Source organism: Pleurodeles waltl, chromosome 4_1 (genome assembly GCF_031143425.1).
Source record: "Pleurodeles waltl isolate 20211129_DDA chromosome 4_1, aPleWal1.hap1.20221129, whole genome shotgun sequence".
Lineage (NCBI taxonomy): Eukaryota > Metazoa > Chordata > Amphibia > Caudata > Salamandridae > Pleurodeles > Pleurodeles waltl.
The window spans coordinates 398,470,871-398,542,959 of record NC_090442.1 but is presented as its reverse complement, the minus strand read 5'-3'; positions in this window follow the sequence as shown (position 1 = coordinate 398,542,959).

Here is a 72,089-nt window from a genome sequence, read left to right as displayed (position 1 = left end):
ATTTATTTGGGCATATTGCAAGTGTAAAAGAGCGGGCAAATTTATGTCTCTAGATCGGGAAAAGGGGGGGTGGTCCCTGCCAAATATGAAATTATATCAAACGGCAGCAGCGTTTCAATATATGTGCCCATTATGGGGGGAAGAGCAGGGGACAATGAGGCTGAGGACGGTCCCAATATTTATGAGTTGCTTGTGGGACCAGCCGCTAATGGGTGTTTGTTAACCTTCCACGAACCTGGGTAATATAACAAAGCTCGATACAAGGTATTAGAGGCGGCCGACAAATGCTGCCAGCCATGGCGTATAAAAAAACAGGCTCAGAAGATTTAACTATTATACTATAATTAAGAACAACCCGTCGCTTCCCGAAATATTTAAGGATAGTTATATGGTAAAATGGGCCTCACAAGGCAAAGGGAGGTTAGGAGACTTCTTTGATTGCCTTGGAATGAAGGTGTGCAAGAGTCTTCAAGAACAGTGCGGTCTAGAACAAAGCGATTTTTTCAAATATTTACAGATACAAGACTTCTTGGGCAACAAAACAGGGGGGTCACAGGGATTTAAAAGTAACCTGCTGTTAAAAGGTATCATGGGGGAATCTAATATGAATATCAAATTAATTTATTCATTACTGATGGCAGAACAACCCGATGATTTGGGGAAGCATAGCGAAAGGTGGAAGGGCAAATTGGTTGATGGAAATAAAAAATTTCTCAAATCACTTGAATTAGGAGACACTATGCTACTTTCTTCTTCTCTGCAAGCACAACATTATAAGGCCATGTTTGACCTGTACTAAGTGGGGGACTCACGAGGGACAAACTGTCCAAGGTGTGGGGTTCACGGAACAGATATAGTTCATATGTTTGCCACGTGCGGGGAACTGATGGCATTGAGAGATGGCATGCAACTCGTGATAAAAGAAATACTGGGTTATGATTTGGTCCTTACCCCCGAGATCATCGTCTTAGGGGTTCCTGAGCAAATAAGAGGACGACAGAGAGCGTTTATTTTTCTTGCCATTCCGGTTTATCGATTATGTATCTCCTCTGCATGGCTGAACCCGCAACCACCGTCATGGCAGCAATGACTGGGCCGGTTACTGTCTGTGTATCAGCTGGAAATTGCACTGTATGAACGGAAGCGGAGATTTGCTAGGAAAAAAAGAGAAAGTAATTTAGGGACAATTTCAGAATTGGCTTTCGGCCAATTAACGAAGGCTCAATCTAAGGTTTTATCTTGATGATAAATGGGAAATGTGCTCCTTTCCAGGCTAATGGGACTATGTAATCATATTTTTCTTTTTTTTTTCTTTTTCTTTTTGTGAACTGTATGTTTATCGACAAATGATGTGTGAATGTAATTATCTCTTTCTTTTCCCAATTTTTTTTTTTTTTTTTTTTAAACGAACTCCTACCACCGCTATAGAGGAATGAGCAATTTCAGAAGTCTGAAAGGAGAATGGGAGGACACAGCGAGAAAGTGACTGCAGTTGTGGTTCATCGCATTCTCCAAACCAGTCCTGATCACTGGACTTCGCGCTGGGCATTTATCTTGAGTATTGGCTAGGATGCAAACATAAAGTTACCTTTCGGTGTTTTTTCTATGGGTGGGCATAACTCAAATTATTCTGTGTAGTGGAATCAAGTGGAATTACCTAAAAATTCAAGGTAAGGTTGCAGAATTGTACTGGAAGAGTACTTCTGCATTTAGCACAAAATACCCCCTCAAATACTAAATTAATGTGAAGCAGAAATAGCGCTAAATGCAACAGAACACAAATAGGAGGATACTCACCTATTGTGCTATGATTTCCCCCCCTTTACTCCTGGCATAGCACTTTCATAGTGGATGTGAGGGTGCATTTTGCATTAAACAAATAGGGCTAGGTGCAAAACAACACAAACAGCATCATGAGCAGCCACTCACGCTCAATAAATTTGTTGCTAATTTCCACCTAAATTGCTCTTAATTGTGGAAGCGGCATAATCACATGATTATTGGTAATTTCACGTGAAAGAGTGACAGGGAATTACCAAATTACTCTGATTACTCTGGTGTAATTAAAATTACGCCAGCCCTAGACTTTTCTTCTGCACAAAAGCAACCTAATTCCCTGAATCTACTAGCTTTATTATTCTCTATATGAAAAACGAGTTACATATATCTTTACTTATTACATTGAACTTGAATCTTCACTTCTCCTGCGGCTTTTGATTTGTTGAACGAGAAGGAAGAAATGCAGTTCTGGGTATTACAATAGTTCCTTGTAATGCCTTGCTACTGAGGGTCTTGTGTTCTTACCTTACCTCCATGTGTTGAGCAGACCTTTTCTCAAACATGTAAGTCATTGAATTTGAACCAATCTTCACTGTATAGGGTGAACACAACTGTATACTGTTTTTAGAAATTCACCTGTCTTTGATTCATACAATATCTTTGATTCATACAATATCCCACCAACAAAAAACACTTAAGGTTTTATAACTATACTATTCAGTCTGGCGCCGCACAAGGGTATCCTTTTCTAAACTGTAAATACAAAATGATCTCAAAAACACAGGGCAAGCCTAATTGTCTTCCTTAGAAATTCAGTTCATTGAAGTGACTCCAGCTGCTTGAGGGAAGAGCTTGAGGTGAATTCCAGTCACGCACGTGCACTGTTTTACTTTGGTTACTTGCTCACTTGTGGTCTTTCTGACAGGTAAGACAACATCTTCCCAAAATGTTACTACTGGTTATTCTTTTTTTTTTATTTTTTATTAAAAGTGTCAGTATTGTAGTTAGTAATAATAGAAAGTTACCCTCAGAGACCCCTCAAACTGTCCTATGGGGTCAGGATACCTCTATCCCGACCCCTTATGTGTGGTTTTATTTATGTTTTCTCCCCAGGGGGCCATCCAAGAAACAGAATAATGGCCACACCTCTACTCTCAGGTTGGGGCCAGCCAATCAGGGCCTTAGTTTTCTGGCAGATCCCCGCGGGTGGATCCAAGCAGTATCCGCATCCCCAGATATCTATATTTCTTTTTCCTTTAATAACTTGGAAACTGCTGAACCAAATCACAAAAAACAATCTTTCTGGACCAGAAACCATTCAGCAGTTTTATATATATATGTATATTTATATATTTCAGGGCGCAGGCCTGGCCGTATCTTAAGGTGCAATGTGAGAACAACATAGTCCCAGTTATGCTAGTGTAGTCTCACTGTTCTGAATATTACTGTCATTAAAAAAAAAACCTTGAGTTGAGCCATCAGTGTTTTTAGGTGTCTTGGTAAGTAGCAGGTTTCAAGTTAGTTCATAAAATTAGCAAATTGTGCCAGCATCTCTGGGGTTTCCAAACTGAAAAGCAGCTTTTAGCTTCCCTACATGAACGAACCCTGTAAAATAGGAAGAATGGCTTTATTAAGGTGAGCCGTGCATTTAAAAGGCATGGGCATAAGGAGATCAAGTGGACCATGGATTCTTCTATAGAATGGCAGAGCCTGCAAGTGTCAATATTCCCCAGTGACTTCCAGTGACTGTTTAGGTCTTTAATTGATAACGCCATGAGTCTTGTGCAAATGATCTGCTTGAGCATTGACTTGGTAAGTGCACAATTTAAGTACGGCTCATAGTGCTTTTCTTTATACGAGTGTAATAAAACCTGTTACTGTTAGACTCTTCTATGTTTTTGAGTTCTTCCTGTTTAGATAAGAGCCTAGCTTGTTTTTTCAATATGGATTTTGCAAAGTTTTCCCAGCTTTTTATGGCCAGATTTAAGTGGGTGCAATTTGCGATCAAATAATCCGTCCAGAGATTCTTCCTGTTTTTAAAAATGATCTTCAATATCGTTTTCATTGTGTTGGGCAGGGGCCCCCAGTCTCTGCAGTAGTACTGACGATCAATGCACAGTTCTCTACTGATTATTTATTCATGCCGAACTCAGGACGTACCCACGAGCTACGAACATGTTAAGGAATTTGCAAGATACGTTTGTAGGTATGGCATTTGCGCCTACTCCATGCTGTCCACTAAGGACCCCGGGAAGACTGTTTGGCCATAGCCGATGGAGGATTTGGCACCACTTAGCAAGTCAGGACTTTCAGCAGAAGAGCCCAGGCACTGGCAGATGAAGTCTTTGATGTCCCTGAGACTTCAGAATAGAGGGCAAGCTCAGTCCAAGCCCTTGGAGAACCTTCACAAGCAGAATTTCAGAAAGCAAAGTCCAGTCCTTTCACTATCAAGGGAGAAGCAGCAGCAGCAGGCCAGCACAGAAAAGCAACAGGCAGTGTGGCAGGTCCTCCTCCAGCATCAAGCTCTTCTTCTTAGCAGAGGTTCTTCTTGATCTAAAAGTAATCGAAAAGTCTGAGGTTTTGGGCCTAGTACTTTTATCCCTTTCTGCCTTTGAAGTAGGCAAACTTCAAAGGAAATTATTTGTAGTGTACAAGACCCTGCCTCTTCCTTGCCCTACCCTAGAGACACACTAGGGGGTTGAAAACGGTATTGTGAGAGGGCAGGTACAGCCCTTTCAAGTGGAGGTGACAGCTCCTCCCTCCTTCTGTAGCCCAGGAAGACTCATCAGGATATGTTGGACACACCTCAGCTCCCTTTGTGTCACTGTGTAGAGTTAATTCACAAACAGCCCACCTGTCATTCTGACCCAGACGTGTATTGAGCAGCCAGGACGAGGCATAGAATAGTTAAGCAACAAAATGCCCACATTCTAAAAGTGGCAATTTCAAACAGGCAATCTAAAAACCAACTTCACCAAAAGATGTATTTTTAAATTGTGAGTTCAGAGACCCCAAACTCCAAATGTCTATCTGTTCCCAACGGGAAACAGCACTTAAAAGAGATTTAAAGGCAATCCCGATATTATCCTATGGTAGAGATGGACTTGCAAAACAAATTTAGCAGTATTTCACTATCAGGACACGGAAAACACATCAGTACATGTCCTACCTTTTAAATACACTGCACCCTGCCCATGGGGCTGCCTTGGGCCTACCTTGTGGTTGACTTAAATGTAGTAAAAGGGAAGGTTTGGGTCTGGCAGTGGGTACACTTGCCAGGTCGAATTGGCAGTGCAAAACTGCACACGCAGACACTGCAGTGGCAGGTCTGAGACATGTTTACAGGGCTACTCATGTGGGTGGCACACTCAGTGCCGCCTCCCAGCTGACTGCTCCCCCTGCCACCTCTCCTTTTAATGGAAGCCACAGTGTGGCCGCGCTCCTGGTGTGCCAAAGGTAAGCTTATCTGCGCCAGGAACCTTGGATCTCTGTTAAACCACCCCCTGGACTGCCTCCATTACGACTCCGAGACCCTCCAACGCCTCAGCATCGGACGTCTCAACAACTGCTACACTATCTCCCCCCAAGGACACCCACGGACCTTTCACCTGCAGGAACTGCAACTTCAGCGCCAACCCCAACAAACCGAACTTAATCTCTGCACACAAAGATACCAACAACCTCCACAACTCCTGCTCCTGAACATCCGCTCCCCCCACAAACACACCACTGAACTCTGGGACCTGTTTGACAGCACCCGACTGGACATCACCTTCCTCCTCGAGACCTGGACCAACCCCACCTCTCGTCCAGACATCGCCATCACCAATCCCAATGGTCACAGCACCCTATGGAGGGACAGGCTCTCCTGCCCAGGTGGAGGACTCGCCATTGTACACAAGTCCTCACTACGTGTCAAGGCCATCCAAGAAGATCACTGCACCGCCAAGGAACACCTTCACTTCCTGGTGCACTCCAACCACAACTTCTCCATCCGCTGCACCCTGGTGGACAGGCCACCAGGCCCCCGCCCAGCTTTCATAGACGGAGTCATAGACATCACTACCCCTCATGCCTTGGCGTCATTCGAATACCTCCTCCTCTGCGACCTGAACTTCCACCTCTAGGACTGCACCGACCCAAAAAAAAACACTGCTGTACTCGACAACCTCGCCACCCTCGGCCTCCACACCCACACACATCGCTGGACACACACTGGACCCCAGCTTCACCTCAAGCCACCAGATCACCATTGAGACTATCTCCACCCCAGACTGGACTGACCACCGCTGCATACTCTTCACAATCACTGCACCCAGTAGCTGCACCTCCAGGACACCCAACAGGAAATGGAACGAAATCAACAACGAGCAACTCACCTCATCGCTTGCCAAATCTCTTCCTCTCCCCTCTGACGATGCCAACACAGCAGCGCGCAACATAAATGCATGGCTCACCGAATGTGTCAACACTCTAGCCCCTCTCCGGCTGAAATCGGCCAAACACGTACCTAAGAAGGCCAGCTGGTTCACCACTGAACTCCAAGAATCAAAGCGTATCTGCAGACGTTTAGAGAAAAAATGTAGGAACAGACAATCTAGCGCAGACCTCGCCTCATTCAGAGCCGCTACCACCGTCCAACGATGAAAAATCAAGAACACAAGGAAGGACGCACTCCGGGAGCGCTTCAACTACTCCACACACAACTCGAAGGAACTCTTCTCAGTCATCAACGAGTTCACAGATCCCCCCCTCTGAAGCCACCAGCATTCACCCCTCACAGGAACTCTGTGACAAACTTGCCTCCTTTTTTGACCACAAGATCCAGAACATCTACGACAGCTTCCTGTCACCTGCCACCCGGAACCTGCGATCGACCCACTCAGACCAACCACGACTGGTCAACGCTCACCACAGAGGAAACAATCAACATTATGAAAAGTGAAGTTCTATGTTGTTTGTAATTTTAATTCTTAACTATAACGTCCCTGTAACCTTTATTTTTTTCAGTGAATTTCTATGGTTTATTTACCATAAAGTAAGTTTAATTACTCTACAATAATCCAACCATCGCTAAACACGCTAAGCGAGTGCGTGAATGTCTGAGTGAGTCCCTGAGTGTGTGCTTGAGAGTCTGTGTGTGTCTGTCAGTGGGTGTGTGAGTATCTGTGTGGGTGTGTTAGTAGCTGTGTGAGTGGTTCATCCACAAAGAAACCTCACCTGCCCTTTTATCCAACAAGAGTCCATAGTTTTGCACAAAATATGTGCTGAGTGGAGTTCTTTCTGCCTCCTTGGATAAATATCCAGTACATATTCTACACTACAGCTGTGTAATGGAGCACAAGGAAATGTCACCAGTGACCTTGTGTGCATTTTGACAATACAATTGTTCCTGGTGCGTCTTTATCCAGAAATATGTGATATCATGAATTATTTTATAGAGCCGCCACAAGACTACAAAGACGTAAATCTCCACCAAACCAGGGTCCTTCCTGTTTTCTAAATGACCTACAAGCTTGTTTGTTTTGTGGAGAAGTTCTCTTTCCGAACACCCCGCCAAAATTGTGAGGAAACGCACTGGAGGGCCTTTGGTAAGCTGTCCACCATCCTGGCAAAGGCAGGAAGACCTTTGCATGCTACTAAGGTGAACGGTGCGGAGCCAATGGTACGGAGCTTCCAGGTGATTTGCACATTTGCATATTTGTAGCAATTTAAAGGGAGAACCATGGACACTGCTCTCACCAGGCGATAACAAGAAAGGAACCACTCATTACAGTCACATACAGATTGCGCTTCCATAAGTCAACGATGCATTCACCTCCACAAGGGATTTCAGATAATTTTTCAATATGGAGTTGCAGAGAAAACACACTACATAATGAGGGAGAGGGGCTGCACTGATTTCGACCTCAGGGACCCCATCCCCCTGGGCATGTCTCCTGGGTGCAGGGTCAAGGCCCCCACCAACTCACCAGCTCTACGCCTCCCTGTGTGGAAGAGCAATAGCTTAATCTCTTTCCCTGCCCATATCTCTGCATCTCTGTAGGAAGGGAAAGGGATGAAACCCCCGCTTCTAATGGTAGGGAGCACTTTGACAGCTCCCACCCACTGGAACCAGAGTGTTTGCTTTTGCTTGGTGGGAGCTGTCAAAGCCCCTGCCAAGCAAAAGCAAACAGCTATGTCCTGGGGGTGGGCACCCTGGGAGATAGCAGGAGCCGACAGGAGGAGGGCTGCATGGCCCCCTCCTTCTATTTTCACGGGCTGTCTCAGGGAGGTGGTGGTCCCCGTGGCCGAGAACGGTTATAAATGTATATAACCTTCTGCCGGTCATCAGTAGATAATTATAATTAGGACCTAGATCCCATAGGAAAATAATTTTTTGTTTTGCTAATAACTTAGGTGCCGTTTGACAAATATTCATAACATTTTCAAAACTATTATACCACTCACTTCAGCTGCTGTCTTGAAAGTTTTGAGGTGATTTATCAAGCAGGGGCATAGCAAAGGGGGGGGGGGGGGGCAAATGCTTTTCCACCTTGCAATTTCCATAGGGATTTTTAGACTCGGCCCGAACCATTGAATGGAATGAAATCAAACATGACAGAAAGTTAGCTCTTAATCTTGAAAGTGTACATTTTGTTTTTGGTGCAATCCGTGTAAATACGTTCAGTAGTTTCAGAGACATAGAAATGGAAAAATAATATAGATATCTAGGGACGCCGATACTCTGCGAATCCAACAATACCCGTGCAAATATCTGACTGGCTGCTAGCACTTCAATCATGAAGTGTTGGGTACCATTCTGGGATTCATACTCAGCTGAGTCCCAAAAATAAAGAAAAGGGGGCAGAGTAGGAATAACCTGCCCCCCCCTACCCCTACAGGCTTGGTGCTGGGGTATCCCAGGAACCCTGCCAGGGCCAAAAAGCATTTATGTTTTAATTTTTCTGATGAAACTGTGCAGGATCTGTGGATCCCAGGAAAAATGTAAGAAAAAAAATGCAGTCTCCCACAATTGGTTCTATTTAAGTCCTGGGTGGGCCAGGTCCTGGGGCATATTTAAATATACATTTTGGGGAAAGGGGTGCATGCAGCCCCCCTCCCCATTGACAGTTTAGGCCTTGGGGACTGCCACCCCCCCGGGCCTTTACGATCTGAATTAAGAGGAGGGGGCAAGTGCAGCCACGTAGGTCTTTTAAGGCCCCTGGGAGTGCCACCTTTCCGGGGCTAAGCCTGGTAATAAGAAGGGGTAGCACAGACCCTCCCCCCCAAATTTAAAATTGCCCCGGTGATCACCACCTCCCCGGGACACAGTGATCGTTAAAAGGGGAGACAGGGCTGCACAACCATGCACTGCTATTTATAACACATATTACATCACTCATGGCATCTTCAATGACAACACTGATAATATCACTGTAACATTTCCAGTGAAATTATTGATGATAAAAATGTGCATGGCGAGGACATAAGTTACCTTAGAGCACGAGTTGTAGTTACTTGAAATAACTAACTATAAAGGCTGAATTTCTATGGTTTTGTATGTGTAAATTCAGAACCTAACTATAATGTCCCTGTAACCTTTGTTTTTTTCAGTGAATTTCTAAGGTTTTCTTAATTCTATTTCCTAACTATAACCTCCTGATAACCTTTTTTTTTTAAATATATATATATACATACACACATTTTTGTTCAGTGTTTCATACAATTTTAAATGCATTGTAGTTTTCACATTTTTAACACAATTTTATTTGCATAGTTTCGTTTTTTAAAGAATAACTTCAGAACAATATAAAACATAAAAAGTTAATATGCCAGACACCAACCTAATATATTATCCAGAAATTAAAGCTGGACACTTGTGGACAAATGACCAATGGTAGTCGAACTGTTTTAAGAGACATCTTATAAATGAATCATAGAATATATCCTATTCTATCCTCTCCTGGGTGGCCCAGTAGTAGTAGCACAGGGTCCATTGTAAGGGAAATGCTCATGCTATCTTTAAGAGTGATAGTAACTCTCTCTTGGCAGACCCTCTAGCATGTGCTGGACGTCCCAAACATGGCTGGGAGTCTAACTGGGGTCCCTACACCTTAAAGGCAATTTATTTGAATTTTGTGCAGATGGAGGCCTTGTCTGCCCCCTATCATATTGCCTCCCACATTTACTTCCCCAACTCCAGACTAAGTTCCTCCTACCATTTGGTCATTTAGCTATGACTGACAGAGTCAGGTACGGCATCCAAGGATTTGTACAGTGTGAGACTCCCTTTGGGTGGCGGTCTAGTCTTGTATTATTTCTACTCCTGTTATCTTATGACCCCTGTGAACATGTTTCTTCCCTGAACTTGCCCAGGGAACATCCTAATGAATTTTGTACCTGTCACCTCTCTGGGTGCCTGACCAATCTCGTATTTATTTAGGAGAGTCAGGCACCCATCCTAGAAAAGATTTCCTTGCCCTCATGGGCCTCCACCACCCTGTAGTTGAGAAAAGAAACCTTGGTCACCTGCAAAAAGTCAGAGTTGTGTGTCAATGTGGTCAGGAGGGCCAGGAAATTTGTGGTGCTTCATGTGCAAATCAGACCCTCCCAGTGTTCAAGAAGTGTCTGAATGATATATAGAAATGTAGATCTACGTGGTTTATAACATGAGGCGAGAAAATGTATATATTGTAGCGGGACAGAGGAGAGAGCCTCTTCTAAGATTACTCACGGTTTCTTCCATTCTGGTCGGATCCATTATAATGCTGGCTGAATCTGAACCTCTTATAGATAGTGGGAAATTTCAGGAATGCCTTATGATTTATATAAGGTGGCCCTAGTTACTCTGGGGGATGTTCCAGCATAGTTCTTGTAACCTTTTGAGTCTCCCTCATGTAATTGAATAAATCGGGCAAAGAGTTTGCTAAAATGCAGGAGGCATTCAGGGGGTCATTCTGACCCTGGCGGCCGGTGGCCGCCAGGGCCACTGACCACGGGAGCACCGCCAACAGGCTGGCGGTGCTCCCACGAGCATTCTGACCGCAGCGGTTCAGCCGCGGTCAGAAGCGGAAAGTCGGCGGCCTCCCGCCGACTTCCCGCTGCTCGGGGGAATCCTCCATGGCGGCGGAGCGCGCTCCGCCGCCATGGGGATTCTGACACCCCCTACCGCCATCCTGTTGACCCGCCAGGAACAGGATGGCGGTAGGGGGTGCCGTGGGGCCCCTGGGGGCCCCTGCAGTGCCCATGCAGGGCATGGGCACTGCAGGGGCCCCCGTAAGAGGGCCCCACTGTGTATTTCAGTGTCTGCAATGCAGACACTGAAATACGCGACGGGTGCAAACTGCACCCGTCGCACCCCTGCAACTACGCCGGCTCAATTCTGAGCCGGCGTCCTCGTTGCAGGGGCATTTCCTCTGGGCCGGCGGGCGCTCTTTTGGAGAGCGCCCGCCGGCCCAGAGGAAATGTCTGAATGGCCGCCGCGGTCTTCTGACCGCGGTGCGGTCATTTGGCGGCTCCCTCCAGGCGGGCGGCTCACGCCACCCGCCGGGCTCAGAATGAGCCCCTAAATGCTTTATAGAATGACACAAAAAGCCTTCGGGACCCAACCTTTTGTCCTGGGGGTCCTTTGTATTGTGAGGGTTACATATTGAGGGGTGATTGGCCCGTCCAATTTTTAGATGGTCTCTTGACCAAGCTTGGGTTATTCCTATTGCGCCTGTAGAGTTCCAGCCTAGTACATAAATCACTGTAGTACTAGATGAACTTCTGCAAAAAGTCACTACAGTTTCACTGAGGTCTCTTGGTGTTTGTATGTACTTACAAGGCTGGAGAGACTCCAGTTTGAAAGCCAATTGACTGTCAGCCTTCCCACCTTTATCATAGTACTTCTGTCCTGTGAATAGCATTTCCTTAGCTGTTTCACTAATTAGAATCCGTTCTAATTCAACCGTAGCTTTAGCATGCAATTGAAAGGTGCTAAAAAGGCAATCAATCTTGTATTGTTGTTCGCATGCACAAATTCATGCTTCAAACGCTTGTCCCTTGCTCTCTGTGGCACTGGATTTCAAGCTAGCCTGGCTATCGGGTGATATCCTGAAACCGGTTCCAGGATGCTTGTTTCCAGTACAGGGAGGACTTGGCTTGGCAGTTTGGGCTGGACTGTTCCCATGGGGAGCAGAGTCAAGACTGATTTGCATATGGATGGGTCCGTACTGGGGTGGCATGGTGAGCAAAAGGACGATGGATTTAACCCAGATCTGTGCTTGGTGGTGTGTTTGAAAAGTGTCAGCACTCTGTCCATCATCTCTTTGTGTGTTACTATACCTTCCTATACTAGCCTCTCGGTGGGATGCTCAGTCTCTCAGGCGTCACAGGAGCTTTTGTGGAGCTCAGGTCATAAATGTGATGAGGGCACTTCTGTGGTGTTATGGCAAAACTTAGTGGCAGCTAGGGTAACCTGGCTTATAAAGAGCTCTCTTTTGAGATACATAAATAGGTGAATCAATGGCCATGCTGGGGTGCTCAAAGGAGCAAGGCCTGGAGAAATAGTCCATTTTTTGCACCCTCCTCCAACCTTGTGATGGCTTGGCAATTTCTGTCTCTGCCCTGCTCTCCAAGGATGCCAGGTAGTCCCTTGCTTTCACCTTCAGTCCTAATTGCTTGCATAATCCCACAGAAGGGCTCAGCCTCTTTTGTACTGTGTAGTTTCTTAAGCATTGGCACATCTAATCATGCCATGTAGTGCCTACTTGTACAAACCGTCCTCCTAACCGGGATGGGCGTTTTAACCCCTCATTAATAAATACTGATTTTCACACAACTGTTCCTGGTTAAAGAAATTTTGGATGAAAATGAATAACTGTTAATGACAAAAAGGCTTTACATAGAGATGTCACTGTTTTGTCATTATTATTTTGCCACGTGTATGATGCACACCTAAAGTAAGTTGCTGTGAATGGGACAGTGGCATTGAACTCTTTCTTCTCAAACATTATCCTGTGGAGATGTCCATGCACATTCTGTGTGAAACAGGCCAAGTATTTGAAAGATGTTTGCAGCATACAACCCCTCCCTCCAAATAGAACTGATCACAAAAATCGGGTGCAAATTGCACAGCAACGTTTCGCAACCAGTGACATATTTTGCAAATCTACCTATATACTAATAGGTTGATTTGCAAAACAAGGGATCGGAGTTGGCCTGCCTAATGAATATTAATTAGGTGTCAAATTGCGATTCACTCTGATTGGCTGCGAAGACAGTAATGGTGCCTTCAAGGGTCAGCAGACTACCATATCTGTCTTTGTATTTCAAAATTGAAAACGTTTTGTAAAGCAGTGCAATCTTCTAAAAGGAAAGAGGCCTGCTTTAAAAACAAATGTTTACGTTTTGAAAAACTTCAGTTAGACAAGGCAGTGGTCCAAGGGACCACTGTCTACTCCCCCAGAATTTGCCACCTTGATTTCCAAAGGAGCAGGGACGGCTCATTCATAGGCGCATGGGGGCATTGACCCCCTCACTGTGAGCCATTACGCCCCAGAGAGTCACATTACTTACATATTTTCCTGTGAAATAACTTTCCCCTGTAGCACCATTAATTTAGTCCTTTAAGGTGCAGGGACACTGAGCTCTCTGTCCAGCCAAAACAGAAGGCAGGTATCTGCTATTGCTCTGACGCTATGATGTGGTTATTAATGGGAGGACCCGCTGAGGCTGTGTTATCGGAACTGCGCATGTCTGATTGACCATTGTTTTAATTCTGGCCAGCCTGACGTGCAGTTAAGACCTTCTCAATCAAGGCTATGGAGGAGCTAAGAGAGAAAACTCAGCCCCATCGGTCTCCTATGGAGCTCCGTGTTTGCTCGTCCCTGCCAAGCCGGGCACTGCGCTTATGCTGTTTGTACCAGTTTAAGAGCAGTGCTTGAATTGGGTAGTGCCCAAAATGCATATATTTTGCAGTCAGGAGGCAGCACGCGAGGTGGGAGGATTTAAGTTCCTGTGAGTTTACTGTGCAGGGCTTTGCAACTGAATAGGTGGTGCGGTAGACGTCGCAAAGGTAAGTTTATGTTTATTTACCTGAAATAGGTTTCAGAATTAGATTTGTTTTGCAGAGGTGATCGGGGCACGTTGTATTTATATTTCCCCTGCAAAGAAGACTTGGGAATCAGTAACTTTTCAATGGTTTGAGATCACAATTTCCATTGTAAACCATTTGTGCATCAGAGTACAAATTACAATTTAGAGCACACACCATCCGAATTGCAATTAATTTTGAATTTCTAAACGCCTTTACCAAATCAAAAATACTTTTCCAAATTGGTAAGTAAATTCAAAAAAACGTTTTAGCTCTCACAAACCCTCGGATTCAGTCAATAAGAGAGTTTACAAACGATGAACAGTTGCATGCTTCGGCCCTTTGTTCCCAGACCTCCAGAGCGGCATGGCCGGGGAGGGGTATTCAGCTCTTGAAGTAGTTACATTCCATTTTGTGACCTGTAGGCAGGCTTAACAATGTAACAAGCTCTTAGAACACTGTCAAAATGTGCATTTGCGGTCTATTTGATAAGGCAGCGATTTATTCAAGATATTCCACCGTATATTTGTTTTCGTTTAGTGTAGATATGACAGGTTGATTGAAAGTGAGCCAAAATTAGAGCCTTCCAAAGCCATTCTCTCTCACACACAATCTGCTTTTGGAATAATTTACTGGCACCAGATCAAATATTTTCTTTTGAGCACCGCGGCCGCACCCAAACAAAAATCTCCCTCATCAGCTTCTGCAAGTAGACATTCAGTCAGCAATTTACAGCAAATATAAAAAGCGTCGATTCCTTCACACGCCTCATAATTCTTCAGCATTTCATTAGGTCTGGGTTGTGGCAGTTTAGCCCCTATTGCTAGCAGTAAACCTAATTATTGCTAGCAGTAAACCCAATTATCTTTTGGTCTTCCCCTTTCAGCCTCGGCTTTCTTTAACTTTCTTCTTTCGTACTTCGGCTTGAGAATTTGTTTTTCACGTCTTGGATCAGCCCAGTCTAGCGTTAAAATTGCACCTAATGCTATTGGCTGTTTATGTGTATCCTTTCACCTACACGAGTCATTGCATTGAACTGCATGGGGATCTAATTTATAGCTGTAACTCTCTCTTAGTTCCTGCTGGCTTCCTCCCATGTATTTTACTTAAATGTGGTAGTGTTGCAGGCATTAGCTCATTAAATCCAGACCTACTGTCTTTCCAATACTTGTCAAGGTGAACCGCGTTAAAGTCGGTGTACAAGACCCCCAAATCATTTTTAGGTTGAGCATAGCAGTGCGCAAGCTGGTATGTATCTGGGCTTTTAACCACGCCGACCGCATGCCCATCACTATCATTTGTTCATGAAATCTTTTGTTTTTGTTAGTAACTGCTTTACGTTTGTCCCCCTTTGGGCAGTTTTTTTACTGCCTTGGCCACCGACCCTGTTACATGGACTATTGCACTATTGCCGATAACTTTGACTGTAAGCGAACTTCTTTTTCCTTTTGTCTCTTTCCTTTGCGCTCACGGCGGCGCTTTGAATCGGCTCACTTTTGTCAACTGTTTTATTTTTTTATTTTCAGTTTGTGTGGCAAAAAAGTTCCAGTTAGAAATGTACAACGGTAATAGCTCTAACTCGAGCAAACGCAAGACCTATTGCATTTCGAATGCTTGTTTTTGTCTTTCTCATCTGAGCTGGGGTAAGTGAACTGTTAAAGTGCCGCCCTCTACGCCCAATGGTAAACCGCACATGCTGCAACTAGAAAGCTCTGAACTTGAGGCAAGGAGCACATGGATCATGATATTAAATCCACCCAAGAAACTCTACATGGCTTCAATGATTTGTCAATTGGTTGTAAGTGACTTTGTATGTTTTTAAGTCCTCCCCATTCTACTGCACTATCTGCAATGATACACCTTGATGAATGAAAGAAAACATCAACATGTGTAGAATTGCATGACATAGTCCCTAAAACCTGTGGAACTACATGAGTGACAAAAACCTTGTCCAAGCACTAGTGAATGTGAATACAGGAAAGAAGTGGTGTGCCTTATCAACCAGTGTTTCAAAGAACTGAGGAGGCATTTGGTCTTATAATTAACAGACAGCAAAGCAAGTGTCTGAGTTGGGCCTAGGTGACACCTTCTCGTCTATTTTAGCGTTTACTCTTCATTTATGTTAGAAATGGGGTCTCTAGTTGGCAGGGGTATATGCCCTTGCCCAAGGAGGGACTACAATCCTAGTCAGGGTAAGTCACAACACAATCCAAATTATCCTGTGCCCACCCTCCGATAGCTTAGCTCTGAGCAGTCAGGCTTAACTTAGAAAGCAATGTGTAAGGTATTTGTGCAGAACCTATACCATAACACAGTGAAAAATCACAAAAAGACATCACACAGGTTTAGAAAAATAGAGAATATTTATCTGAATACAATACTGTTGAAACAATGAAAAGCCAATGTACACAAGCAAAGTTATGAATTTCTAAAGTTGAAATCCAACTAAAGTGCCTAGAAACACAATAGTTCCAACTGGGGCTATAACACCGTAGTTGACAGTCGTTCCCAACAATCCAACACCACAGGTGCCAATCACAAAGTTACATGGACCCCCAGGGACAATACATTTTGAAAATGAAGAACAAGGACATCGCACAGAGTCAGAAAGGGGCATCCCTGGAGTCGGTGTGGCGTCAGTCCCTTATGGCTTCTGAGGAAAGACGCATCAGTTCCGCGCTACAAAGCAGGTGGAGGTGAGGCGTCGGTTCCGTCTGGATGCAGGAGGAGATGATATGGTGTTGTCCGAGATGCGTCGATTCCTTGTGACACGGCGGGATCACTGGTTCCAGTCCATTAGGACCTGATGTACCAACTTCGCAGTGTCACGATGACCCTGAGTGATGTCAGCGGAGTCGCAGCAACATCAGACTTGCGTTGCAGGTTGCGGTCATTACATGCAGTGACGTCCATGGAGCGGGAGCAAGCTGCGGCATCGCTGAAGTCGTTCCGGAGTCGGGTACCAGCAGAAAGCTAGTGGCTGAATTCTTTGCTGTCCCTGAGACTTCAGAACAGGAGGCAAGCTCAATCCAAGTCCTTGGCGAGCAGTTTTGGGGGGAAAGTATCTTTTTTTAAATATTATTTTCAAATCCGATGTTACCAGTGAAATTAACTTGTAATAAATATCTTGAAAAGTCCAAGAATGAACTTTGTAGCTGTTTTCCAGGCATCAGTAACATTGTTAAATGTAATATTGCATCCCAATGCTTTAGCTAACCCTGCTACAGTGAAAATAACATTTGGGGCCTTTTCACTGTAATTACATATTATGACCACAGTCGGATTTCCACCACAAGAATGGCAGAAATCCGGCTGTGGCCATGCCGGGGGATGTCTGTAAGATTGAGCTACTGCCACCAGCAGCGCCACACCAGTTGACCGCTGCCAGCCAGATTACTGCCAATAATACGGCCTGGCAGTGTTCTGCTGGTGGTAGCAGCGCCCCATCCCGTTCCCTGCTGGAGGACCCCCTGGTACCAGGTAAGTCGGGTCTCCGTCAGGGGAGGGGGGTGTTGTGTGTGTGTGGGAGTGTGTGAATGTTTGTGTGTGCATGAATTCGGGTGTGTGTTGCGTGTTGAAGGCCTGTTTGCAAGTATGGAGGTGTGAGCGTGTGAATGTTGTGTTATGTGAATGCATGTATGTTTGAAAGTGAGTGCGGATGTGTGTGTGAATGGATGTATGCATGTGTGTAAGAATGTGGGAATGGGTGTGGTTATGCATGTGTGTATGGTTACTGGAAAGGAAGTTGGGGGGAGACCCCTATCAGTGACAGGGAAGGAATTCCCTGTCACTGATATGGCCTACCGCCATGGTTTTCATGGCGTTATGAATGCCACGAAAACCATGGCGGTAGGTGGGGTCATAATCCTGCAGGCGGAACAATGGCAGCCGCCGTGCTGGAGATTGATATCTTCAGCACGGCGGCTGTTACCGCTGTGGTGGTCGGAGTGGTCATAATATGGTGGTAAGTACCGCTAGCCTGTTGGCGGTACTTACCGCCACACTAACGCCGACCGCCGGGGTCATAATGACCCCCTACATTTTTACATGTGCTACTTGTAAATCAGGGACACTGCCTCAAGGGCACTAAGGCCTACTAAGGAGGGGCTTATTAACATTTAAAAGGAAGGTTTAGGCCTGTCAAAAGGGTTTATTTTAGTAGGTCAAAATTGCAGTCTTAAACTTTACACACAGGCTATGTTAGTAGGTATGCAGTCATGTTTGCGTTGTCACTGTATTGGGTGGCACAATAGGTGCTGCAGTACACAAATGACACTTAACTTACATGCCCTGGTAGGGTGAGTCTTGCCACACTGAGAAGGAAAAGGAAGTGTGGAGGTCTTAAAATACCGGATCTAGAATTATACTATTTAGCGTCACAACTTCAGCATGCTATAAGCTGGCTAGATACAGATCCTAGCTGGTAGTGCTCCCTATTGATGTCCACTGATACGGTACAGCCACTGGGGTGTTACTGATGAAGGGGAAGGCCCTCCCTGATACTTGTCCTCATCTGATTCTCCTAATGGCACAATTGTGGGAAAGAGCCGTACAAACAGCAATACAGAGGAAACTATACGCCCGAGATGGACTTATGGATCCTACCTCCATTTGCACAGATACAGAATCAAATGTCAGTAGAGAGGTGGCAACAGGGTGGCCGTCTAACACTAGCAGACTTGTAACCAAACAGGAGATTCATATCCCTCCAGGATGCCGTAGAAACCTTTGCATTGGGCAGGGGACAGTTCCAACAGTATGCGAAAATTGTGGCCACAGCACAGCGGTTATGGCCAACGTTCCCGGAGGCCCTGAACCCTACTCATATGCTACTTTGTATGCTGTGTTAACGGGTGGATGTAAGTTAGTGACACACATATATCGGGCATTAAGAACTGATAGGCCAGTTAAGAAATTAAAAAAAGAGGTGAAATGGGAGATGATAAATGAGGAACCGGTCTCTCCCGAGAACTGGTGACAAATCCATGAGGAGGTTCAGAGGGTGTCCGTATGTGCAAGATTAAAAAAAATACAATATAATGCATATGACCTACCTCTCTCCCAAACGACTTCACACAATCTACCGGACACATGACTTTAGGTGTCCTAAATATTTAGTCTTGGATGATGACTTTTTGCATATGATTTGGCATTGCCATAGGTTACGCAAATATTAGGGGGAAATGGTAGAACAGATTAGGGAAACCACGGCGTGGGACATACCTTTAACTATAAGAGGCTGCTTTCTTGGACTGCTGCCTCTTGACCAGAAAAGGAAAATTAGTATGCGATTTGCAATTATGGGTCTCACAGTGGCTAAGAGAATAATCGCAATACATTGGATGAATAACGGGTCCCAACTAAGGAGAGCTGGATGAAAGACTGGCGGGAATGGGCGAATGTGGATGAAGAGCACATAAGGCAAACAAGAAAAGATGCAAAACTACCTGGGGTACTATTGGCATGGGGTTTAATGACCCAAGAGCTGGTGGAGGCAATACTTGAGAGGCAGACTGGGTTAACCTCCGAACAGGTTCCGCACATAGACAGCGAGCAAGGGACACTCATTGGAGTATAAACCCACAGTTAGGCTTGCAAGCGAGAGTAGAAACCTATTGAATTATGCAAAATGAAACGAGAAAGTGGCAGGGGAAAATTCTTTTGAATAACTGATATGCCTAACATGGTAGGGGAGGGGACAAGGGGGGGAGGATGGGGGACTGTTGGGGATTTTGTGTTAGTTACTATTTTCGTTTACTTTTATGGTTATCCTTGTCCAAAAGACGCTGAAATGAAATGGTAGATCTTGGAAAGGAAAGGCCATAAATGCTATTCATAAGAATTGTATGGATTTTGTTGATTCCAAGACATGTATGAGAACAGAAAACATTAATAAATAAAGATACAAAGAACAAAAATCAGGAGGCAGGGGATGACCTGTATTAGGCCCTAGAAGTAGGGGTCTCCCAAAATAAACAGGCTGAAGTTCAGAAAATGAATGAATAATAAAATGCCTTTATTTAAAAAAAAAAAAATACAAAAAAACTGACATGCCCTAGGTTTACTTTATACCATTTACTAGGAACTTATAGATAAGTTAAATATTCCATTTAAGAGTATAGCCAATTGTGACCTGTTTTAAGGGTCTGAGCACTTGCATTGGGGCTTAGATAGCAGTGTCCAAGTGTGCAGAGTCTCTGAGCATGAACCCAAAAAATCGTGGTGAAGATGTAAAAATAATTATTTTCGTACAGCAATACTTGGCCAAATCGGTAAATTAAAACAAATTGCTCACATCATTTTCTAGATGTGCATTTGCCTACAAAATGACATAAACACTGTGTTGTAGAGCCTCTTTTTTAACTTTTCTTAATCTTTGCTGCATGGCATTGGGGATACTGTATAGCAGTGCTGAAAACCATTGTAAAACCAATAGATTCCATACACCAGACTTATTGGTTTGCCAATGCTTGTTGTTGAAATTGGAGAGAAACCCCCATAAGGGTATAGAAAGATCTTTGAATGCCAGGAGAGACTCCTGGATATTCTGGGACCTGTGGCACAAATTTTGGATATGACAGAAGAGGTCCACTTGAAGGGTAGTCTGATAGATTTTGATTTATTAAAAGGATAGAGTCAAAGGGCCATGGGTCTTTTTGGGCAGTCCAAATGCATGCCTCATTGCTGAGAGACGAAAAGCCATATTAATTAAAATAAATCCTAATTTAGAGAATAAGGCAGGAAAGAAGCAAAGTGAGAACACGAAGGACCTTCTTTTTGGAGAAGAGCCTGTGAAGAGTGTGTGAAAATATATTTCTACTTTCATGGCTCTCAATAAGCCTCAGAGAAACATGATGAGAGTTTTCAGAGGAGGTGTCTTTGGTAGAGCTGGCAGGAGGGGGGCTATCTACTAGCTATGGTTGGCAAAGCTCCTAATACACTTATCAGCAAAGTAGTTCAGGTTGAGACTTTCAAGCTGCAACATGGTTCTGTCCCATAAGGGGATGAACAGAAAGGAGCAGGTGTGCTTGAGGAAGAGGACACAGCAATGGCAGACTGCAAAGTGAGTGCAGGGACTTTTCCCACAAGGTGTCTTAGAGGGATTTTACAATGTGGCACAAAAATGTACAGGACCCTTGGGTGCTAGAAATGGTTCAAGGTTTCACAATAGCAGTTAAGAAGGTTCCAAAGCATGGAAAGAAAAATAAAGATCTAATTTTAGGTCTGGGGCAAAATAGAGCTAGTGTAATGCGAGGTCAGGAAGATGCTGGAAATAGGGGCTTTTACAACATGAAGACCATTTCGGAAGGTTTTTGAGAATGCTATTTTTGATAGAGGAAAAAGTACAAGGGATAGAGGATAGTAATCAATTTGAGAGAGCTAAATCAGTTTTTGGTTTACAGGCATTTCAAGGTGGAGGGAATGAGAGAATGATTGGATGGTAGAACTAGATTTAAAGAAGCTTATCTTACGATTTGTGTAGAACAAACATTGCTTTGATATCTTAGAATTTGGAAGAAGTGAGGGAACAATTGATTATGATGAGAATTCTCTTGGAGACTGTGTTTTTTTTAATCAACAAGGAATACATCAATTGTAACAACTTAAAGAAAAGGAGGAGTTTCTAGGTTTCCAAATAGACATTGTTCAAGTAAAACTTCTGTTATGGGGAAGAGGGTTGAATTGACAAGGAAGGACATAATGTGTCCTTTAGGAATTTTACTGTTGTTAATCCAGATCATAATTCCAGGTCCATTGCATTATTGTGCTTTGCAGAGAGTGAAGGCAGGAGCCTTGAGAAGTGGTTTGGCAATGAGAAAAAGCAAAGGAGGAATCCATTTGGTGGCTGAGGAATTTGGAAGTTTAGAATGACTGGACAATTTTTGGATGTGCACCAGATTTTGTTTTAGAGACTGAAGTTTGCAAGGATGGATGGCATGCATGTTTAGACCTTATAGAGATAATGGTCAGGTTTAGCGAGGTCCTCACATAGACATTGTTTGAGGATTTGCATGCATTGAAGAGTTTTAGAGACATTTTGAAGGGGGGAGAAGTGTTGATACAAATGGACAACGCATCAGCGGTGAATTACTTAAATTGATTGGAGAGGGACAAGTCCTGTCAGCTGCTGGATTTATCAAAGCAGTTGTGGTTCCTTTGTCTGAGGCACAAAATAAAACTAAAAGAAGAGTACTTTCCAGGTTAGGAGAATTCAATAACAGACTTGACTTCAAGACATCTAAAGGATTATACCTATTGAAAGCTAGATTGACTGAGTTTCGAAAGATTAGATGAGAAATGGGGTTCTGTGGAGGTTAATCTTTCTGCGAGCAAGTTAATGCACCATATAGACTGATATTACAGTTGGAGACCACACTCTTGGGCAAGAGCAGTAGATGCTCTCTAGCGGAAGTGGGTGGCTTGTCTTACTTATGCATCTCCATGTGTAGCAGTGATTCAAAGAGTACATCGGAAAGTGAGATGCCAGTTGGTGTTGGTAACCCAATTTTTTCTCATGCTCAGTTCCTGTTGGTTTTGGAGCTGGCTTGTTCTGTTTCTGATTCCAGCAAGAGAAGGCATGTTAATTAATGGTGAAGGAGAACATAACCCTTTGGCACTTCTGGGGTATTGAACCTTCTTCTCTGCAGCGTGTCAGGAGATTTGAATGTTTCAAGTATGAGAAGGAGGTATAAAGGTATGTGGACAACATGGGTTCTTTGGTATGTGGCTCCAGTGAATGCTCCTGTAGTGTAGGAAGCTAACTTCTGGTGGATAAGTTTAAGGGGGTTTACGTTGGAAAACAATAAATTGTTATTGATTGGGTATTGCAGCAGGGAATGCTCACAGGGATGGCAAAGCTGTAGATAGATTTACTTTGGTGTGTAGGCTCATATGATCCAGATTAAGCATGTTTTGACAAAAACCTTGTTGGATTTGATATTTTATCCTAATTTTGAAGAGTGTAAAAAGTTGTGTGGTAGATTTTACACAGGAATATAAGACGCACGTCTATGAATTCAGAGCCAATGGTGAGAGATAGTTGCTGATTTCTTCTGTGAAACTTTATAGGTCTGCAACAAGAAGTGGGTGTGAGTTTGGAAAGATTTCGCCACATTCTAAGCAAAGAACCTGGGTGAGTAAGAGTTTCTGGGCAGGAGGAAGGTTGGAAGACATTTTGAGAGCAGCTGAATGGTCATGTGTAGTTTGCAAAACAACATTTGAGACCATTGGTTGCTTTAAATATTCACAATGAAATCCCCCTGATTTGTAAAGAAATTACCATTCTTCAATTTACATGAAGAGATTCTGAATTTCATTGTGAGACATGAAGGTTAGCGTTATTCCTCCTGCATGTTGGAGTTTCACACAAAGATGAAAATGTTTAGGCAATGAGTTTTTGGAAAAGCACTTGTTATTTGGAGATTATGGTCTTTACAGATGTTTATTGAGTCAATAGCATGTTTTAGGGCAAGTTTTTTTTTGGGGGGAAAATATTTTTATTGGTGCTTTGTAGCTTGGCATCAGTTATGACAATATATAACATTGTTTGAATGGCGTCAGTTTATGCATACATAGGTTACCATATTCTTAAATGCCCTGATACATCCAGTCTAATTCAGCAGTTCTGGTTTACCCAAGCTCTGATCCTCGTGCTCTGTGGCAGTGTATGTAAGCTGCATTAGGTTCTTCCAGTACCATATCACGTGCCCCGGGGAGGGGCCCTTTTTTTTTTTTTTGCTATCCGGGCCAAACCCACGTCTGTTCAAACCACACCTATTAAGGATATGCACAATATTATCTTAAAATATAACTTTACCTAGTGGTCAACCGTGTCCTGGTGGCTTTTGATCTACTACTAATCTACAATAATATTTAGGTAATGGTAATCTATCAGTCGCTGCTGGTATGGGAGCCCTAGGATAAATCCGGGAGGCTCAGCAGCCTCCAACATATCTGTGTGTTATCTATAATATGGTCATACCCCTGGCCTTCTTCAGCGCCTGATTTTGCATGTGTGTTGTCAGGGAGGTCAATTGCCTCCCATTCTTCCATGATCTCTGCCCAGAGAAGTGCTATGGGTTGGCGTCGAAGCCCCTGTGATTCTTCTCTCCTTAAAGTCCTCTTTTCCACCGCAGCACAGCGTGTGACTTCGTGTACCCATGTGGTAAGTCGAGGTCCCTCGGGTGTTTTCCAAGGTAATGCTATCCTACGCAGCGCTAGTACCAGGACCAGGTCTATAAACCTTTTCCCCACTTTTTTGGGAGGGTTTCTTACCAGAAGACCTAATAGGCAGACCTCCAGTGTCACTGGCAGTGACCTACCTAGGGTGTGATTAAGGTGCGCCACCACCCCAGCTCAGTAGTTTCCCAGGTTAGGGCACCCCCACACCATATGCCTGAAGTCTGCACCTCGCGCCCGGTACCTAGGGTAGACTGGTGGCTCCCAACCATATAAGGCCTGGAGTCTCTTTGGAGTAAGCCATGTCCTGTGGAGCAGATTGAACTGGATAAGTTTGAGGCAAGTGTCACATGAGATGCAGATGCAACTAGTCACTCCCACTCAACCTCAGTTAGGTCCATGCCCGCTTCTTCCTCCCATCGAGCCTTCAGATTGTGTAAGGGCTTATTCACCAACTGAGGTAGTGCCCTATTAAGCCAGGACACCAAGTGAGAGCCTCTGCCCTTCTGGAACACAGTCTGAAGCACTACATGTGTGGATGGCTCCTCAGAACCCTCCCCCCATAAATCTCAGACCGGTCGGGATACCGCCTCATATCTCAAGAACTGGCCATTCAGGGGTTCTGTTTGATCCAGTAGCTCCGCAAATGATGGCCATGTACCCTGGGTATAACAATCGCCCATGGTGATCAAACCTGCCTCTGTCCAGTTGGACATCCGTCTCTCAGTGAAGCAACATGGGGGTTCGCCCAGTGGAAGACCCACCAATGGGATTCCAGGTGCGTAAGGCACCTTGGCTCCTGTGCGCATAAGTGCTCTACGCCAGGCCCTATAAGCCGCATTCACGAGGACCCCGTTCTGTTGGGGCAGGAGTCTCAGCTGGAATAGTCCAGCCATGAGCCTGTCTATGCGCTGTCCTGCCCCCTCCCAATACACTTGGGACAACCCATGGGCATTGAGCCACCGGACCAGCCACTGCAATTGTGCTGCCACGTAGTAAAGTTCAAATTCTGGGGCCCCCTGCCTCCGGGCACAGGCAGAGGGTGGACAGCACCCTCCATTCCATATCAGATCCCTAAGAAGAGTATCTAATACCTTAAACCAGTGTATTGGAACTGTTACCGGCAGGTTAACAAAGAAATAAAGAAGCCGGGGTAGCCTAATAATTTTAGACAACGAAATATGCTCCATGAAGGGCAACTTGAGGGAGTGCCAGACACCAACCCCTGCTCGGAGGGACCGTATTGCTTTGCCCAGATTGCCCTCCCGTAGATCAACTAGGTTGTGGTATATTTGGATCCCAAGATATTTGAATGTGTGAGAAGCCCACTTTACATCTGTCGGGCAAGTGGCAGGAGTGGCACTGCCCACAACTATCGAGAACACATATGTCTTCTCCCTGTTAAGGTGTAACCCTGAGAAAGTCCCAAAGTACTCTAATATTTCAAGTGCCCAGGGCAAATCTCTCTTCCCATCTCTGTAGTAAATCAGCAAGTCATCGGCGTACAGCTATATGATGTGTTCCGATCCCCCGGTACATCCCCCTACCACGTCCTTCTTGTCTGAACCACTCCGCAAGAGGCTTCACCGCCAATGCGAAAAGCAACGGGGAGAGCAGGCACCCCTCCCTGGTACCTCTATGTATGGCATATACATCTGACAGCAGCCTCCCGGTGTTGACCCTTGCAGTTGGGAGACCGTATAAGAGCCTGAACCACTTAAGCCATGTTTCTCCCAGCCCCAACCGTTGCATCGTATTCTCCAGGTAGTCCCATCTCACCGTATCAAAAGCTTTTTCCAGGTCTACAGACACTATTCCTGCACCCGAGTCTGTCGGGTGTGGGGGACTATATAATACTGTGTACAATCTACTGAGATTTTGCGAGGTGCTTCTGTTAGGTATAAACCTGCACTGATCATTTTGAAACAGGTACTGCATATACGGCAAGAGTCTGGTGGCTAGCACATTACTCAGAATTTTTAAATCGGTATTGAGCATGGTGAGAGACTTTTATCCCGCATGTCGGTCCTTAGTCTTAGGAGGAGGTACCACCAACGCCTCCCTCAGCATCACAGGGAGAAGGCCAAGCTCATAGGCTTTGGCATATACTGCTACCAGCCTGGGGGACAAGATGCTTGCTGTCAGTTTATAAAACTCTGGGGGAAGGCCCTCCGTCCCAGGGGTCTTACCTGATGCTAGGTCTGAAACAGCCAATTGTACCTCATCTTCCGTCACATCTGCACCTAGCAGCGCAGCATTTTCCTCACCGAGGGTCATCAGCTGCAGGTTGGCCAATAAGTCACCCAGTGTGTCCAATAGCGGAATCTCCGGGTGGGCATAAAGTGCCAAGTAATAATCACGGAACACTGCATTTATACTGAGGGGATCATGGATTAAAGAGCCATCAGACAGTGTAATCCCAGTAATCAGGGTCCCTGCCGCGTGGGGACGAACCAACCAGGCTAGCAGCTGCCCCGCCCTACCCTCCTCCTCATGTACCCTGTGCATATATCCCAGATGGTCATGGCACCTAAGCTTCTCGAGAGCTACTGCGTATTTCTCCCGGGCCTCCAGCAGCTGGCAGCGAGCTTCAGGGTGGTGGCCCTGTTCATTATCCAAGGCATGTAATCGGTCTTCAAGGTGCAAGAGGTCCCTCTCCAATGCTCGCCTAATGCCTGTCGTCTGCCCCATACAGTGGCCCCACACCCCTATCTCGAGGGCCTCCCATTCCAACCCCCTCTGTGTTGCTGTGCCCTCATTGCAGGGGCAAAACTCCACCATCGCAGACAGTACCTCCCTAAAACCAGTATCCTCCGGCGCAGACGTCTGTAGGCGCCACATCAGGATAGCGGGTCGTGGCTCTGCCACCTGCATATGTAACAGTAGTGGGTTGTGGTCAGAGAATGTGTGGCTTAAGTACTCTGAATGGCTTATCTGTCCACTGCATACAAACCTATCAATTCTAGTATGTACCTGATGTGGATGGGAATAATTAGAATAGTCTTGGTGTTCTGTGTGTTGTGTGCACCACACATCTTCCAAGGTCCAATTAGACAGCCAAGCACACAGCCCCGCAGCAACCCTAATCGACACAGCCCCTTGCACAGTGGGGAAGAGCGGTCTAAATGTGTCCAGGACCCCATTGAAGTCCCCCCGATGAGGTATGCTCCCCCTTGAAAATTAGCCATGTGTGTGGATAGGGTATGGAGATAGGTCTCCTGGTTGGAGTTAGGGGCATAGATCGATCTCAACACAAGTGGTCTGCCATACAAATGCCCTCCCACTAAGACAAAGCACCTTCCATTATTTATTACCACCCTTGTTGCTTTCAGGGGTAACCCCGCCCTGATCCAGATCAGTGTACACCGGGCGCAGGCCGAATAGGTGGTGCTGAGCAGCTGCCCCATCCAACGCTGGCAGAGGTGTTCAGCATCTGTCTGTGTGAGGTGCGTTTCTTGCAACATAGTAATATGGACTCTGCGGCATTTCAGATATGACAACATTTTGTGCCGCTTAGCCATTGAACCCAATCCCGCACATTCCAGGTAATCACATTAAGTGCATTCAACGGTACTGGCATTGTGTGGTGCTATGCCATCCTCCTCACGGACCCTGACCCCCAGCAGCCCTATTACCCCTTCAGCTTTCTGCATATCAATAAACATAGATTCACTGGAGATAACTAAGGACAAAAACATTAAACGAGGTCCCAACTCCCCTCCCAAGGACAGTCCAGAAACATCTGGCCACACAAACGGAACACAAAACCATAATGAGTGTCATGCGATACCGCCTCTACCAGAACAAATAGGCAGGAAGAAGTGGGGAGGGGGAGGCATCTACTGGGACAAATTTGCCCAGTCTGGCTTATCTTCCTATAACTTCATATACTCTACGAGATCAGCAGCAGCCCCGGGTCCATGGAGTCAATTTAAATGAGGTCATCGGATGTCTGTGGCGTCACTCTGGGAAGATCTTCTGGTGCACTTGCTCGGGAATCTGAGTCCGACAGATGAGTGTCTGAGTCATGATCTCGGTCTGTTCTGGCCCCCTTCCCATCTGAATGATCAGGGTCTGTCAAGGAGGCTGCAGCTTGAAGCACTAGTTTCTTCCCCTCTTCGGATTGGGTGGCTGAGGGTCTGGTGAGCTGGCATCGGGAAGCCCAGCTCCGGGATCTCCTCCGTTGTTTTCGGCACTGGGCAGTCTCAGCTGTATTCTTTTCTTTGTCTTTCTGTTTTGGGGACCCAGTCATGCCTGAACGATATCATTCCAGCCAGGCCCATGCTTCTTCAGGGTCCTGACAAAAGTGTGTTGTCCCGTCCACTGTAAGTTTCAGCTTGTATGGGAAGAGTAGTGCAAATGTTATCTCTTCCTCTCTAAGTGCTCTCTTTACTGCTGTGTAGGTGGCTCTTTTAGCCTGCCCAGTCGCTGTAAAGTTTGGGAAGAGACTTGTTTGTCCTCCTTCCACCATGAAAGGCCCAGCCACACGAGCCCTCTGCAACAGCAGGTCCTGGTCCCGAGAGTGAAGAAGTATGGCCACAACGGGTCGAGGCGGCCTACCGGGTTGCGGTCACTGCACTGGTACATGGTGCGCCCTATTCAGAGCAAAGAAGGGCATAAGGTCATGGTCGTCCATTAGATTTCACAGCCATGGTTCAAGGAATTCCACAATATTACTCCCCTCTATTCCCTCCGGCAGTCCAACAATGCGGATATTGTTGTGGCGGTTGCGGCCTTCCGCATCTTCTGCTCGTTGTTCCAATCGATCCACTCTGTCTGCTAAATGTGACACTTGGAGCTGCAGTGCTTGGTGGGACAGCTGGAGGGTCATCACCGCGGATTCCACTTCCCGGACTTTATCTGTCAATTTCTGGTGGTCCGCACGCAGAAACCCCAGCTCAGCTGCTACCTTGCCAATATCTCGCTGCAGGGTACGCTTAGAGTCTTCGATGGCCCCAAGTATTTTGTTTAGGGTGTCGCGCATCTCTGGTCCAGCATATGCCATCACCTCTGGTATCCGATCAGGTAAAGTCAGGGGCATTTGTCCCACAGGGCCCTGTGATTTTGGCTTTGTTTTCCCCATGGCGAGCCCTTTCAGGGCTAAGCTAGGGTGTGCGACATGCCTCTGTAGCTAGTGCTATAGTAGGGCTGCTCATGGCCCACACACAAATCCCACGGGTCACCTTTAGACAGTTCTGCGGCCGGAGTACCTACACAGTTCTGTTTCGACCCTGTTGCGATGTCTGTGCCAGTCTCTGCTTTCTTGTGGCGTGGGCCCTACCATGAATCTCCTTGTGCAGCAGGCAGAAAGGGAGCCATGCCCCTCCATTTCACCCCCCTCCACCACTCCAGCAGCCCCATAGGGTCAGGCGTTGTGTCCCCGCACCCCAGGGGGAAACGCACAACCTTCGTGGGAGTCCACTTCCAGGTGGGACTCCCAGGTTCCTCTATGTTGCCGTCATGCTATGTGCCTCCGTTGTCCCACCAGGACATCAGCACCGCATGCCGGACCACCAGTAACCCCTCACTGACTGGGCAGTGCCTCCTTCCTCTAGTCCCTTCTTTTGCCAAAGTAAATGTACGATGCTCCTGGTCGGGGGCGCCGGGTCTCGCTGTCAGCACCCTGCGCCTCTATTGCGTATATACTAATCCCCTCAGGGGACCGGGCCTTCTGCCTCACCTTCTACGGTGCCCCGCTCCGCTCCTCTGTGGACGGCGGAGAGATGGGAATTCCCCGATTCTCCGCTCGCCCTCTTTCCGACCGCCGCCACGCCAGCGTTCAGCATTCCTGGCTCAAGTTCTCTTCTTTCCGGAGGGGGGTTGGCAGCAGGTCCACGCCTCGCACCAGTCACAGGCTCATCAAGGCTACACCACTCGGAAGCGGGGAGTGGCCCTGCAGGCCCAATTCCCCCATCGGGTTCTCTGTTGCCTTGCGCTGTCCCCATTCACAGCTGCAGCACCGATTGGTTGTCCAGATTTCTCTGCACAGAGCGCTGGGTCAAGGGGCTCTCTACTCTGGCCGCCGTCGCCGCTGATTGCAGAATATTTGTAGCGGGCCGGTGTGGAGCGAAAAGATTACACGTCCGCCATGTTGGATTGCATAGCCATGCCCCCATGTTTTAGGGCAAGTTTATTGTTCAATGTATTTTTTACACAGAGAATCAGCCCTGAAGGATTAGAAATTGAAAATGAGTCGTGGCAGTGGAGGATGGATATGAAGAATATAGTTTTGCCTTGTTGCACATTTAAAAGTGTAAGAGGAATCTGAGACATGGAGTTTTATAGTGACTGGTTGCGTTCTAATTCTAGATTTGTTGGTAATGCAATGTCTAATTAATCATTTAAACCTGCAGAAGGACCGGCATTATAGGAAGTTGATGGATTATTCCAGCTTCCATGTTTTTATTGAAATCCAGATTCTGGCCCCACACTATGACTTCAGCGAACAGAAATGCCCGCCCTCTGAAGCTGTGCAGTCAGAAAACCACCAGTGCGGTGACCTGACCGCGAGTGCTATTAATAGTTTCCTGCTGGTCGGCGGGTGGAAACAGAGTTTCCACCCGACGGCCCAGCAGGAAACAGCCCACAACATTGAGTCTGGCTTATAATAGAACTGGTGCCAATGTTGCGGTGCGTCAGGTGCAGCAGCACTGGTCATGCTTTTCACTGTCTGCAAGCAAGCAGTGAAAAGCACAACGGGGCTGCCCAGTGGGGCCTCTGCACTGCCTATGCCAAGTGCAGGGGCCCCCGGCACCCGGTCTCCACCAGCTTTTACATGGAGGTGCAACCTCCATGTAAAAGCTGACGGAGAGGGGACTCGTAATCCCCAGAGCAGAGCTGCATGCAGCACTGCCCTGATGGATTAAGACCGCCAGCACCACAGGCCGTCAGCCGGTAACAAAGTGGCAGTGCCACAGTCGTAATGTGAAGGCCGGACCGCCCCATTGGCGGCGATGCGACCGCCACCACGGGTCTGGTGGTCATAGGACTGCCAGACTCGTAATGAGGGACTCTGTCTTCAGGGGCCTAGATACGGGGGTTGTTTGAGGTGTGACACCCCCCAATTAGTGTATTTTATGGTAAATAGTTGAGCAAAGGTGCTTTCAATTGGGTTGGGTGAGGTGTCTGTCGGATTTCACCAGGGCTTTTTGCATACACATAGACAAAAACTGATCCACACTCTGTCCATCTCTGCATTTTGAAAGTCTTCAAAAATGTTAGTTATTTTACAGAATATTGTGATTTTCTCTTAGTACCTCTACACATGCACTTAAATGTAATCTTAATCTCTTCAAAGGGGGCTAGGTGGTTTCAAGCACCCAAGACCAATCCAAAGAAAAATGCATTAGCCTATCACAGCCAGCACAGTGGAGATGCAGGATATAACAGTACCTATGAGACTGTATCAATCAATCAATCATGGTATTTATAGAGCGCGCTACTCACCCGTGAGGGTCTCAAGGCGCTGGGGGTTATTGCTGCTCGAAGAGCCAGGTCTTGAGATGCTTCTGGAAGGCGAGGTGATCCTGGGTAGTCCTGAGGTGGGTAGGGAGGGAATTCCACGTCTTGGCTGCCAGGTAGGAGAAGGATTTCCCTCCAGCGTTGGTTCGGCGGATGCGAGGGACGGTGGCAAGAGCGAGGCAGGTAGAGCGAAGATGACGGATAGGCGTGTAGAAGGTGAGGCGACTGTTGAGGTATTCGGGGCCCTTGTTGTGTAGGGCTTGGTGTGCGTGGGTGAGGAACCTGAAGGTGATCCTTTTGTTGACAGGTAGCCAGTGCAGGTGCTTCAGGTGGGTGGAGATGTGGCTGTGGCGGGGTACATTGAGGATGAGGCGTGCAGAGGCGTTTTGTATGCGCTGAAGACGTTTCTGAAGTTTTGCGGTGGTTCCTGCATATAGGGTGTTTCTATAGTCCAGGTGACTTGTGACGAGGGCGTGGGTTACAGTTTTTCTGGTGTCAGTGAGGATCCAGCGGAATATCTTACGGAGCATGCGAAGTGTGTGGAATCAAGAGGACGAGACAGCGTTGACTTGCTTGGTCATGGTGAGAAGGGGATCCAGGATGAATCCGAGGTTGCGTGCGTGGTCTGAAGGGGTTGGTGCGGTGCCCAGGGCCGTGGGCCACCAGGAGTCGTCCCAGGCGGAAATGGAGTTTCCGAGGATGAGGACTTCCGTCTTGTCTGAGTTCAGTTTCAGACAGCTCAGCTTCATCCATTCTGCGACATCTTTCATTCCATCCTGCAGGTTGGCTTTGGCGGTGGCTTGGTCTTTTGTGAGGGAGAGTATCAGCTGGGTGTCGTCGGCGTAGGAGATGATGTTGATGTTGTGTTTGCGAGCGATGTCGGCGAGGGGGCTCATGTAGATATTGAAGAGAGTAGGGCTGAGCGAGGAGCCTTGTGGGACACCGCAGATGATCTCGGTGGGTTCCGAGTGGAAGGGCGGGAGGTAGACTCTTTGGGTTCGGTCCGAGAGAAGAGAGATGATCCAGTCCAGGGCCTGTCCTTGGATGCCGGTGGAGCAGAGGCGGGTTATTAGGGTGCGGTGGCAGACGGTGTCGAAGGAAGCCGAGAGGTCGAGGAGGATGAGGGCGGTTGTTTCTCCGTTGTCTAGTAGTGTTCGGATGTCGTTGGTGACTGCGATGAGGGCGGTTTCTGTGCTGTGGTTGGCCCTAAAGCCAGACTGGGAGGGGTCGAGCAGGTTGTTGTCTTTGAGGAAGTTGGTCAGTTGCTTGTTGACGGCCTTCTCGATGACCTTGGCCGGGAAGGGGAGGAGTGAGATGGGACGGAAGTTCTTCTGGTCGTTGGGGTCCGCCGTAGGTTTCTTTAGGAGAGCGTTGACTTCTGCGTGTTTCCAGCTCTCAGGGAAGGTGGCAGATGCTAACGAGCTGTTGATGATGCTCTGGAGATAGGGGGCGATGCTGGCGTCGGCTTTGTTGAAGATGTAATGTGGGCACGGGTCCGAGGGGGCGCTGGAGTGGATGGTGTTCATGGTTGTTCGAGTCTCTTCGGCACTGATGGGTGTCCAGGTGTTGAGGGTGATGGTTGGGGCTACGAGTTCCGTGGTGGTCGGTGGGATCTGTGGTCCGAAGATGTCGTGCAGGTTGGTGATCTTTCGATGGAAGAAGTGTGTGATGCTGTGTGTTGTCACATGATGTTTATGCCACTGCAGAAATCTTAAGAAATACCCTCTTGTGAATGGAAGCAAATGATCGTACCCTCAGTGATTCCAAAATAGAGATGCAATGGGCCTGAATACAGGTGGGTCATAATGTTGCCGTCTTTGTGCAATCACATGTTCCCATAGGGGTTGCAACTATAAAAGTAAAATTTCGGTGGGTCAAACCTAACAGGGGAAAAAGGCCCCGTATTTAACGATACGTGCATATTGTGGTGTAGTCAGCATATTATTGGCCGAAAACAGACTTGGCAATAATTATCACTCTTCATTAATTTTAAAGACCTCAGAAATGGATTTTATCTGATGTGATAATTATTACATCCGGCATTGGCCATTCATATTCAAGCGCTTACTGTTAACACCCAGAATACCAAGATGGCCTCACAAAAACTCAAAACACTCCATAAAACTTGGCTAAAACCATACTTAAATTCACTTTTGCCCTCTAATCATTTTAGTGGTTATAACTATAAGGCAGAGTGAAGTTTAATATTGTGCCTCGGCAGAAAAGGCAGAACTAATACATCTGCAAAGCAAGATTACTTGTTTTACCGCAGAGAGACCGCAACACTCAGCACTATAAACTCTTAAATTTTATATGATTAGGTAGGCATACATTTCCATAAATGGAGAACCATTAATATTACTCTCATGAAAATGATTACTATCTTTATTGTATTATTATAACAAAGCACCATTAAGTGGATTGCCATGTTTTTATCACAGTAACAGTATTGCGGAATAACAGGCAGGAACCCTTCTAAAACATTAGTCTAATCATAGAATTCATTAAACTGGTATCAAATTTCTTCATATTTGTCAAAGTGCTTGATATAAACATTTCGTCCTGTGCAATAGTGATCTCACAGTTGTGTCAGATTTCCATTTCCTTAGAATCAGTTCCTTAGCTACTATTAATGCTCTTATTACTCCCTTTTTTCTATTCTTGCGTAAAACCGCCATCTATTCTGATATAAGATCTGTTCGATAGATCTTAAATTCAGTTACCAATTCTATACAATTTAATGACTCTCTCCAAAAAGAAGTAACTTGAGCACACCTTTCAAAGCTTTCTCTACTTTCATTATTTACCTTTCATTATTTGTTCTGTTATGAGGCATATTAATGTTTAACTATCTCTTGCTTATTCCTCTACTCATGTCTGTCTAGCCGAGACTTAAAAAACAAATACTTAAGGCCTTGGTAACTAATTTAAACCATTAATCCAATCCGCAAAGCCAGGCAGTAATGTGGTGCATTTCACTGCATCAAGCAGCATGCACATGGAGGGAGAGTTGGTCCAGCGCAGACACTTTTTAGAAGTCAGGCGTCTCTACAACCTGATAGCATATGAAACCACATCTGGAGTCAGAAGTACAACACATTTTTGAGATCGCAAGCGACCCGATTCACAGAGTCATGCCATTTGCAACCGCAATTTTTTTTTGTGTACAAACACCAAACTGGGATTCTACAGAATCACAATTTGGGTTTGTGATTTGGTGTCTGTAAGAGGTGTATTTAGGGCATCCCTTCCAAATAATGAAACACAGTGGCATGTATTAATGTTTTGCAACCAAATTCGGGTTGCAAAACATTAATATTTTACCACCAATTCAAACATGGTGGTAACCCATTCTCTAATGGGAAAGGGCCCCGATGGGAATACTTTCCCTTTCAGACTCTTAAAAAATGAAATTTAAATGTTTCATTGTTTTTTTAACTCATCCCTTTTTCCTTTAAGGAAAACTGGCTGCATTTAAAAAAAACCTCAAACAAACATTCCTTTATTCAAAAAGCAATCACAGACATGATGGTCAGCTGACCCAAGTAGGCACCCATCCGTGTGATGGCTATCATTCCTAATGGGTAGCAAATTGCCACCTACCTCATTAATATTCATGAGGTAGGTCAATTTGCGACCCACTAGAAATCGATAATTTGATTTCCTAATTGTAACTCAGAGAAAATCGCAATTTGGAAATCTCTATTCCTAGTGTTAGAACATCTGGCCCATAGTTCCATAGTTCCATGTCTTTGAGTTTCACAAAAGGTGTGGATGAGCAGTATGTAATATTGGGTAGACATGTATAAGGGGTAATGGGGAACTCTAGAAGGGAATGTAGGAAACCAGGCTGTTTGCCGGATGTCCCTCCACATTTTACCCTCCCTTTGGACTACTAGTTGCTGGCTTGTGACTCTGGTAGTGCACTGGGACCCTGCTAACTAGGCCCAAATGCCAGTGCTCTTTCCTTAAATAAGGTAATGTTCAATTGTAACCCAATGGCAAGGACTTTAGCACCCTTGTAAGTCCCTAGTAAATGGTACCCCTGGCACCTAGGGTATGGGTACTAAAGAGTGTCCCTAAGGGCTGCAACATGTATTATGCCACCCTAAGGGATCTACACGCAATATTGCATGCAGACTGCTATTGCAGAATGCGTGAAATTGTGCATTTTGAAAACACGACATTCCACCCACCCTGTGTGCAATGCCCACGACCACTGCATGTAAAATAAGTAAATCACCCCTACAGCAGGACTTAGAGCCCTAAGGCAGGGTGCATAATATTACATGTGAGGGCACATCTGCATGAGCAGATGTACCCCTGTGAGGCCTAGTTCAATTGATTGACATTGCAAGTGTGTGGGTGGCCATGTTGAGGACATGTACTGGGTACTGGTCATTACGACTTACCCAGCTACATGATGGCTGCACTGAAAATACAAGTGTTTGGTGTCAAACAACACATCTTAATAAATCCATACTCATACCAGCATTTGATTTATTGTGACATGCACCCAGAGGGCACCTCAGAGGTGCCCCTGAAAACCTACTAGTCACTTACTGTGTTGGCCAACTGTTATGGACAAGCCTGCCTCCATAGGCAAGTTTCTAGCCCCTTGTAAGTGAGAGCCTGCGCTTTCAGAGCAATGCCTGCTCAGGAGGAAGGTCTTATCACATCCTTCAGCAGTATGCTCAGCAATTTAGCATTCCTGGATTGGAGGCTTCAAAGCCTCTGTCCCCTTTGATATGCTACCCTGGCTTCCCTCAGACCTGGGAATGACACCCCCTGCCGGGAGGCCCCTCTAGCACCACAGCAATTGAAAAATTAGTTATTCAGGAGGAGTTTCACTTCTAGGCTAGTCACCCCGCTAAGGTGGGCTACATGAAGTGGACACTCCAGGAAGAGTTCTACCATCTTATTTTGTTGGAACTAGGTACTCTGGGTCAGGAAAATGCCCTAACTACAAAGGAAGTGGTCATCTAGGGAGTATAGTCACCCCAGGGGTAAGTAGCCCATTGGCTACTACCCTACTCTCCCCTAAACGCCCCCTAAATTCAGTATTTAAGGGTCCCTCTGACACCAGGAACTCTGATTCATCTAATGCGAACCAAAGAAGGACACAAGAAGAGCAGTCACGGCAGGAACTGAAGACTTCACCAACACTTGCCGCCACACCCTGCCCTGCTACTGGAACCTCGACAGTTGCACTGACCCATCTTGTCCAAAGGCTGTGGATCCTCCCAAGCTGTGGAGGGCTGTCGAGCACTTCAACAACCAAGTTGCACCTCTCTTGGGGGTGGAGGAGTCATCCTCCTGCATCTGCTGGCACTGACTGGGACACCATGTTGTTTGCTATTGGGTCCAGCGTGGGAGCAGCAGGTCAGGAGAAGGTTTTTGATGTTCTAGGAGGTTAGTCCATCTCTCTGTTGAGTGTTGAGACATTAGAGTCTTCAGGAGACCCCCTGCACCAATACCCTGACTCCTGGAGCATTTGTGTTCACCAAGCCTTGACTGTGTCCAGTCCAGACACCACCACTGTCAAGGCCTACCTGCATGTTGAGGGACTTCAAGACAGATGAATTCCACATCCAGAGTGGTCGTGCTGTGTTGTTTTCTCTCCTCTGCAGGTTGACCAAGAACCGTGGGAGCCTCCAATGCTAAGTGGCCAGCCAGCCAGCAGCACCTCTGCACCCAACCCCCCTAGTCCAGGTACATGTCTTCCACCTGCATCCCCTTGCCCAAGGAGCCCCAACGAGCCGAGCCCCACTTTGGGTTCTGCCAGACTTGTCCCCAAATTCCCCCTTGCAACCTCTGTTGTTTGACAGGGCCCTTTAAACGTTACCGATATAGCTCTCGAGGCTTCCAGCGCAACCAGCACTTCTACACCTGGACACACCAAGGCAAGTAAACCTGAATAGCTGGTGGTGCTTGGAACCTCGAAACCACCCCCTAACATCCCCCAGCACCTTAACTCCTAAAGGAGACCCCCCCACAACCGTTTGCAAATAACCTTATGAGTGTATGTTTCTCCCATAGGATAACATAACCACGTTCCAGGCTCATGCCTCCAATCTGACAGTTCTGTATTTGTTGGCTATTTACTTAACAATTCAATAACACTCAAAGTACTTATCTTGTAATGTTGACCATGGTGTCAAAATAAATATAAAAATATGTGTTATTTTTTTAAATTGGTCTTAGATCTCTTATTGAGAGTGTATCTCATTTATTGACTCTGTGTGTACAACAAATACTCAAGAATCCCCTCTGTTAAGCCTAAACAGCACAACCACACTTTCACATATAAAGCACTTGGGATTTTTAAAGTAAGCTGCATAAACAAATAAGGGTTGTCTGGACTTTTTGCATGTGTACCCCTACATTGGCACACCCCATATAGCTTCCTACATAGGTTGACAACCAAGGGTGCCTGAATGTATGGCACGCTCAGGACGTCACCTATTAGATGGAGTTAATGGGCGTAATGACTCCATGTTTCACAATGAATGACTGACTTGGACTAGATCAAAAAGTATGTGCCATGATCAAGAGTGTGCAGTAACCTATGCACATTTTCCACTCTCCTTTTGGAAAATTAGCTAGCAATATGTAAAGGGTTTGGATAGTTTTTCCTAGCAACATGAGAGTAGCCCAGTTGACTGACTCATTAGTGCCTGGTTGCCACAATACTATGTGAGTCTATTATTCATCTGTTTAATTATGGGGTGAGTTATATGGCTTTCTGAAAAGAGAATGTTCTGGTCTTTTAGGGAGGAGTTCTTAAAAGAACTCTAGTGGGCACCTGCTTAACATTTGTGAAGTCTAGCACCCTCCATGCATTTGGTTCTATCAGGGGGTCCATCTTGGGAAGGATCCCCCAGCACCAGGAGAGGACCGAATCCTTCTCAACTGTAAAAAACGTTGGCACTAGGCCTATTTAAAGTGACAGGAAGATGTTCTGTGGGGTGGCCTCATGTGCCTCTGTTCCATTGGATTGGAGTGGCATGGATCTGTGTGTTGGCACGGCACAACAAATGGCAAAAGTGTAAGTGGTTTACAATGATGGATCCCCACATAATGCCACCTAGACTACCTTTTTAAATGGTGGGCTTGTCCTAGAAGACACCTGCAAATCAGGTTCCAGGGTTAGAGAGAGTCTGACAGCAATTATGTCAATCCTTCTGTGTAGGAAATTCTGCATAGCTGTTAAATGAGGTTGACCATTCTTGGAATAGACTCCAAATCACATTAATGTACTTCATGACACAGATTTTTCTCCCAGGGAAGAGAGGAGGATGCTATGGAAGCCAGCTGGAATAGAGTATTAGTAGCTTATGTGGCTCAGCATAACAATAGAGCTGGGAAGGATGGGCCTTGTCCTTACTATGCAAAAGTACTATGCTGAGTAACTGCCAGTGGTTAGAAAATCTGCAAGCATTGCTCCCATCAGTTTGATGTTGTGACCTATGTTGTCAAGTGTATGCTCTTATGCGGGTGCTGTGATCACTGTGCCAGTGAAACCAAGCCGCTGCTCACTGCGTAAGTGGAACCAAGCCGCTCCTGACTGAAGAGATACAGGTAGGCTGGAACCAGTCTTTAGTTGCTTGTGTTCCTCTTCAGAGAAGACCTGGCTTGCCAGTTTGAGCTACTGATGCAGGACCAAGACTGATTTGCATAAGGCAGGGTCTAACCTGAGGTGGCATGGTGGGCAAAAAAATTATGGGTTGTAATGCTACCCTGAGGGATTGCCAGTGGTTAGACTATTTGCAAGCATTCCCTTCATCACATTTTGTGTGTTTGATGTTATACCCTAAGTGGCCAATGGTATGCTAAGACATGGATTTCATGCTCACTTTGTCCCTGCACCCGACTGAAGAGCCCCAAGAAGGCCAAAGCTGGTCTTGTGTTGCATGTATTCTGGTTCTATTGAAATGTGACCAGGGCTCATTTGCATATATTTGAACCTAATCTGAGGTGGGATGGTGGACAAAATGGTACACTAACTGATTGCCTGTGGTTTGACTATTTGCAAGCATTCCTCCCATCATGTTTTTTGTGTTTGATTTAACACCCTAAGTAGCCAAAGGAGGCCCAGACATAGGTCTCATGCTCGTTGTGCCACTGGAACCAAACATTCCCCCCATCACCTTTTATGTGTTTCTTGTCTTCCAGTATACATATACAATTTAATGTACAAATTTCATTATAGAACCTATTTTATTATTACTGAAATCATTTTTGTGGGGCATTTTCAGGGTCAGTCAATGTGGCTGCTTTATTGGAATATTTACAAAGTTTGTACCAATTGAATACTGAAAGTGCTTTGTTATATTTACTTAGAACTGTTGTGGATGTTAGTATTTTCCTGCCCCTGGACACTTTGGAATTCAAAAAGGGCCAGCATATGCTTATTATGGTCCTTCTGTAATATAGATGACGCTGGTACACGTGTAGAACTGGCACTATATTAAGGGAGGTTCGAAGAAATGGTGAGGTCCCACTAAGTAAATACAGTTTGTTTCTCAAAATCAATTTGTAATAAGACGTGTAACATTCATCAAGAAGGCTATAATAAATGTCAATGTTGCTCCAAATCCAGTTGTTTATTTAGAAAAGCAAAAAACTTGCAGTAGAAATGTAGACATTCATAGGTCCAAAGGAATGTGTGAAAATCAGGCCAGCCAACATGTGTTTCGCCCCACAGGTGCGTAGGCCAGGGCTCTCTCAAGGCTGGGAAAGAAAGAGAGATGCCATAGGAATAGAGAATATAGTATAATAAGGTGTAGTTATATTAGGAAGTGTGAAAAAAAACCAATGAAAAGCTGAAGAATCCCAAGAGATTCCAAAAAACAGGGGTCCGAGTGCCGTGAAATACGTCATGCAGTCCAAAGACGTGGTTCTCAAATCCAAAAGAGGCTAAAAAGAAAAATGTACCAGATAATGCAAAAGCAAGTAGTAGAATAAGGATGGACAGGAGCTAAAGAGTGAATATTAGTAATTAGTGACTGTTACAAGTGTCCTTAAGGATAAATAAATAAAGGTGATCCAGAGACAGTTGTGAAGTTACCAGGACTGACTAATTTATAAGGGAGAGCATGCAATTGGAAAACGACATTTTAGTATTACACTAAAAGATAGTGGAGTGATTGGAAGCAAAGATTGTGACTATACAGGGAAAAAGAGACAGCATACCATTTTTAATAAGGTGTATTCTGGTAGCAAAAAACAATCGACAGTTTAAGCACTAGTTTGGCAGTTAACATAAAACAAAAGTATTTTACATATAACACCATATAGTTGTATAATCATGTTAAACAAAAATTGACAATCAGAGGAGACCTCTTAAAAAGGAACAAACAGGCTGAGCAATGTCAAATGTTGAAGAGCTATATCTCTTACATAGAAATTGTACCATGTTTAAAATTTACAGTCTTGACTCAGAAAAGAAAGAGAAAAAGAAAAGAAAATTAATGTACAGAGTCTGTCGATAAGGGTCAGTGTTTGTGGGGTTGTCACAGAAAAATGAGTAAACATAGTGCTATTCGTATTGCCAAAGAGAAATCACTACAGTAGCATTCACCCGTTTTTGTGTCCGTGACAGGATCCAAATAAGTGAAAATAGTGCCCTTCGTGTTGTCGAATGGAAACCACTACAGGAACACTCACCCGTTTCGTATCGGTGATAGAATTCAATAGTAAATAGATATAATGTCCGTCGCCTGGAATATTTTATTGAGCAAAGGCAGTGCGCCGGTTTCACACTGCATCTCTTATACGAGACCGGTGTGTTTCTATATTAGTCCTACCTCAATGTTTACTATCAGGTATGGACAAAGAAAAAGGACTTTATCCGCTCGGCCTTGTTACAGAAGGCTCGTAAATAGGCCGGCGCCATCGTAATTATGTACGAAAGCGGCGCCATCTTGGAAAAGAGAAATTTGCATCCGGATAGAGGACGATAAATATGTCAAAACGGGTAGAAAAATGACTAGAAAATGGTGAATTGAAATTGTGTTTTTATAGATTAATCAGATTGAGTGACTAGAAAAATACTAAAAAGGAAAGCTCATTTTTAATAGGAAGTGGTGATTAGAATTAGGGCAAGATTATCGTAGAAATACAAATAAAAATAACTATTAAAATAAATATAAGAATAAAAATAAAAATAAAATAAAAAATAAAAAATAAAATAAGATGTAGTCAATCCATGAGGATTAGAACAAGGAAAAATTATTTCAGCGAGGAAAAATGAGGGAGCTAATTAGCAACATATGTGTGACCTTCTGCCTGTGAAGTTAAAATAAACCATTTTATGGGGGTTGTATAGTAAACAGGAGAAGAACCTGCTGGATAAATAAAGTGGTTATATAAGAAGTCAATAGTAAGTGATCAGGAAAGGGACAGGCTGATTAAGGGCAAACACTGTTTGTTACATCATTACAGAAGTCCCCGAATAACACTGATACCAAGTGACTCTATTTTACAATAGCCAATAGTGCCACTCATGGTTCTTTGTTAAGTCCATTATTGACTGTATCATATTGAATTATAAGTCTACTTTCCTCTTTGCGCACACGTAATGGAATATTGCCACCTCGAGGGGTTGGTCTGATACGTCGGAGGCCACAGAATGTGAAAGTACGTTCATGAAAATGAGATTCTGTGAAATGTTCAACAAGTGGTGCCTTCGTGTCCAATTTTTGAATATTACGGTAATGTTCTTGAATCCTGATCTTAAGTGGACGGATTGTACTGCCTATGTAGGCTTGTTACATGGACACCATATTACATAAACAACATTTGAACTTTCACAATTTATGAAGTCATTGATATAGAGACATTGATTATTAATAGTGGTTGATGTAGTTTTTGAGAGACCACACTTGCAGATTGAACATTTGCTACAGGTTTAGAAACCCTTAGGTTTTGGAGGTAAAAATGTCGTTGGTGACTGATTTTGAAAGAAGGATGAGCAGAGTTTATCTCTTAGATTAGGAGCCCGTCTGAAACCTATTTGTGGGAAGTGTTAGTTATGTGTTGATTGATGGAAGGATTGTTTTGTAGGAGGTACCAATGTTTACGCAGATGTTTCCGAATGAGATGGTGGCCATTGTGGAACTCAGTAATAAACCGAATGACAGACTTCGTATTGGTTGTTTGGGATTTGTTGAGTATCATGTTGCGGTCCATATCCCGCAGTTTATCCTTGATGGTATTGAGTGATTGGCGATTGTACCCCCGGGCAGTAAGTCTCTCGGTCATTTGAGTAGAGATGTTATCATAGTCTATTGTAGTTGAGCAATTCAATCTGGCTCTTTTATATTCACCTTGGGGAATATTCCGGCTGGTACTTGGAGGATGACAGCTGGTGGCATGAAGAATTGAGTTTGCTGCTGTTGTTTTCCGAAAGAATTTTGTCCGTAACTTGTCATCCTTAATGAAAATCAGAAGGTCCAGGTATTCTACTGATGAATTAGAGATTTGATAAGTAATGTCAATGCCCCATCTATTGGGAACAAGTGTCTGTAAAAATTGATTAAGAAGATCCTTCTGACCTTGCCAAATAAACAAGATGTCGTCAACGTCCACAAAAAAATTATATTTTGGGAGAGATGTTCAGTTAGATCATTCCATAGCCAGTCATTTTCTACTGCACCCATCAGTATACAGGCGTATGGTGATGAAAATTTTGCCCCCATCACTGTCCTTTGGAGTTGCAAGTAGAATTTGCTGTTGAATAAGAAATAGTTGTTTTCTAAACAAAATTGCAACATTTCTATAATCGTCAGGTTGCAATTCAAATACTTCACGGACTTTGTGGATAGACATCTTCTTACAGCTTCTATACCATCACAATGTTTTATAGAAGTATAGAGGCTGACGACGTCAATAGTAACCAGAAACTAGTCAGATTGCCAATCAATATTTTGTAGTTTTTGTAAAATGTCTTTAGTATCTCTGACAAAGGAGGGTAAGTCCGCCATGAAAGGCTGCAGTTCCTTGTCGATTAGGGTGCCCAATTGAGAACAGATAGAGTTAATGCCTGATAATATTGGTCTACCCTTGGGTGGGTGGCCTTTTTTATGTATTTTGGGTAAGAGATATAGGGTAGGAATGGTGGGAAATTGTAAATATAGGGCACTTTTTTCTTTACTGGAAAGGATACGAAGAGAATGCCAGTGCTCCAAAAAATCGAGTAGCCTATGTTGGATTACAGCTGAAAATACACCCACCCAAGGGTAGACCAATAATATCAGGCATTAACTCTATCTGTTCTCAATTGGGCACCCTAATCGACAAGGAACTGCAGCCTTTCATGACAAACTTACCCTCATTTTTCCTCGCTGAAATCATTTTTTCTTGTTCTAATCCTCATGGATTGACTACATCTTATTTTATTTTTTATTTTTTATTTTATTTTTATTCTTATATTTATTTTTATGTTTATTTTAATTTTTATTTTATTTCTACTATAATCTTGCCTTAATTCTAATCACCACTTCCTATTAAAAATTAACTTTCCTTTTTACTTTTTAGTATTTTTCTAGTCACTCAATCTGATTAATCTATAAAAACACAGTTTCAATTCACCATTTTCTAGTCGTTTTTCTACCTGTTTTGACATATTTATCGTCCTCTATCCGGACGCAAATTTCTCTTTTCCAAGATGGCGCCGCTTTCGTACATAATTACGATGGCGCCGGCCTATTTACGAGCCTTCTGTATCAAGGCCGAGCGGATAAAGTCCTTTTTCTTTGTCCATACCTGATAGCAAACATTGAGGTAGGACAAATATAGAAACACAGCGGTCTCAAATAAGAGACGCGGTGTGAAACAGGTGCGCTGCCTTTGCTCAATAAAATATTCCAGGCGACGGACATTATATCTATTTACTATTGAATTCTATCACCGATACGAAACGGGTGAGTGTTCCTGTAGTGGTTTCCATTCGACAACATGAAGGGCACTATTTTCACTTATTTGAATCCTGTCACTGACACAAAAACAGGTGAATGCTACTGTAGTGATTTCTCTTTGGCAATACGAATAGCACTATGTTTACTCATTTTTCTGTGACAACCCCACAAACACTGACCCTTATCGACAGACTCTGTACATTAATTAAATTTTCTTTTTCTCTTTCTTTTCTGAGTTAAGACTGTAAATTTTAAACATGGTACAATTTCTATGTAATAGATATAGTTCTTCAACATTTGACATTGCTCAGCCTGTTTGTTCCTTTTTAAGAGGTCTCCTCTGATTGTCAATTCTTGTTTAACATGATTATTCAACTATATGGTGTTATATGTAAAATACTTTTGTTTTACGTTAATTGCCGAACTAGTGCTTAAACTGTCGACTGTTTTTTGCTACCAGAATACACCTTATTAAAAATTGTATGCTGTCTCTCTTTCCCTGTATAGTCACAATCTTTGCTTCCAATCACTCCACTATCTTTTAGTGTAATACTAAAATGTCTTTTTCCAATTGCATGCTCTCCCTTATAAATTAGTCAGTCCTGGTAACTTCACAACTGTCTCTGGATCACCTTTATTTAATTCTCCTTAATGACACTGTCCATCCTTATTCTACTACTTGCTTTTGCATTATCTGGTACATTTTTCTTTTTAGCCTCTTTTGGATTTGAGAACCACGTCTTTGGACTGCATGACGTATTTCACGGCACTCAGGCCCCTGTTTTTTGGAATCTCTTGGGATTCTTCGGCTTTTCATTGGTTTTTCTTCACACTTCCTAATATAACAACACCTTATTATACTATATTCTCTATTCTTATGACATCTCTCTTTCTTTCCCAGCCTTGAGAAAGCCCTGGCCTACGCGCCTGTGGGGCGAAACACGTGTTGGCTGGCCTGATTTTCACACATTCCTTTGGACCTATGAAAGTCTACATTTCTACTGCGAGTTGTTTGCTTTTCTAAATAAACAACTGGATTTGGAGCAACATTGACATTTATTATAGCCTTCTTGATGAATGTTACACATCTTATTACAAGTTGATTGTGAGAAACAAACTGTATTTACTTAGTGGGACCTCACCATTTCTTCGAACCAGGTTTTCCTATGGAGGACTAGGGTCCAATGTCCTCTGGTGAAGTGCCCACGCTCTACAACATTAAAAGGCATTCTCACACAGGGAGATTGTGGTTTTGGACCCCCCTTTTCTTCTCATTGGAGTAACTATATTAAGGGAGCAGTCCCTCAGTTGCATTACATGTTGCCGCAGTACAAATGAGGAAACACTCTGCACTCTTGCCTCTGCACCTGCACCATAGTATACAGTAGATTCACAAGCGGAGGCAAAGGAACTACATAGGCCCCACTGACTGTACACCACACAGAGTTGATGCACAGTCAATGTGCCCCCCGAGGTCACCCCTTGGAGGAGGTCCCCACCCAGAGATCCTCTTCCACATGGGTGCAGTGAGATTTAGCGCCTTTATAGAAGCTGGTCCACCTTTCATTATAGCGCTACCCCTGGGGCAAACATTAGTTTGTGGCTGCACTTGGAGCAACATATTCAGTGTGATAGGGTGCACTGTACTGGCCTTCTCCCAGTGCACCTAGCCAAAAACATCCTGTAGCTCATACCATGCAGTCCACCCTATCAATAATATAGGCCCTGGCAACTCTCTGTCTACAGTGATGAATACCCTTGGCTCCCACACCTCTCTTTTTGTGGTCTATATTGTTTGCAAATTTAAATCTTGTAATAACATGGGGCTTGTGTGAATGTTGGCCACTGTGTTATTATGCATTTATCAATACACATTGTGCTGATTTCTGCCTAGAGTGCCCACACATGTGGCAGTTTCCCTTCTTTTTGTTTAATATGTTGTTTCATAGCATGGAGAATACTATCCACACTGTGCACTGTTTCTTATGCAGTTTCGTTTTGGGCCATGCCTTTTAAAAAAAAACAATGCACGGGAATGCACTGGCATGTAGTATCTTCTCACAGTGAAGGTAAAAAACACTGAAGAATCAATTAACCACTTCTCTTGCCTTCTAAATGATTGAACCACTTCTCCCGCCTTCCAAATGATTGAGGCAAATGTGAGGCTGCCATTCTTTAAAGCTGTTGCAACTATATCACCTACAGGAGTTGCCTTGGCAACCTTTAGAATACTGTCTTAAAGGCCATTGGAAGTAAAGAGCAAGAGTTGTGTCTTCATTTATGTGTAGAAATTGGACTAGCTAAGAAATGATTCTTTAAATATAGACATTTCTGTGAATAACATTGGTTACTGCAATGTGAAGTATTTTATGATGTCAACAAACTAGGGAAAAGTGTTCCTCTTTCTTGTGTAGCAGTAAGCTAGACTGAGACCAATGTTCCTCAAGAAAGATTGTCTGCCTGCCCTGTCTTGATCAAACATGGGCCCAATGAAGACTGATGGAAAAGAGGAACAAAGCATGTGAGAGGGCATCTGGGACTGAAGTTGAGAGCTGAGATTTTCAGAGCAAGTGCCAGCAAGTGGCTTGTGCACTATGTGAATTGCCCAAAAGAAGATAGATTTATTCACTGGTAAACTGTGAAGAAAGTCCATTTGAGTTTTGTTAGAAATGGGATCTCTAGTTGGCAGTCGGTTTGTACCTTGTTCAAGTAGAGACCCTCACTCTAGTCAGGATAAGGGAGATACCGGCTCAGATAACCCCTGCTCAATCCCTTGGTAGCTTGGCATGAGTAGTCAGGCTTATCTCAGCAGCAATTTATAAAGCATTTGCACATAACACACAGTAACACATTGAAAACACTACAAAAGGACACCACACCAGTTTTAGAAAACTAGCCTATATTTATCTGTGTAAAACAAGACCAAAATGAGAAACATCCAACATAAAGTGCTAATGATAAGAATTCTGCAAGACTTACTTAAAAATGCAGTTCCTTGAAATCAATAGCTCCACCTGGGCCTATCACCGCCTCATGATCAACAAAACCAACAGTTCAGGCCGGCTGCAGCGTAGCGAGCCAGCTACGGTGTCAGAAAGACCCGCAAACAGAACCTTTGGAATTGCAGGGCGTCGTGTTCCTCGTGGTGAGATTCGGAGAGTGGCTTCGCTAGTGTTGAAATGTCAGTTCCGGAGGTCGTTGTGGAGATCGTCGGGCCCTTGAAGTCACCCACGTTGCGGATCAAACTCTGGGCTGATGAAGTCAGGAGCGCTGGCAGGAAAGGCGCCGGGGCTGCGGTGCGAAGCGGGACGATGCGATGTGCAGTGCCCAGAGGTCAAGGTGCGGCAGCGACTCAGTGACAGTGTCCAGTGGCGTAGGTGAGACCAGGGCTGAGGTGTGAAGCAAAGCGGTGCGACGTGAGGTGTCACCAGGTCACTGTGCAGGCAGCGGCATCATCCTTGCTGGAACGCTGTCTTCGGTAGACCCATGTCGGTGGTGTGGCGTGGGATGGGCTCCATGAGGCGTCCACGGGTCGCGGTGCAGGCAGGGATGCCTGGTGATGACACAGGAGTTGATGGTCCTGGCGTCGGTGGACCAGGGCTGCAGTGCGGGACAGGGCAGTGCTTCGTGTATCTCACAAGCGGTGTCCACAGGCCATGGTGCAGGCAGAGGCGTCTGTGTCAGCAGGAGGGGCGGCGTTGGGGATGCCCCAAGTTCGGTGTGAGCAAGGCGATGCCAGAATGTGGGGCCCAAAGGTCACGGTGCGAGCAGTGGCTTGGTGGCAGAGTCAGAAGATGGCATCGGTGAGACCAGGGTTGCGGTGCGAAGCAGGGCAGTGTGACTCCATGTGGCAATAGCAGGGCAGTGTGACTCCATGTGGCAACAGCAGGTCAAGTGCAGGCCAGCGTTGTTGGCGGTGTCGCAGTGGTTTTTCTTCTTGAACAGCACAAAACACACAGTTCCCAGTGCTGTAGGCAGATGAAACTGAAGTCTTTGTTATCCCTGGGACCTCCAACAGGAGGCAATCTGTACTCTTGATTCCAGAAAGATTCTAAAAGTCTGGGGTTTTGGGTTCAATACTTATAACTCTTTCTGCCTTTGAAATTGGCAAACTTCAAAGGAAAGTCTTGGTTGTTTGCAAGATCCTTCCTTGTTCAGGCAAGGCCACAGACACACAGCAGGGGGTTGAAGACTGCATTTTGTGAGGGCAGGCACAGTCCTTTCAGGTGTAAATGACCACTCCTCGCTCCACTCTAGCTCAGATGGCTCATCAAGATATGCAGGCTATACCCCAGCTACTTTTGTGTCACTGTCTAGAGCAGAGGTGTGAACAGCCCAACTGCCAAACGGACCCAGACAGGGAATCCACAAACAGGCAGTGTCACAGGATGGTTTAAGCAAGAAAATTCCTACTTTCTAAAAGTGGCATTTTCAAACTAACAATCTAAAAACCAACTTCATTAAAATATGTATTTTTAAATTGTGAGTTCAGAGACCCCCAAACTCCACATTTCTATCTGCTCTCAAAGGGAATCTGCATTTTAAAGATATTTAAAGGCAGCCCCCATGTTAACCTCCAGTGTACTTTACTAGTGATTTACTAGTAAATCAAATATGCTAGTCTTGGATAAACCAATCACCAGTGCAATTTACATAGGGAGCACTTGCACTTTAACACTGGTCAGCAGTGGTAAAATACGCAGAAACAAGAAACCAGCAAAAACAGAGTCCGGTATACCAGAAAATCAGGAGGTCAGAGGGCAAAAAGACAGGGGAGACACGCCAAAAAACTGCCAGGTCTAACAAGTTTTAACATAAGCGTGCTGGGGTAAATTAAGTTACAGACATGGCAGAAGCAGTTTGCACAATCTGAAAGTGAAAGACTGAATTTGTAGGTAAGCAAGCAAGACAGCATTCCTCTTATCAAAACAAGATGAGATAGCTGTCTGGTTTACCAACCTTCTCCCTTCAGAGCAGACAGTTACGAATTATCCTTTGGCTTAATCATACTAGCATTCCTTTTGACATGCAGGCAGAAGGTAAGATCAGCTCTGGTAATAACACCAGCATTTTTGGTCGTAATAGCAGGGTCTGGGAGAGGGCCAAGACCCAGTGACTATCAAATCAATATCCACTTTGTTTTATCAGCATTCAACTCCAAAAGGTTATTAGTAATCAAATGTGCTACTGAAGCAAGACACACACGAAGTTTAAATGGAAAGTCAGAGTTACTACCACTTTGTTGTATCAAGATTTGAATTGCAACAGCATAGTTAAGGTAAAGCCAAACTAATTAATAAGAGCAAGTAAATGAGTTAAATAAATGTTAAGGAAACCCAAAGGTGCACTATAACTCTTCATAAATCAATGTCCATTGTTTTCTCTTTTAAAAAAGAAAATGTGCTTTAATTCAGACACAGCTAAGTACAAAATATAAAATTATAAATGTACATAATGAAAATAAAATCTCTGTAGCACTACTTGATGAAGTGATTTGTGTCACAATGTCTCTTATTCTTTTCAGCATTTAACCTCTCACTATGATGTTTGTCAAGGAGTTGACCAAAGGAAGTTCCTATTGCAGTTGTCTCAGAGGTCCCAAGGTAAAACCATTATTTTTTGTATATGTCAGAGAGTTCACAATGTTCATAGTGCATCTGTCAAAGAATTCAGAATATAAAATGTAACTCTCAGGGTTATACAATTCAGTAAAGTAACCCTATTTACTTTAATCTGAACATAAACATGCTGAAGTAGTCTTTGCTGAGAGAGACTTCTCAAACACTTAAGGCAGAACCAAAGTATATGTTCACATGAACATTAAGGCACTAATTACAAGGCTGTCGGTCATCAGACTGCCAGCCTCGCTGTGGCGGTCTTACTGCTGCGGACCCGGAGGTAAAGACTGCCACATTACAAGTTTTGGTGTTTGTCAGAAGCCAAACCGCCACAACACTGCCTGCAGATGAGCTCCTCACTTGCAGACTTCCACACAGACACCCCACTCACTTGTAGACTTCCACACATGCATCACAATACACACACCTACTCACTCGCACCCCGACACCCCCTCCCCTCCGCATACATGCAGACACAACCCCCAACCGCACGCATATATCCAGACACCCCCACTCACTTGCTCACAAACATGCACAGTCACCCCATTTGCATGCATACATGCACTCAAACACCCCCATTTGCACACATACACGCACACACCACACACATGTACCCAACATTCCCCACCCCTATTTCGGATGACTGACTTAGCTTTCCCGGCAAGCTGGTCATCTGGGAGGGGATGGGTCCTGGCGGGTTTGCACCACCACACCATCAAGACTCCGCCAAGCCATATTACGGCTCATAATATGGCTGGCGGAGTCTTGGTGGCGTGTCGGTGCTGGTGATGCAGCCGCCTCTTCAACTCCATCGGCCAGTCCGACGGAGTCGGATTTCCACCCATAGATGGGTGGAAGTTCAACCACAAATCCTAATATGGCGGTCAGCAGACTGCCAGCACTGGTGGCCATAGAGTTCACAATGTTAAACTAATTCTGGTTGTTTTTTGTCAAATAATTCAAAAATGTAAAAACCCATCCTGTGATGTTTATCATTGTGTTCACAATGTAAATTGTGAACCTATTGTATTTGCCAAGGATTCACAATGTAAAACCCCTTGCCGTTGCATTTGTCAGAAATGTATGAGAAATGCAACTACTACTGATTGTCTAATAGAACTATTTCTCAATCCTATTCTAGTAGAGAAGGTCAGCAAATAAACAACACCCACTTGTAGTCCTACATTTTACAGTTCTTCTTTTGGTGATGAGGTAAGCCATTGCAGGGAGCTGAATTGTCAAACCAAGCATGGAAATTAATTAAATTCAGAGTTTGTGAGAGGAGTATCCAAGGCACCTGCCCACAAAGGTAATCGGTGAGACTCCATGGTAGAAAATACTTGTCTGCAGACATTCATAGGAATTCATACAGTGTGACAAAGGCATTTTGGCTTTAACATATGCTTTTCCCAAATAATGTGGGCCTACTGTATTTGCAATTACTTTTCATAATAAACAGATCAGACCTATGGTATCTTACATAACTTTTCTGACTACCCAATAATGCATACAGCCTTGATCAGTCACATGTTGCCATAACATCTCAGGAATACCGTCTGTCAAATCAAATTTAGTAGGGAGGAATATTAATATGTCGCTAGAACCAAAGACACTCTCATAGTAGTGCTTTTTAATCTCTTTTTCTGTCAGTCTCATAAAGTCGAGGGACATCATAGTTGCAAAGCCAGATCTGAAATCGGGCTGCATCAACGATAAACATATTCCAGTTACTTCTATACAATTGGGCTACACTTTGCGAAGAATAAATGTAATCAGGTCTACCTTGGCCAGGGAAGCAGAATATTTTGCTAAACCATTAAAAATAACCCCTATAGTCTGGGAACCAATCGTAGGCCAACAAAAGCAAAATATTATATGCTGTTCTTGACAGAAAACAATCTGAAAACTCAAAGGCCTTGACAGGTCATTATTAAAAATAATATACTATGATGTGGAAATAGGAGATGTTCTCGCATTTCTGCGGCATCTACCTTCCGATCGCAGATTTTGGCTGTTGGAGTATTCTGCTATGGAATTGGGTGCACAGGTCACATGCACCCTCTACCTTGAGCTTGAATTAAATTCTTATAACCTACCTCTCCATCTTCGTTTTTTGGGTAGCCTACAAATCCTTTAGTATTTTACGCTCCATGACAAGTTTATATTGTTTGTCTTAGGGACAGAGTATTATCCACTGCAGGACACTTCTGCTAATTTGGCTGAATTGTCCTTCCCTTAGTTGCCAGCATCATTAATACAGCAATAGACCATTTGTTAGAGTTTTTAACTGTTTTCATCTGTCTTAACAGTCTATGTGAAAAAAGGCCACTGAAGCTGAGAGGACTTTGTTTTATTGACTGAACAGACTTTTTACATTGATCTCCTTACCCATAGCAATGTAAATGGGTTGTCATTCAGATGCTTCTAGTGGTTGGGGGGATTCAGTGAATGGAGATGTAGGGGATGATTGCTTCAAGTCTCTGGGTTCTCAGCCACTGAGCACACCTCCTGGAATCATGGTGTACATCCTGGCACAAACAGTGAGGTAGAAGCATGTATGACAAGGGATGCTGCATTTGGATATGCCAATTTAGATCTGAAGTTGAGCAGCCATTGAGGTGTCTTCACAGGAAAAACACTGGGAAAACAAGTAGCTGACAGGGAGACAACGCAATTCAAGAATCCCAGTTGTTATGCGCCAACCTGATTCAGGGAGGGCCCTGTTAGCGGGATCACTGTGGAGCTTTCTCAGTGGAGACATAGCCAATGTGCTGCTTACGGCAGCCCCAAACCCCAGGGATGCACAGTGGAACGGGGTGCCCGGAGTCTTTCACAGAGCTGTTTTCTGTTGCAGTGAAAGAGAGTAGCAAGAATTTGCTAAAGTCAACCACTTGTAAAGAAAGGCAGAATTGCAGCTGCCTACATGAGAACATTGACAGAGCAGGGTTTCATTTTACGTTGTTGACTTTTCTGCAAGCTGTTCTGCTATTGTAAGCAACTATAATAAGAAGATATGCCAGATCCCTTTGAATGCTGGTGTCAAAGGTGAGTTAAGCTGGCCTTTATTCAAGAGACCAGTGTGGGCTGCAATGAGCTATGATCAGGGTTCAACTATCAGTTAAGTGCTTTCATAGTTGTTTCCCCAGCCAGTTGCTCGATTAAGGGGCGAGGGAAGAGAATCTTGTAGATTTAGGCTTCTGTAACATAACCTTTAACAACTGCATGGATGTGGATATACATGCTGCTTCCGTGGTCTCGGAGACCCATTTCTGAAGCATCACTTCTTAAGGTTCAGAAAGGGCATTTTGGTGGAAAATACCTACAAAACACCTAAACCAAGATGATTTCCCAAACTGAGGGGTCAGCAGCCAGAATTGCTTCTCAAACAAACAAAAAAGGTTGCTGTGGAAAACAGATACAGAATTGATGATGTTCAGTTAAACAAAGAATTGAAAGAGAACTGGAACCAAGAGATTCATTTTCAGTATGAACAAGAGCAAGTGTGGATAAAATGAGAGATCAGTCACAAAAACATAATAAGAAAAGGAAGATGATTCTGAAACATAAAGTGAGAAAATGAAGACAACAATAGCCACTTTATTTAGATCCTCCCACTCATATATCCTCTGCTGTCTCAGACCAATATCCCCTTTTTCAGAACCACAGACATAGGGCCTCATTATGAGGCTGGCAGTCTTGAGACCACCAGCCTCACTGTGGCAGTCGGACTGCCACACTCCAAGTGGTCCACCCGCCACATTACAACCTTGGTGGTCGGACCACCAGGAACATGGTTCCTGGTGGCATGCAGCAGTCAGAGTCATGGTCAGCCACGGTGGCGCTGAGTTCAGTTCCGCCACTCTGATAACAAGTACAGTTTCCCCCCAGCCTTTCCATGGAAAGGCTGGTGGAAACCTAGTGCAGGGGGGCCCACCGGTCAGCACCCTTGGGATGCGCACTGTCTGCACAGCAAGGTGCTGGAGGCCCCATTTGTACGTGTCCATGTGGATCCGCAGCAAGTGATTCCAAAGGTTTCTGCCAGTCAGCCCAGTGGAAACCTTGTAAAAACCTCAGGGGTGGGGTGACCGTCAGCTCCACAGAGGTCTCCTCCCTGCAAGTTTGGCAGTCAGCTCGTCCAACCACCTAACTCGTAATGATGGCCATGGCCTTCCATTTGAGCTGGGTGCGAGGCTTTTAAAGAGACTATTACACAGAGCAGTCCTAGAAGGACAAAAAACATATTTAAAGTTGAGGAAAGTGCCCTGTAAGATCCTCAGTGCAGCCATGTATAAGAAACAAGATTGGTAAAGACAACACAACAGTGGAATTGTACTACATTTTTAGTGATGGCTCAGCAGTCAGGAAAACTGTATATGATTCACCATCAACATGAGTTTGTGTTGATGGAGGAAATAGTAAAATTTACCAGATTGGGATTGAGAATATGCAGACAAGGGTACAAGTTAAATCTCACCTCACAACTAGTCTCAAAGGAAGTAAGCCAAACAGTAGGCTTTATATCTCAATACGAATTAAACCAAAATACGCCAGAGTAAGAAGAGGTTTCAAATGTATCATGCTCAGAAGATTTGATGCATAAGAAAACACACAAAGGTCAACACTCACTCTTCAAGTTGCTAAAACTAATCCTAAAAAAGTAAAACACAATAATTGAGCACAAATGGAGGCTAAATTCTTAATTAAATAAACTTAATTACATCAATGAAAGGCTGCAACAGGTGGAGAAGTGTAATACCTCCTTGAACAATGTGTCTCAAATACAGAAGATCTACACGGCAATGTTGACATGAAAATATCAAACCTAGTGAAGGATTTTACCTAGATGAGAGATAAATGTGATGATTTGGAGCAATTGCTCCAAGAATACTAACCCAAGTTGTGTAGATATTCTGATACCATCTTTGATAAAAGACCATGGCCCTCATTCTGACCTTGGCGGTCTTTTCGCAAGACCGCCGAATTACCGCCGCGGTAAAGACCGCCGACCGCCGACCGCGGCGGTATGCCGCTGCGCGTATTCCGACCGCTGGGAGCGTTCCGCCGGAAAACCGCCAGCAGCCACACTGGCGGTCGGCGGGAAAGTGGAGACTGGTCAACCTCCACCGCCACGCCAGCAGAACACCGCCCCCAGAATTACGACCCACATTTCTGTGTGGCGGTCTTCTGTTGGCGGTCTTCTGTTGGCGGTCACGTCCCTATGGCTCCCGTCGCCTCCCGGAGGACCAACGCACAAGGTAAGTTGATCGTCCGTGAGGGGAGTGGGTGGGGGGGGTGTTGTGTGATGTGTGCGTGCATGGGGGTGTGTAGAGGGGGTGTGTGAGTGCGTGCATGCGGGCGGGGGGTGCTGCTGTGCCTATGGGCAATGTGTGTAGTTCGGCGGGTGCGCATATTGGCATGTATGTGTGCGGGTATGTGCCCCCGTTGTGTATGTGTGTGTGTAGGGGGTGTGCATATGTGCATGTTGGGGGTGCGTGCATGTCGGGGTGCGTGTATGTGCATGTCGGGGTGGGGGGGGCAGGGGGTTCGTACCACCTCTGGGGGGGTGGAGGGTGTGGGGGGAGGACTCGTGGGGGGTAGTGGGGGAGACCCCTATCAGTGCCAGGGAAGGAATTCCCTGGCCCCGATAGCGCCTACTGCCATGGTTCGCATGGCGGTTCCCGACCGCCAAAAACCGTGGCGGTAAGCAGGGTCATGATACGGTTGGCGGTCTTGGGTCGACCGCCGGGCCGGAGTGCGCAAACTCCAGCCCGTCGGTCATGACCGCCGTGGCGGTCGGAGTGGGAAAGTGGCGGTCGATCGCGGCGGTGACCGCCGCGGTCAGAATGCCATTTTTTGGACCGCCGGTCTGTTCGCGGTCCGACCGCCGCCTCTCCGCCGACCGCCAAGGTCAGAATGAGGGCCCATGTGTTATACCGGCTAATTGAATAAAATCCTGCAACAAGCCATTCAGAGGAAAACTTTTAGAAACAAGAACGGGCTAATTTTTAAGAGTTTTTAGATGTGTTGGCCACGTTAGGGAGAAAAGGATGAAAATTCAAACAGTTGATCCCTAAATTTCTTAAACATGGAATCCAAGCAACCATAGTCCAACAAGCCAATCTGAATGTTATTATTAGCAGTAAAGCAATGATTTTCAGACAAGAATGGGAAGGAGTCCAGGTTTTGAACAGGCATACTGAAGAAGCAACATTGAATATGTACGAAATCATGTGAGTAATCCTCAGTTGGGTGCTGACTGGGTACAATATATGACACCTCAAAGTAGTTGAGCACATAAACAGGCTATGCTGTCAGAGTGGGACGAGGAAGATGTTGGGGGTGAGGATACAAGGAGGAGGGAACACAAGTATAGGCAATTAAGAAGCACAGCAATAGCTAACTAGATTAGATGTTTTAGAATCAGGCGAGACAATGAAAAATGAAGCCAGAAAATCTTTATTTTAAAAACGTACAGTAAAATGATTAAATTGATTAGCAGCACTCTCTACAATGGTAAAGTAGGCAGGTATGTTTGATCTCAAAATTATTTCATTCAATGCTAATGGCCTTAATGGACGGAGGGCAAGATCAGTTTGAACATGGCTTTTATACCATCAATAGTTCTTCATCACAAGGAACACTGGGTTGTATCAAGGTTAACGAGGTCAGCATTGGAAAAAAAATGATTTTGTTTTGTTAAAGTACAGAAAAAAGGGTGGGTGGGAATGGATGAATGTGTTGCTGTTCAGGAAAGCATATATATTTGTTAGCTTGTATTGTCCTGTTATTGATGATCCCTGACCTCTGAATAAGATATTGTCAATAGTCTCATTCAAATGAGCTATATACATTGGAAGGGACTACAATGTAATTCAAAATCTAAATTGAGATTTGTCAAATTGGAATAATAAGAACTATAAATCAAAGGTAACAGATTTATTTAACAATCTTAAAAAAAACTGGTTCTTATTGATTTGTGGAGAGCCTCAATTTCTGAGGTCGCTGAATTTACTTGTATCGCCTTGAGATTTAAGACTGGTGCAAGGATCAACTGCGTCTTAGTAACATCTTTTTTTATCAGCTATCAACATGCTTTAATACCAAACAGACTATCAGAATGCACAGTAATATCAATAGTAGCCTCAATTTTATGTAGTGGATGAATAAGAATGGGGTGGTATGGAACTAAATTATTGCTTAGTGATGATCATTATGTTAATGAAAGCAATGTTGTTATCAATTGTTTTGTTTTAATGAGTAAAGGATCAGCAGAAAACAGCACTGCATCAGATACTTTTAAGATAAAGTTTAGAGGTAAAAAAAAAATGTTTTACGTATCTATTGCCTTAAGCAAGAAAAAAAAGTTACAATTAAGAAATTATAGAGGGGAAATTGAACACTCTCAAAGCTTGAAACATATAGGAAAAATTGGGAATCACCTAAAAGGGATTTACATAATTATTATTATAAATAAGAATAATTTCATTTTGCTGCCCAAACCCAGAGGTGATCTGAAGAAGGTGAATATACTGGGAAAATGTTGCTGTGGTCCAGCAAAACTAAGAAAAATCCGAATAGGATTGAGTCAATAACAGACCTGCACACAAAAAAATCTATTTCAGACACAGTAGATATTGCTAGTATAGTTTTAAAGCATTAGCAAACAAATACACTCAACACCAAACCATGGAGAGAAATGAGAGTATTTTTCTGAGTTATACCTCCGGAGGTTATTAGATGGGGACTTTATCCAACTGATGTCTTTATTTACCTCAGAAGAAATAGAGGAGTTGATAACAGACACACCTAATGGCAAAGCAAATGATGAAGACTTGATCTCCTCTGATTTTTATAAGAATGTTTCAATGTTTCTAAATATTATCCCCATTTCTGACCTCTACTTTGAATGCATTATTTGCAGGTGCAGCTTCACCATCTTCGTTTTTAAAAATGTGTTAGTTTTTTAAAACTGGGGAAAAAAGCTAATAAAGTTATTTGCTATCACCCAATCATGCTTTTAAATATGGGCTTTAAGTAAAACGTAAAGGCAGTAGCACTGTAATTGGACAGAACTTTGGCAATATTAACAATTAAGACTTGAAATTGCTTTATTCAAGGGAGCCATTTACACACTAATGTAAGCTTTTTGGTGGAAGCAATAGATATTGTTTTCAGAAGATGCATTACTGCTGAACTATTTGTTACTTTTAGATGCCAAGAAGGTTTTTGACCTGGTAAATTGGGAATCCTTAGCCAGAATTATGGAATTATTTGGATACATTGTCCAACTTCAGGTTAATCGTTAACCTTTATTCAAATTTAAAAGCCACAATAATCATCAACACTTCTCTGGCAGGATATATTTCTTTTATAAGGGGATGAGGCAGGGGTGCCCTTTGTAGCCTAATTTATTCACCTTGTTCATTAAAACCTTAGCAATAACAATATGCTTGGATCCTAAGATTTGCTCCCCAATGCATTAATTTCTGAAAATTACACAGATGATCTAGTTCTTATCTTAAGGTTGATGCAGGGAGTATCTCTAAAGCAGTAGAAGAAATACAGAAATGTTAATCAAGATGCAGCTATAAAATCAGTCATTAATTCCTATTCAATTGTTCTAGTGATATACTCGAGGAGACGATTAAAGCTGGATGAATGGATCTTCTGAAGAGATATCTGGGAACATTTGTCTCTGAAGAATATAAAGCACTTTACGCCTTAATAATAAAACTCTAATTAAAATGTGAATTCCTTATTAAACACATGTCAACTCCTCCCATTACATACATAATGGGGTGTGTGGCTCTTGTTAAAATGTCAATACAATAGCTATTTGTGCATCACCAATTAGCTGAGTATAACCCTTTTTACAGAGGAATATTCCTCCATAAGTAAATTTGTTTGTAATAATAAACAACCTAGGTTGACCTTGGTGTATCTCTTTTTGCCTACTGAAGTCAGTGGGTTAGTACATTCCAACATCATGTTATACTATATGGCTGCTTTTGTTAGCTATTGTAACAGATGGCCCTTGTCCCGAGATTCCAAGAATTACAACAGTTCACTCATTAAGATTATGATCGCTCAATAATTCCTAAATTTCCCTGCATATTGAGAACCCTCAAATATCCCAAATTAATCAGGTATAAAGCTTTTTTTAATGTCCTTTAAGAGAAGAGAGCAAGGTTGTCGAAATTTTGTAATACCCATAATTAGTAGATATAGAAGGTTAAGAGATAATTTTACTCTACTCTCCCACTTGACTCCACCAGAAAATGACTAGAAAATAGTTTGGCTCAGATATGTGATTTCTTGATTGCAAATTCCTGGAATCCAATATATAAGCGCAATGTGATCTAAGGTCTAGGGTCTTTGATCTAGGGTTGGCACATCATGATTGGTTTTGGATTGCAGTCACACAGTCAAAGAGTGCCTTCCATAAGTCAATATTAGCTAAACTAGTGAAATCAACTGTTAGGCAGAAGATACTCTATATGTAGAGGAACTGGAGTCTGTTATAAAACTGCAAAATAGATCTCATGCCAATCCATTTTGTAAGGTTGCAAGCCCATGGTTCAAAAACAAGTGCAGTATTAACAGAAAACATATTAGAATATAATAATAAACTCGGTGTTTCTATGTTATATGATTTATTTGAGATATATGCACTTTTTAAGTAAATGGTTGTTGTTCCTAATGCTTGAGTTTTTACTCAAAATTGGAATCTGCAGTAATCCTACTTGTCCTAGATGTGCAAATCAGTTAAAACGCAATTTTAAGAACCTCACCACAACTGATGAGAATAGATGTGCTCTCCTGTCCTCCGCCCGCGACTTTAGGGTGTCTCCCTAATTCACTGAATTATAATTTGTTCAAACAAGCTAAATGTCAATTGAGATGACTGTGGCTAGAACCCTAATAAAAATAATTGGAAATCCTCAAAACCTTTTTTATTTGAAAATTGGGTTGGTAAAACGTGTAGCATTCACGTTTTAGAAAAGATATATGCTGAGTGTATTGGGGCAATGGAAAATTTTAAGCTCAAATGGAATTTTGAGGATCCAACCATTTTCTTCCAATAAGTTATCTATGATTAACTATTAAAACCCATATTCTGTATGAGTAGATGTTATACTTAAAGAGAACAAGCTGTTCTTTTCTATTCTCAATTGTTTGTTTTCATTATGTGGCCTGCCCAAGCAAACGTGTCCTTACTTTCCACTGATTCCAAGCACAGCATTGGCCTTCGATCCACTGGATCAAATTTCAGAGTATACATTATGCAAATCTGACCAGTCAACTGCTTGAATGTGAACCCTCCAAACACTTGTTGGTATGATAATGTCTGATCCTTTCTATGTATGGGAAGTACTTAGCTAAAAAATGCTCATTCGTTGCGTGTTTCATCATTATATCAGCTGGATCTCTTGGTTATGTGCAAATCAGAGAATATAGCTTGAAAGTTCACAGTTTATAATTTCTCTGGTTACATAACTCAGATGCGCCGCAGGTTTAGAAATACATGTTATGTTCTTTTTTTTGCTAATTATTTTCACTCACTCTCTTTGAGCAAAGGGAGGTATTTCACACATACGGTTACAGCATTGTTGACATAAAAAGTGTTTCCATGTGAGTTTAGAAGTGGAGATAGGTTTAAAACATGACAGCTATTAAGCCTGATCAGACTTTTTGTCTTAGCCCTTCCTGTTTTCTGACTTTTGTTTTTGTTGGTATTAGGACTCTGTGCACTTTACTACTGCTAAAGTGGTTGTGCGCTCTCTGCAAAATATGATACAATTGGCCTACACCTAACTGGCACAATTAGTTTACATACAAGTCCCTAGTAAGTGGAACTACTTATACCCAGAGCCTATATATTAAATGCTACTAGTGGGCCTGCAGTACTCATTGTGCCACCCATATTGTGCCATTGTACAGCCAGTAGTGCAGTTTAAAAATGCCATGACCTGTCAAAGTAAACATTTTGCCAAGCCTAAGCCTTTCTTTCTATTACATGCGAGTCACCTTAAGGGTAGGCCCTAAACCGTCCGTAGGGCAGGGTGCATTATATTCCAAAACTAGGACATGTGTTTTTATATTTTATATATCCTGGTAGTGAAAAACTCCTAAATATATTTTTGACTACTGCAAGGCCTATCTCTCCCTTTGGATAACATTCTTACCTTATTACATTTAATAAGTGCTAACATTTAATTGGGAACAGATTTAATGACAAGTTTGGACTCAAATGATTTGTAATTTAAAACCCTCCTTAATGGTAAAGTTGGATTTTAAGTAAAAATTCTGAAAAAGTCACTTTTAAAAAGCTGGCATTTTCATGCCCTAACCCTTTGGTGCCTTCTGCCTGTGTCCTGGATCATATGAATGTGAATAGCTTAGCAGTTGGCCTTTGTGGATTTCTCCCAGACATCAAGCTATAGAGGGACTTTGCGCTGGCAGGATAGGCCAGGAGGGCTGGTGCAGAGCTGTTTCCTGCTCCACATTTCAATTTCAAATTGCTGCCTTCAGCACACTAGTATTTGTCATCCCAACTACTTGGAGCCTTGACAGGGGTAGGAAAGAACTTTCCAGAGCCAAAGGTGGGGGCAGTTTAGGGAGCCTCCCCTCCCCACTTCAGAGCCTGGCACCAGGTATAAATATTGGACCTCCTGAGCTACTCATCAGATCCCTTTTAGACCTCTGGAGACCTCAGATGAAGGACCTCCATGGGGCCCTGCTGCTTGAAGGTCTGCCCTGCTTCTCTGTTTCCTGAAGAGGGAAACCTGGACCTGCTCCTTGAACCCAGGACCACCAGAGTGACTCCAAGGACTAGCTGGCTGGCCTCCTGGTCTAAGCTACAGAGACACAACTGGCTCCAGAGGTCTCCCTGCAACTGCCCAGCTGACCTGCTGCATTGAACCTGCATGGACCTCCAAACGGACCTGCCCAAGCCCTGCTTACATCTGCTGAAGTGAGTCCCTGATCCCCTGGAGTGCCTCCCTGGGTCCTGGACCCTTGGGTGGCATCAGAGAGAACTCCTCCTTGCCTAACTGAAGGTTCCTGCACTAGGCAATACCACACAGCTGAGAACTTCATTGGAACTCATGCCGATGGACGCAAGGCTCCAGATAGTTGTGCCAGAAAGCTGCAAGCTTCATCAGAACCAATGCCAAGCGGTGGAGACCTTTGCCACACTGCTGGGTGCTTCATCGGAACAAACGCTGAGCGCAAAGCCTTGCCACACAGCTGAAAGCTCATGGAATTGAGACAAAGGGCCCGATTTCAAGTGTGGTGGATGGAAAACTCGGTCCACCAAACTCCTGACAGGTTGGCCGCCCCCTACGTGGCGACCTCTTCGCTAGAGTTAATAAGAGTTTCCCGCTAAGTGAGCAGTTTCCACTCACTGGCCTAGCGGGAAACAGTCTACGGCATTGTCTCTGGCTCGTGCTGGCCTCCAGTTCTGAGCTACAGAGATACAACAGGCTCCAGAGGTCTCCCTGGGCCCCACTGCATCCATTCTCTGCCAGCATTTTCATGGCTGTGGTACCACCATGAAACCGCTGGCAGAGAGGGGGTCGTAATCCACAAGGCTGCGCTGCTTGCAGCACTGCCCTAGCGGATTAGGACCGCCATCACCACCACCAGACCGCCGGGATCTCCAATCCTGGTGGAGCTGGAGGTTCCCTTGTAGCCTGGCCACCAGGTTTGTAATGTGGCACTCGGACCGCCGCATTGGCGGTGGTCCGTCTGCCACCTGCGATCCTTGTGGTCTAGTGCCTGGCAGGTTCATAATGAGGCCCAAAGTGATGCAAAGCACTTCAAATCCTCACTGAACAGCTGAAAGCTGATGGGAACCAATGTCAAGTGACAGAAAGCCTCGCAACGCAACACTGTACTGACCTCACACCAAGGACCTAAGGTACAACTCCTAGCAGGCCAAATTTGGTCCTATGTCTGGGCTGCGCTGCATCACAGTGGGCCTGAACTTGTGACTGTGTCCTGGTCCAGTGCAACGATACCCTCAGTTGGTGCTTTGTGCTTTTAGCCACTATTTTACTTAAATCTGAAATTTCATACCTCAGGTTCTACTGATTAGATTTTTGTTTTTGTGGTATTATTTTATTTATTAAACTGTACTCTTTTTTCTAGATTGCAGTGGGATTTTTCTTGTGTTGTCTGTTTACTTTATTACTGTTTGTGTGTTGCATAGGCATTTTACATATTGCCTCTAGATTAAGCCTGACTGCTTTTGTGCCGAGCTACCACAGGGTTATGCACAGGGTAATTTAGTGACTTGTGGTAGACACTGACAATGGCTGTGGTTGTTGCTTGAGAAGGGTTCTCACCCACCTCAAATAATAACCCAGTTTGTCACAGCAGCACTTATTTGTGAATACATGCACACATACAACTTTGTTATGGTTCACCATATTTGCAAACCCCACTCTAGGAGCTACTTATGGTTAAGGTTTTTTTCACACAGACATTTTACATAACTGATCCCCCAGCTTGTAAAATTCTGAAGTTTTTTGAACCAGGGCCCAGAATTTACCAGCTCTAGCTTTACTTATGTACATTTTCTGGTTCAGGCCATTAGATTTTGCACCTGATATGTTCTGCTCTGCCTTTCAACCCAAACTATCAAAACATAGTGTATTTTACCAAAATATTTAATGGAAATCAGGATGAAACAAAAACACTGTTAACAACATTTTTCAAGATTTGGGAGCGAGCATACCAAAGGAAGAGTTAGCTGACTTGGCACCATATTAAACTATTGTAACATACCATGATTGTATCATCACAACTGCACGTAAAACCATTGCCTTTTTTCAGTTTTTTGACAATTGTATTGTAAAATGCACAATTTGGTCCTATCCTGTTTTTTTCATTAATTTCTAATGGGATAATCCACATAGCCTTCCAGTGTAAAGTCATGTTTGTTTACTCACTGTGCAATTTGGCTCTTGTGTTGACAGCCATACTATACTGGAAAAACAGTCAAGAATCTATGAGCTCTCAAACTGAATATCACTGACCTTTGATAGCAATGAAAACGGATTTCATTACTTCACATATTGACTTGATGATTGCCCATTCCACTCGTTTTTACAGCGTAATATTGTTTCTTCTATGTTGCTTCATTGGTACTTGAAGAGCCAGGCCACAAGGGGGCGGAGTACTGGTTGGGAGGTATATATAACTCCCCACACTTTAATCTACCCCATCTGTGTTTGAAACGGGGGCACGGAACCGACTAAATCTGGATTCATTTAATTATAGTCACACTCCCTGTTTACCATTGTACCGTACTACACGGTGACATACTTAAATATTAAAACAGTGCTTCATAGCCTGTTGCAGGGTCTGGATCTCGTTTTTAGATAGGTGGCACTCCACACCACGAGGGAGAGCGTGGTGGGCAGAGTATTGTATCTGTGGTGATCCTATGTGGAAATATCGCTTTCTGTGATACACGTCACACGCTTTTAAGTTCTTGACATTTACTTTGGTTTAACCATACATGGCCGTTGTTTCCAAGACTGGGAGAGACAATAAAGGCAGTTCTATGTTTTTGTACTTTTCATACAACTTCATTTAGGTGAGTGCAAATTAAGCACAAACTTTCCCTCATTGTTCGAAGGCATTTATTATTGATGCGCACCTCCCGCGGCCTCTGTGAAGATAATGGCCCTTTTTGTCTGAGAGCAGACTGCTCTCGTAATTCTCTGAGGTTGAGGGGCTATTCTCCAGGGCTGCTGTAATGTTGCACCCACCCTCTCTAGCAGGCACCATTGTAGTTAAACTGTCACATTCATTACAACGACTTTCACCATGTACCTATAAATGAGCCAAAACACTCACTAGCCATTTCAGATTATAGCCCTATAGGCGGACGTAGCGGGCTATTACAGCCAGTAAAATCCAGCTCCAGCATCAAAGCCCCAGCGGAAGGGGAGTAATGTTGGGATAGCAGAACAAATCAGCTTCTTGAATGAGTTATCAAGAAAGGGGTTAACAATGTTTTTAGCTCACATACCGTGAACGCTTGACATATTTTCCATACTTACAGAATCCTTGTGAATTATATTATTTTTCTGCTTTCATTGAAATGTAAAATTTGCATGTGTTTTTTGGACATTCAAAGTCACCCATTCTCTGGTTTGATGTGATAATGCCCCTGGGTCGGATGAAAATGTTCCTTTACTGTTTCATCTCTGACCCAATGCAGTTTGACCCTCATTAACATATGGGCAAGAGAAACCATCACCACCCTGCCTGGCCCACCAGCAAAATTTGGACTTGGTTTATGACTGGAGGATGGCAGAGCTGACAGTAGCGTAGGGGTGCAAACACCGCCATGCATATGTCCCTGCTCCTCTGTGGCCTATGAGGGCCACCCGTCAGTAGTGATGCCTTAAGAAATCACTTAAGCCCTGAGGGATAGATAGGCATTTTTGCTGGAACTGCATGCCTGGTATGCACAAGGGAATCCCAAAGGCATAGGAGCCCCAAACAACACTGGCAGTCTCAGTGATTACCTTTCTGGGCCGTGTCTGCACACTCTAACAGAAGGGGACAAACCCTTATCAAAACTGCATACTCCATGTGGTGTTGACAAGTAAATGCCCCAGATACCTCTCTTGTCTGGGGTTACAGTGCTGACAAGAATTCTGCTTTCATCAGGGTGTGATCATGCATGACACAATAGGTAGTCCTGTGGATTAACAGTGTACCTTGCTGTGAAGTGGTGGGGGAATCGTATACCACACCATGGAGTTGAGAAAACTCAGGGGTTCTCTCACTCTATTTTAAATGTACCGCAGGCCAGTGTGGGGGACCCAGAGGAATTTCCTGAATCCCAAGGTGGAAGGAAATGGGGCTACCTCCAGCTCTGACCAGGCAGGCCCCACCACCATCCTTTCACTGAGCCACGCCATCACAGTACTGGTAAGCAAATGCTGCATCCTGGTCCTGGCAAGGTTAGTGGACCATCTTCTTAGTGCTACCTCCACCATTTTCACTGTCTTGAAATGTATGGCCAAGGGGTAGGTGGCAAGAGCTTGGAAGATGTAGAGATGTAGCTTCTCTACACCTAGTTCTAAAGGAAGGCCTTAGACACTCAATAATTCTAATTCTCAAATACACGCTCATTTTCTTATTTACACTTAATGACTGCAGTCGGTGATAAGTTGCATCAATACCTCAGCCCTGGAATTTCAAGTGTTTTTCAGCTTTGTGTATAGACACCACGTTACTGTACTCCATTATCTCAACTCAATCATAACTATATATTGATTCACACACACAATTATTTATTAATCTGCTCCATTGGGAATCGATGGTCAGTATTTGAGCTCAAAATGTACAATTGTAGAAATATACTCTAAAAAGATCATGCTTCATGTATTAATAGTCTAACCCTCTGTTATATATTAGACTATGGGGGTCATTACGACTTCAGCAGATGGAAAAGCCTGTCCGCTGAAGTCTCGACGGGTAGGTTACCGCCAATGCGGCCACCTCTCCGCCAGCCCCATTATGTGTTTCTGCTGGGTCAGCGGGCAGAAACAGAGCCTTGTCGCGGCTCGTAATAGAGCCAGGGCAATGCAATAATGCGAAGGGTGCACCAACACCTGTCGCAAAGATCACTGTCTGCTAAGCAGTGATCTTTGCGACAAGGATGGCCGGGGGGCCCTGCACTGCCCATGCCAAGGGCATGGGCCCCCTGGGGCACCTGTCTTCGCCAGCCTTTTCATGGTGGTGTTACTATCATGAAACACTGGCGGGGGGGGGTTCATTCCCCAGGGCGGCGCTGATTGCAGCGCTGCCCTGGCAGAATAGGACCACCACAGTTGTAATGTGGTGGTCCGGCCACCACATAGGCGGCGGTCGGACCGTCACTGCTACCCTGGCGGCCAGTAGACTGCCAGGGTCATAATAAGGCCCTATGTCTATAACATAAGCTGTATTCCTACATCTGCTTAATATGTGCAACTGGGGATGAGTCCCACTAACTGTTGGACTCAAATAGAAATGCACCAAGCACTTTCCCAATCCCGGTAAGTAACTCTCTCCTGTTGCAGTGCTGCGTGTGTGATATAGGCTTCCTTCATTTCGTTCGGTCTTATAAAGCAATGTCTCTGTTAATGTTTCCAATAAATCAATCCATATTCTCGCAAGTGATATGCTTTAGTTCTGTCCGATGAGTTAAAATCATTATTTAGTGTTTCTTCCAATTAAATCTCACATTAAAAATAGATGCCTCATTTTCCCCAATCTCCAATTTATTTCGGGCATGTCAGATGCCCTTCTTCAGGGAAGAAGTCTCTGTATCTCCTGAAACCATGAACACAAATGTAGTCTATTAAATAACACATACTACTCTGAAACATAACATCTCCATAATACAGCAGCCAGTAACACAAACGCACCTAATGTAATAAAGGTGGTCGAAATACACACATGCTGCAATGACGTTTGATACAATCCTAGTGTGACAGTCGATGACGTGCAAGCACAGGCTCAAATTACAGACAGAAGAGGATACCCTCCGTGATAGTCTGACTAGTATCAAAGGGACAAGAGGAGTAGGACCGTCCCCGTGGTGGTGAACACTCACGCGTCTGCGCTGGATTAACAGAGCTGGAGTATTCAAAATGCAAAAGCAGCGTGGCTCAGTCGCCGTGAAAGAGTGACAAAGAACCGCAGCTTTAGACTCTCAACTGCAAGCAGTGGCGCACAGACCGGCATCAGACGGAACAGAGCTAGAGCAAGAGATAAGAACGTGTCCATGGTATAGTGCAGTTGTGAGCTTGTGCGCGTCCATCAAATGGCCTAAGACACCACTACGCTGCGTGTTATAAACACTGTGTGTCCTTTCCTGCCTTTTACATAACAAATGTCTCTTAAGGCGCCATGGTAGAGTGGTCGGAACGTAATGGTCAGTACTGTAGTAGCACAAGCATTAGCTTATAATAAAAACAAAGAGTGTCGATTCGATAACCTATGATGCAATATATATATAAATAACATGGCATATGTGATAACGAATGCTCATATGATACCGCATGAATACACAAGTCCATAACATACTGATTGGCGTCACCAAGGTGCCATATAATTGAGCTGGCAACACTGAAACAAAAGAGATATCTGAGAGAAAACACGAATTTTCCGGTTTATTGCACAGTTATGTTGTTCCATAAAACTTCCAAAGACCAAGGTGTAACTATTCTGTGCCTGTGCTCAGTAGATTTGTAGGTACCCAACATGTGTGTTATGTGTAATGGGAATACTGTTCATACAGAGAAAGTTGTAGCAGCAAATCTACATAAAATAAATCTTTTCAATGCACTTCTTATTATAGGAAAACAAAAGGAAAAAAGTATTTGCTGAGATTCAAAGACAAAAAAACAAGAGCTCCAGGCTCTCATTGAGGCCGCTGAGTTGTGGGGTATCCATTATGTGATCCATTCCACTTCTTTTTGTAACAGTTGTTCCCTTAAATTTAACCCAGGTCTCTTCTCCATCATCTCAAGGACGCGTATTTAAGTTGACAAACGCTGTGTTTTATCTCTTCAAAATGTGTTGCCACTCTAGGGTTAGTGCTAATGTTGCTCTTGTGCTCATTGAACCTGTAGGAGTGTTTTTAATAATTTGAAATTAAGACCTAATTCAGATGTGATTAGGTGAGCATAACCAGGCTTTAGTTTGCATAACAAGGCTAACAGCTAGCGTGTATTGATATTATTCAGAACAAAATGTGAAATTTTGTTTTAATTGAACGATGTTTTCCATGTGCATGACTCTGTGATATTCCATTTTAGATAAATACGTGAAATAGAAGCTCTCTTCATTGTGTCTGTGTGTTGGTAAAATACAATTTTACGGATGTGCATTCCTCATGAGGAAGCCAAGCCCGGATGTGCCTGTCTCTGTAACAACTTAAGGTCTTTCGTTTGAGGCTCTTGAATGGGATATTCACTGCGTGAACATATTATAGTATTCATTTGTTAAGAAATTCATATTTTCTCCAGTTATCTTTTATTCGTATTTTGTTTGTTAATATCTAGCAAAGTAGGTGTTTACTAGACGTATCTTGTGTATTTATTTGTTAGTGGGAATACTTGTATTTAAATGATGCAGTGTGTAGGGAGAGTCTAGGGTTGGTGCTTTAAGCCTATGGAATCTCTACAAAGAGGCTATGCCTTCTGTGACTGACACCTTTGGCAGCCATGTTTTTTAGCCGAGAGCAATTTGCATTCTGCTGCTTGCTCACACCATCTGAGTTCACCGTTCTCTTTTTTACCCTCATAAAAAAAACGGATTCAATAGAATGACAGAGAGGTGATCATATCTATTTAATTCAAAGGTCTGTTGTAATCCAGGAAGAATCTTAGAATGCATTACAGACAGTGTTAGAGTGTAATAATCTGCATACAATATGCAATGGTATTGTAGAGGTTATGAAGAGAGGATTTTGAATAAGAACACGGGCTACAATTATGACATATGTGCAGCTAGAGGACATTGTAGTAACAGTCAAAGTTACATAAACATATGTTCTGAAAGAAGGAGAAGGTGCAGCTGTAAATTAGTCTGATACAGCATAAATTAATAACACGTCATAGTTATAGATAGAGGGTATCCTCTCGTGATCAAGTTGGACAAAATACAATGGTCATAGAAAAGGTGAAAGTTGCTATATTTGAGCTATCTAAACAGGACATAAGTTATAGAAATGAACATAACCGCAATTCTGGGTTTCTTGTTTCGCTTGCAGAGGAGAGTAGTTGACCATGTAGGTGTACCGTGATGAGGGAAGAGGGAGGAGCCTATTAGGTGTTATCGTGTAATTCCAGCAACAAGTTTTTTTTACAGTCTGTGTCTAGGAATTTAGCAACCAAAGGCTGGTCAGCGATGGGGCAATAGTTTTCATTGCAGTTAGGGTCAGCTTTGAGGTGTTTTAGAGTTGAGGTGACTATCTATTCTTAAAAGGAGGTATAAGATATGCCTTGATCAAGGGCAATATTTCTAATGGTTTTCAATCAGGTAAGTAAAGAAAGGCTTACAGACTTTGCTTCGTTAGGGAAAATCTGATCCAGTTGGTAGTTGGATGCTCATTTGATAGAGGGATGAAAGTTGTCCAGCTGTCAGTTGGTAGTTTTGGGAAGTATTGATATATCTTATGATCAAATAATTTTTTTTTTTACTTGAACTCAAAAAATAACTCTTTTGTGCCACCTTCTTATAAATATTGCACGCTAGCTATTGAAGCCACTATTTGCTTTACTGTGTGTTTAGTGCTGCATTATTAAAATGTGATATTGTGTTCTACTGTGGCTGATGTGCTGTAGTCAGTTTTGACTATTGTGTTGTGGCACGTTATGCTTTAATTGTGTGGTTATGTTTTTTGTGTATGTTACTGTGTTATGTTATGTTGTTTACTTAAGATATGTTAACACATGCTGCTACATTACCAACCATAAGCAGCACATGCCTTAAAAGTTGACAAAATAAGGAGCAATTTATCGGTAAGGAGTTAAAATAGTACTTCTGCAGCTCTTCACCTATTTAAGACAGTAGTTAGCCCAAAACTCTGGCAGAGGCCATGTCTTAGATTAGTATTACATCCAAAGGAAAATGGTCCAGACAAATTAACTTCCTGTATGGGATGCCTGTTCACCTGGGATGTGGGAGCTTAGACCGGAGGACATGGACGCTAGTCCTCCTTTAATGAAGAACGCTACTAATTAGTTGGTAAGGTCCCACAATAAGATCATAACTTTTCCAGCCGTTAGTTGCAATATAAAATATAGTTCATAAGTAGAAAATGCAAGAAAGGGATCTCTTGTTCCCAATTCAATGCGTTTTTATTGAAAAGAAGTGGTGAATTCCAAAAATGAGTCACAAAATCCAACGAAGTTTCAGCCAACACGTGTTTCGCCCCACACAGCGTATGCGCCAGGGCTTCCTCAAGGCACGGTAGTTGAAAGCACAATTCTTCAGGCTGAATGTCACAAGTATTATAGAGAGTCTATTTAAATGGAAACGGGCAATATTTACGATCCCAACGCGTCCATCGCCTCTTCTCGGGGGGAGAATTATGCTTTCAAATAACGCGTTGAATTGGGAACAAGAGATCCCTTTCTTGCATTTTCTACTTATGAACTATATTTTATATTGCAACTAACGGCTGGAAAAGTTATGCTCTTATTGTGGGACCTTACCAACTAATTAGTAGATGTCTTAGATTAGAACTCGCAGTGCTCACTTTAGGTACTGTATTATATTTTAATTGCATTTAAATAGCACTTACTACCCCTGACAAGATGTTAAAGTGCTTTACGCTGGGCAGCATGCTTCTCTCGAACAAAGGTTTGTGATTAATCCAGTAGTTACTGGCTATTGGGGTATGTCTGCTCTCAAGAATACATTTACTTCAGTTTCTTTGTGGTAGATTAAATTAAGAGAAGTTAGATGTGATCATTAGTGAGGACAGGCATGTGAGTTCATGCAGAATGTTGGTGGGATTAATGGATGAGATAAAGGAGATTATGTACTTTTAGGTTCTTTCAAAGAAGAGGTTGTGATTTTTTTTTTTTTTTACTGAAAGGAGGGCAAGTTCAGACATTCAAGAATGAAGAATAAGGGCCTCATTATGAGTCTTGTGGTCATGTCCGCCGCCAGTTTGGTGGTCAGAGCGCCAAACGACCGCCATCTCAACCGATAACAATATTCCCAACGGGCTGACGGTGGTAAAGTTGTAATCAGCCAGGGCAGCGCTGAAGTCATCGCCGCCCCGCTGGTTATGACCTGGTTCTCTGCCAGCCTTTTCGTAATGAGGCCCTAAGACTTGAAGTAGGCTGTTTTCAGACACAGGAGGCATGCAGAGGATGGAAAGTAAGATGGAAGGTAATTTGAAAGAAAGGGGGAGGGGGACGTTTTTCATGCAGGGTTTTACATCCCTGAATTTGTTTGTGGACAAGAAAACTCTTAATTTACAAATCCACTCCATCCTTACACTCAAACTTGCTTGTTGCTTTTAGATAACCACCTGCTTCAGTG